Source organism: Spinacia oleracea, chromosome 4 (assembly GCF_020520425.1).
Source record: "Spinacia oleracea cultivar Varoflay chromosome 4, BTI_SOV_V1, whole genome shotgun sequence".
Classification (NCBI taxonomy): Eukaryota; Viridiplantae; Streptophyta; class Magnoliopsida; order Caryophyllales; family Amaranthaceae; genus Spinacia; species Spinacia oleracea.
The window spans coordinates 68,728,769-68,800,857 of NC_079490.1; the positions used below are offsets into that span (position 1 = coordinate 68,728,769).

Genomic DNA, 72,089 nt, shown 5'->3' on the forward strand with positions numbered 1-72,089 from the left:
CTGTCCCGAGGCTGGACGTTCCTGCATCCGATGAAAAAACTCTAATTAATCTCGCAACTTAATTCTCTTTTGCAGGTTCAATTAAACTTTTAATCGTGTAACATCGGGCAGAATGTCGATGATGTCGGAAATAGACATTTCCTGAGGTAAATGCCTCACAACAGGCCCCAACAGCGCGAGAGCATCATCATTCCCCCCATTTCAACAAGGGATCCACCTCGACCTCCATATAAGTTAAAGGAAATCCGATGATCATGGAAAACTCAAATGGAGTGATATAAGTCTCCCCCAACGCATCTGAAATGTGCAAGCTGTATCCCATCACCACTCCTTGATAGCATGCGTCAGCATCTTGACTCCTGTATCGCCCTCAAAGCCTTGAGTTTCAACCCAAAAAGGAGCGAATCTAGAATGCTCCCATAAGGCTCGCCAATTTTGAGCGCGCATGAGCCGTTCAAAGGCATTCGATAGCTTGATATGATGCCAAACCCTCACATTGCCTGGGGACGTGTCAACCTACATCAAATCAAAATTCAGTGCAACCAAGCACGGACCAAGATAAAAAATAAAGCCAAGAAGCGTACCACGCCCATGAAAGGATGGTGGGAAAGATGGTTCCCTCAGTTATACGCCAAGTCCGACGGCCTCCAATCTCGTGCCCATAAGCGATTTCTATCGCTAGAGCTCGACATATAGATGATCACCTCCTCAAGCACCTCCGGCTCTCTGTCCGAAGTATCCTCCACTAGAAATCTTCCTCTTTGTGCAACGAGGAGCCATGCTGAACATTTGCACAATATCAAGTTCAAATTCAATCTGAGTTTCTAAGGTTGTTTCCTCGACATTTAGTCGAAATGGGACAATCTGCCCTAAGTCTACAAATCCAGATGGGGGCTATCGTATACTAGCCCATACATCTTCAAAGCAAAATCACATCCCCGGTGGAGGGATGGTTCTAGTACAAGTTTGACTAGCCAGAGTCAATTTAACCTAGACTATCCTAAGTCTATTTCAAAATTCTAGCATCCTAATCCTTAGTATAGAGAAGATTCCCACACACATTTGAATAGTCAGAGACAATTTGACCTAGGCTATCCTAAATCTATTTCAAATTCAAGGATCTTATTCAAGCGACTACTCAGAATCTACCTCAACGCATAGGCTATCCAAGCCTACCTGAAGTGATACCCCTTGAGGTCTATATTTAAGATGCAATATGACCACTCAAGGTCCCCATTCAAGATTCAAGTTGTACAAATGATGATTCATATTTGTATAGGGTATTTTAGGCGCATTTAGGTTGCATTATTAAGCATTTATATCATTTTAGGTGCATTTAGGGTCACATTTGCATAAGTTGTCGTTATCGTACTCTACTAAGCCCCATTTGTGTTTTCTTTAATATTCTTGGTGATTTTACGGTCATTTGGATGCTTTTGGAGTGTTTAGAGTTGATTTGGATGATGAACGGATGAGATGTTGACTCGAGGATCATTACATGCCTCTGCGGATAATTTTGAGTCAACAAAGAAGCTAAATATTATTTTTCTAAGCAACAAAACGGACAAGCGTTCAATCGTTTGATGATATCTCAAGTTCTACATATCGCAATGAGATGATTGTGATTTGGCTAGAAATTAGGCTTAAAGAGCTTTCCAACGATAGGTCACACGTCCCTATGGGCATTGTAGAATAAGAGTTATGACATAAACAAGGTGAATCGATTATCCGATTCGCCCACATCCCACAACCATGGCCCGACTCCTCTCATTTGGCGCGAAAAGCAGCGACCGACCAGCAGGCCCGCTGGTCTCTGCCCCTTTCTGATTTCCGCACGAATCCTTTGCGTTCGTTCTCGTAATCGTCCAATTAAATCATAACTTATGTAATTACTTTTATTTCCTATTTTGATTAGAATTTAGGAATCATATAAATACTTTAAGGGAATTAATTTATTTCCCTCATGTTTTTATTTCCTATTTTACTCTTTCACGTTAGTTTTTGTTTTTCTCTCTTCATTGTTGAACCCTAGCTTTTCAATCTTTCAATCATCAATCTAAGGTATTTTTATAATTTTTCATGTTTTAATTTATTTGTTTTCGTTTCATAGATTAAATTGTCCTTTGATTATGAAATTCATGCTTATTATATCTTTCATGTATGTTAATTCAATTATGAGCGAGTAGTCGTTTTCTAAGGCTAAGTAAGGGAAGCCATGTTTATACCACGATTGTTATGTATTAAAGTTTGTAAATTTAAAGATTATGTTTGAGTTATTCCAATTTATTTGTTCTTAATTGTTGATTCATGTAATTGCCCAATATCGTGGATTGATTATCTAGCTAATAGGAATTAGAGTTGAATATTATATTCTTAGAAGATTGGTGTAATTGGCAATTCTGATTATGTTAGCGACCGTACTGCATATGTTGGATTGAAAGTGTTAAGACCCGAGCATAGGATTAACATATACTTTAATTACTCGGGCTAGTTTATTCTTTATCAGATTGATTTGCGTTCTTGGATTGGTATAAGCATGGTGAACCGAACAGATGCCCCAGGCCTTTAATTAATTGATAAATTACGCATTTATATTATTGCTTTATTTTTGTTAGTTAATAATCGAAAATCACATTTCGTTTATTGAAATAGTTTATATAATTGGGCAAAAACTAATAGAACTTGTCTCCCTGTGGGATCGACCCGTATTTGCTAAGTATCTGCTAACAACAGACGTCGTTCACTTGCGGTATCACTTTTTAATTCATCAACAAACCCCTACCGAGCAAGGTTATGCCAATCAAGGCATTTATAATTCAGAATTTAAATTGCAAGATTCAAGTTTCTACCATACAAAGTTTAAGTTCAAAGGTTCTATAGTTCAAACAATTCAAATTTTGGGGTGACTACCATACAATTTACAATGTAAATTCAAAAAGCCTAGCACCTACTATTATCAACATTCCAACATCAAGGTACAAAAAACATCTTCAACAAAATTCATCATGCCAATCCCACAGGCATATGTAACCCGTCCCCAAAATTGGTCAAAAATTCATAATTATGCAAAGCTGCATACAAAATCAAAGGCCTCTCAACATACTATACCTATCCAACGAAGCAATATTTCAAGACCTAAGTCAAGCAATATACAAGAAAAGCATGCAAATACAAGTACAACATTTCAAAATCAAAACTTGAAATTGAAGGAAATGTGTCCTTCACCCAAGGTGCATTAGTCTAATACCATGGTTCAGATTAATTACAGAATAATTAATTCGGTAAGATCAAGTGATTGGAATAGCTAGCTGGAGCAATGTATCCGATCAGTGAGTTCTAATCCTTATTAGGCTTACAACTTTCTCTTGACTAAACCTACTAAGGTCCCGCCAATGACATATAACGATAGTCGGATTAAATGAATCGGAAATTCATTTAATGGAAAATCGAGAATTTAGTTCGGAAAACATTAAATATACAATAAGTCGTTGGATCGTAATTGTATATGGTATCGCGTATATCATCAGATGGGCCGAACGAAAAATCATATCCTACGACATTGGATTTTCAATTACTCTAAGCTAAATATTGGATGCAAGGCCATTAGCACGCATGCGAGTGGGCTTCCAGCCCACGAGCCAAACGCGCAAGCGCAAGGCTCATGGGCGCAGCATCATCGCAACAGTACGCGGCCCATGGCCATTAGCCTAACATGGTTTCCACAAGACGATAATCAAAGTATTGGTAGACGGGGTGCGTCCAAAAATTTGGTCTGAAAAAGACCAAACTTAGGCGAGGGTCTGACGAGCCCCCGAGTGAAAACTTTTTTACTTAAGGGTCATCACTAGGAATGTCAACAGTTTCCCTCACGAGTCATTGGGATTCCATTGACCTGAACTTATACTTCTTAAAGAGTCATTGAAGATGTTCAGATGGTGAATGGAGTTTTTCGAAAAAAGATACTTAACTAGTTTCTAAATGATGCTAGTGACATTTTATTAAAGAGGAATATAGAAACCTCAGAACGGAAATAAGAGTCAAAGTTCGGAGTAATAATGTCTCTTTAACAAGGAACAAATAAACCTCAAAAAGGTTCGGAGTTTCAGAGTTCCGGAGTAATGAAATTTTTATTAACGAGGAATGAATAAACCTCGGAAAGGATCGGAGTTTCGGAGTTTCGGAGTAATGACGTTTTTATTAATGAGGAATGAATGAACCTTGGAAAGGATTGGATTTTGGAGTAAAGATTTGTAATTGGTTTTTATTTTCAGAAAACGGAGTTTAAACTTATTTCTGTAAATGGAAATGTTACTTGAAAGAACTTTATTAAACTTAATAATTTTCTAATAAAAAAATTAACATCAGAAAAAAAAATGTTTTTTTAAATCCGTTACCTGAGTGGGTCTCAGCTATTTTCCGGAATACCGTCGTCTATAACTGGACTAACAGAATAAGTTATTATTTTAGGAAATAATAATTTCAAAAAATACTCACTCTTTCCTCGGGAAGGAAATAGAGTAAAAGATAGCGGTTATCCGCGGTACACGAAGGGCGAGGTGACCCGACAATTTCTGCGCTAGAAAAATTTAGCGCGTGGGACTGCAACGCTGAAAATTTCTAGCGCGGATTTGGCACTCGCTGAAATTTTCCAAAGCGTCTTTCTTTATATACGGGTTCCTGAATCCTTTTCTCGCCATTTCTGCACTTCTTTTCTTGTGTTTTTTTCATTTCTCTTGATTTCAATCCCGTTTTTGCTCGGATTTTGCCGATTTCTTCACCAAATTCGTTCCGAAGTAATTATAGATCATGAATACTCCCTCCGTCCCAGATTAGTTGTTACACTTTCCGTTTTCGTCCGTCCCAGATTAGTTGTTACACTTCTAAATTAGGAATGACCCCACAATTATTAAATTGTCTCTCTCTTCCCACTAAATATTTTTTTGTCCCCACACCCTCTCTCATTCAATTAAAAAAATATCCCACTAACTCCTATCACATCTACTTTTTCAATAAAATAATAATTGATAACCAAACAACCATTTATCACCTAAAACTTTGTGCAAATGTAAGTGTAACAACTAATCTGGGACGGATGGAGTATGTTAGTAATTTTGGATTTTACTTGAGATTTGGTTCGATTTTGAGTAAAATTCGTGTGGAAATTTATGCTTAAATTGATTTGGGGATTTTTAATTTTGTCCCAATTTCTTGCAATTGATTGCTTGTGTGTGATATTTGTAACATGTATAAGTGTTCTAGCATGTTATTTTTTCCAAGTATGATGATTTTGGATAATTTTGAGCATGCTCAAAATTAGCCCCCAAGTGTGCCGAAGAATTGATGTTGGAATACAATATAGATGTTGTGAGGGGGTCGAAAAACACGACGGGGCGCCTCTAAAAGAGTATACGGCTCGCACGACTTTTCCCCTCTGGATGTGACAAGCATATTAAGTAAATAGGAACTAATTGTGGGCGTTAGCCTCTTTTTACTAGTCTGTAGGAGTCGCCATTCAGTTTAAGAAAACTGACAAAACCCGGTTATCGTGATATGCTTGGAGTGCAGACATATTTGACTCACAACGGTCATAGGTTCCCTTGTGATCCCTAGTGTAGAGATCCCTCAACGTACATCTAGCAAAGCAGAGATTGATAGTTCGGGGGACGTATAACAATACGGGGAGTGCCCATCATTAGCCCACACGGCGCGATCCTTACTAGTTCAATTGTGACGACGATGGGACATGCGTTATGCTACATTACTAATCTAATTCATTTTAATGAACATATATTAAATAAACAGTCGTCAAATAGTGATTTAGGTTAATTCAAGGTGCTTAACAATAATCAGATTTGTCCAAAGATTATCTTATTAGGCTTGATTAAATAAATAGATTAGGTGAACAAATTTATATGGTGATGAAAGCGATAAAAAATGTAGATTTTCGATTATAGTATAGCGTAGGCTATACTGCGGTTCTCAGGAACCCTACCACTCGCCTTAGAAGAACCCCCTTTTAGCTTTAGAACAACCTTTTTACTGACTTTTAGATCCTTATCCTTCCTTTAATTCCGGCAAAGTTTCCTCTTAGGTTCCTTTGTTTTAGCTTATGAATTGGGTAGAACTTCGGTAGTGATTGGGGTGGTTCGAATACTTATGCGGACAGAGTTCTGCTTAACAAGAGTTAATATGGTAGAACTATTATGAATACGGGGCGGGACTCCAACATAAACTTATTATACCGGAGAGGGAAGAGAGAATTCAGAATATCTTAGTATTGAGAGCGATGGAATTTTCCAGCGCACGCTATGCCTACGCTAGAAAATTCCAGCGCAGGCAGATCTGCGGATTTCCAGAAAACTTGATCTTTAATATCTCTTAACTTCTTCATACGAACTCGGATGCTTGCAAATAATATGTTGTTAGAAAGCTACGGAATCCAGCTTTCTAAAGCCGCTAGTCTCGCATCACTGGGCTTCGTAAATGTCGAGTTATGTCCCAGAGGGCGGAGGTCGATCCATTTCAGCGAAACCCAAGTAAAAACCTTATAACTTATTCGTTTTAAATCGGATTTGGGCTTATAATAAGACTATGGAAAAATATTCCAAGGCCTATACAATCATGTAATGTGCATGATCCAAATGATAATTTATAAGACAGACTTTGACTTCGTAAGGACGTATCATTTGCTAAACGGGCTAACGAGCGTATTCTAGGCAATCGTAAGCATTTTTAAGTAACTTGGGTTAACATTTACATGTATTGTGCCCAGTAAGTATGAGTTTGAGAAGTGTTATTGTTTGAGCTATGTTATTATAGAGCTTGAAGGCAAGAACTAGAACATTGGGGCGCGTAAACGTGTGCTGTAATGCGGAAAATCTTATTCTATCTTTCTATCGATGCAACCACATATTAAGCCGTATCGGGATGCGAATGCGACTAAATATGTGTACAGTCTATTTCATAAAGCTTTCTATTTATGGAAGTTACTATATTTAACAGGTTATGCTCCTGAAGGTCGTTCTTCAGCTAATCAGAGTGCATTGTTGACAAGTGAGTTATAGTTTCATCATAGAACACACCGCTTCGGGCCTAGGGACAAATGTAGGCGTCTGTAGTTAGCCCCCACTTTGATTGAGTCTGAGCAAGACGATAATCAAAGTATTGGTAGACGGAGTGCGTCTAGAACCTGGCCTAATTAAGATCAAGTCCGAACGAGGGTCTCATGAGCCGCCGAGTGATAACATTTGACTTAAGGGTCATCACTAGGAATGCCAATAGTTCCCTCACGAATCATTGGGAATTTATTAACTTGAACTGACTTGTCACATAGTCATTGAAGACGTTCAAATGGTGGTACAGAGTTTTTTCGAAAATAGATACTTTCACTTGGGATGTCAGGATATAAAGTAAAAGATCAGAAATGAAGACGGGTAACGGGTAGACATTATAAAAATAATGAGGAATCTGGTGACCTCTAACTGGGACTCCAGTTATCCTTAAATGAAAATGAGGCGTCTAGTAACCTCGGTCTAGGACTTCTGGTCATCCTTAAATGAAAATGAGGCGTTTGGTAACCTCGATCTGGGACTTCTGGTCATCCTTAAATGAAAATGAGGCGTCTGGTAACCTCGATCTAGGACTTCTGGTCATCCTTAAGTGAGGCGTCTGGTAACCTCGATCTGGGACTTCTGGTCATCCTTAAGTGAGGCGTCTGGTAACCTCGGTCTGGGACTTCTGGTCATCCTTAAGTGAGGCGTCTGATAACCTCGGTCTGGGACTTCTAGTCATCCTTAAATGAAAATGAGGCGTCTCGTACCACGGTCTGGGACTTCTGGTCATCCTTAAGTAAGGCGTCTTGTAACCTCGGTCTGGGACTTTTGGTCATCCTTAAGTGAGGAGAAAATCTGGATTTCTAATTTATGAGGATCGGGACCTTTAATTTTTGGAGAATATCAGGACTTCTAACTTGAACATGAAAATGAGGAGTAGTGTTTAGAAAACTGTCACCTAAAATAGGTCACGGCTATTTCCCGAAGTGTCATTGCCTGTTGGTGGGACAACGGAATAACTCATTATTATAGGAAATAATAATTTGAAAAAACGTTACTCTTTCTGCGAGAGGAAAATAGAGTAAAGCTGACGATTATTTGCAATATACGAAGGGCGAGGTGGCCCGACAATTTTTTGAATGAGAATTATTACGCGCCAGAATTTTCTGGCCCGTGGATTCGTTGCATTTGAATTTTCCAGCGCGTGCATTTTTTATATACGGGCAACGTCGACAGTTTTTTTTCCATTTATATAAGGATTGAGGTGTAACCGGCCAAATGAGTGACGTTTGAAGAGATTGAGCATTTCGTGAGACAACCAGCAACGCCAGAATATTATAGCGCTCTGATTAGGAGCACTTATTATTTCCCCGCGCTAGCTAGATGGGTGCCAGACATTATTCACGCTGAGCTGTTTAAAACTTTATCTTTGCCGTGATTAGGTGAGAACCAAACTGTAGCGCCAGAACTTCTGGCGCTGACTTTGGTGCGCTGGAATATTAGTGGCGTATGTGTGCCTAGTGCTAGAAACATCTAGCGTTGGTGTTTGATTCCACTTTTCCTGACTCTTTCGGTTTTATTCCAAATCTCGCATCTCATTCCAGGTTTTATCTCTTTTAAGGATATTGGTTGGAGTGCAACCTTTATCTTTCCTCAAGGATTAATTGTAATTCAATGTAATCACTTTGAATATTTTTCTTGTACGGTTACTATTTCTGGTAGTTGTTTAAGCATGGCAGCTACTATAGATGGAAGTTATTAAAAATGGAAATACAGGTTTCGGGTTCTCGTTAGTCATTTGTTCTTCATGATTTCACATTTTCTCTTAACTCCTGCTGTTCATCTTACTTGGATTTTGTCGGTGTCCCCACCGAATTCATTCCCAAGTGTAGGGGTTTTTTTGTACGTTGTTCCCCTAAGGGGTTTTGTAAGCTTTTGAATTTCGAAGGAGTCGCCACCAAACAATTTTTAGGGTCCCGTTTGGAAAGATAAAAAATTACTCTATTGTGGATAAGACATTGAATCTTAGAAACGGATGGGTGAGATCCGGGCAAGGAAACGTGATCTTATTTTGCGAGCTTTAAAAATTGAATTCGAGTACATGGCAAGAAGAATTTTCGGATAACCCTAGTCATGACACTATGTTGGTTTGAATATGCATTTAGAACACGAAATTTTCTACTTGCACGTGATCACTTTCTTTAAATTAATTATAGGAACCTAAGGCCGGTTTGTCCAAGAATTATCTTTGTTAAGCGTGATGTGACCTTTTGTATATTTGTAGAATTTAGCATGTGAGGTGATGAAAGCAATAAACAAGTAAAGCATCATCACAATAAGTAAAGGAATTATTGAAAGTGCGTACAAAACCACATCACCTTAAAATAAGGTGAGTAAAGAGTGCGGAATGGAAATAGCAAGAATTAAGGTGCAATATTGAAATGCGATAGTGAAAGGTGCGATATTGAAATGCGTTATTGAAAGGTGCGATATTGAAATGCGTTATTGAAATTGCGATATTGAAATGACGATATTGAAATTGCGATATTGAAATTGTACTATTGTATTTGAGATACGAACGCCAAACGACTACTTACTAATAAGTGCGTCCGACACGGATTCAATTCTAAAAATCTCAACTTTAGGATAAGTTGCTCATCCCAAAGTGTCTTGGATTTTGATTATTGAAATTGGACTTTGAATATTGAACTTTGAATATTGAATCTTGAATATTGAATCTTGAACTTAGGAGACTAAATGTTTAATGTGAAAATCTTTTAATGTGAAAAAGATCTCAACTTAGGAAGTGATTACAAACAACCTTAAACATCATAGAATCCATAACTTGTATTTGAATCATAAAAGGTTTTGATTTTGTAAAAATGTGCGATTGTTGTAAGTAACACTTTTAAGAGTAAAAGTGTCAACTTTACTAATCATTTTTGAAATAAAGATTGAATCTTGTATGGCATGATGGAAGTGGTGTTTTGGACAATCATTTGGAGAGGGTTTCAAGAGTGAAACCTCCCAAAGATGACACCTTTAGCATTGTTTTTCCTAGTTAATCAAGGTATGAACCTTAATGATAACATCATAGGATTTTGGATTTAGAAAGGTAGAAGAGTAGAAAACATTGTAGATTTGAGTAGGGATTCGGAATTACCTAGTTAGGGTTAGGTTGGATTTTCGATTAATGTTCCCAATTTCTTAAATGCTTGAAATTGTATAGGAATTAGTAGTTTAGAATAGAATTTTGTATTTTGATTTTGAGAGCAGATCTTGAAATTACGACGTTCTGTTTTTGATTTTTCTGCCCCAAAGTTCTTGGAAATGATGGTTTAAATAGAGAATTAGCCGGCTAAAATCAAAAATCCACCGGCGCCCTGCGCAGGGCCCTGCGCCTGGCGTAGGTGACGTGGCTCAGGAAATGCCAAAGCAAGGACAATGACGCCGTCCTTGCATTTGTCTCTTATGGATGTACCTTTGTACGAATTGTAAGAAGTTGGCACGTAGTGAATGCTTAATGATTAAGGCTTTGAGTTTGGGACTAAAAACAAGTCGTTTTCGGGTTTGAACTCAGTTTTTACGGGATGGGGCCGACATGCTCGATTTTGTGGGTCGGCGCCCGAATTTGGATTGCTAAGTGTCATTTTGACTGGAAAAGGGCTTCTAAAGCCAATGGAAAGGTCCATTGGGTGAGATTGTGTTTGGAATTTGAAATTGATTTTCGAAAATTGAAATTTGTACCGAATTCCGTAATGGGAACGAGCTCGGGGATTGGACTTTTGATTTTGGATTTTGGAATACATTTTAGCAATTGGGACTTCCGCACGGAGTTGCACCAACCACCTAGCAAGGATAATAGTATCGTCATCATCCCATTAAGGGAGACACGATTTAGGTGTCTACACCAAGTCACTGGATCGCTAGTATGTAAGTAATTTAGATTTTGCTTGAGTCTTTGGTTTAATTTCGAGTAAAATTCGTGTAGAAGTTTATGCTCAAATTGATTTGGGGTTTCTTGATTTTTCCCCAATTTCTTGCAATCGTTTGCTTGCATAAGTATCTTGCATGTGGATCTTCACAAGTTTGTTGATTTTGGGTAATTTTGGGGTGGCTCAAAATTATCCCCCAAATGTGCCTGTGAATTGATGTCGTGACACAAATGTAGGTGTTCTTGGCTTGTTGCTTGCGATTTACATGGTCTATGCATGAATTTTCACTTGTTTTGCTACCGATTTGAACTTAGAAGCATGTTCGTACTCAGGGAACAAAATTATTTGACTCCGCCAACCAAGACAAACTTGTTATGAATTGAATACTTGGAACTTAGAAATAGTATGTGCTATTTGTTGGGTTGAGGTATGATGCCTTTCTACTTTTTTGGAATGATAATTCGTAATTGTTCTTTTCAGCCTTATTTACTGTTGTCTGTTTGCAGTTGTGGGCCTTTGAGCGTTTGTCTTTTCTCATTCCTTGCTCGGGGAGGGGGAACTACGAATATCCCATCGTTACTCTCTAGGGGTGCTGTGAGGCAACTGGAAGAGGCAGGCAGGCAGCTTAACCTGTCGGTGTTGCAGGAGATGTTCGGGACTATGAGTCCTACTCCGGTAAGTGTACGGATTTTCTTACTTTATATTGTCTCGTTTCATGCAAGATTGTAACTGTTCATTTTTTTCTTTTGTTCATGTCGTAGATGCGAAGAGTGTCTTTAATATGCTGCGTCACGAGGGGTATGTGTAATACCCCAATTTTTCATCTTCTTATGTGAGTTTAACCAGAAAACTAACTTTAAAGTTCAAGGTCGAACGTTATTTTTTTAAGGAGTTAGTAAGTGTAATGTCACAATTTCTTCATCATTTCATTTCATGACTCTAAATTGAGAGCTAACTATTAAGTTCGAGGACGAACCTTGTTTGAAGGGGGAGTAGATGTAATACCCCAAATTTTAGCGTATTTTTAATAAATACTTTTAGTAATTTAAATTGATTTTCGGAATACAAATAAAATATTATATGATTTTAAATTTATAAACTGATTTTTGTACACTTTAATTAATAAATATTATGGAATTAAATATTTTGAATTTTATTGACTAATTAAACCCTAATCCTAGCTTAACTATATATACGGCAATTCCAACTATATTTTGTTCGGCCGTTTGTATGCTTTAGCCCCAAAGAACTCGTCCTTCCCGTTTTGCTCTCCTTTTCTTGATGTTCATCACCACAGTTCATCGATCACCGCCATCAAATCTTATCTCTGACCAGATGAACTCACGGTCCTCAACCACCATCTACCCATCTCTGTCGAAGTGTTGACGCACCGCCTTCTTCCGTGCTTGCCTCATATACACATGCACCCGCATCTTCCTCCACCTTCAGTTTGGTTCTCCGTTTGAATATTTCTACATCAGGTGGCTTGTTTTTCTCTATTGGATCAAGTAGTTACTTTATATTATAATGCATGATTGAAAACTTTTGATTTATACTAATGTTTTATTTATTCCGACGTTAAGTTTAGGGTAGTGTTTATGTTAAATTACTTTCTCAAAATTTGTTCTCTTTGTTTTGGTGTTATACTTTCTAACAACAAGAAAGGAGATGAAAATACTTGTTTTGTATTCCGATAATACAAGTTTTTAATAATGCTCCACTTTTCCAAAACAAGCATACTTTGTAGCTAGGCTAACTCAAACTAACATACGAATATTCCTAACAATTATGGAATAATTTAGTTTGATATGTTTCGTGTAATCTTAGACGGATCAAGGCTACCTAGAGATCCCACAAGGAAATTCTAGTTGGGAGTAAGCGTATGCGTGGTAATTTTCGATATCCATCGTCTTTAGGTCCCGTTAAAAAAAATATATATGTTAGACATGCATATGTGTTATTATGTGTTAGATAGATAAAGTGTTGGGTATATAAGCTATGTACTTTAAATTTATTAGCATATCTAGTGCTTCGTATTAGTATTTTCTTTTTGGGAAATTCTCTATGGTAGCAATATACTTTTGCAATTTCTCATTGGTAACAAAAATTTTAACACTTTCTCTAAAATAGCATCAATAATATATAATCTCTCTAAAATAGCATTATTTTTATACTTTCAACCTAAGTAACTAATATAATACTGACCATGGTTAAATATTAGAAAGTTACAAAATAACCCTCCTTTTACTAACCTAAAATATCCCCAACCAAAATTCTGGAAAAAAAATTCAAAGAAGTCCTCTGCAAAATCATCGATTAATTACTAAAAAATTCAAAGAAATCCTCTGCAAAACCATCGATTATTTACTGTTACTAAAATTACAAGGCTGCCAGATTTCCAGCAAAATAATGAAGCACTTACTTAGTCGATTAATTACAGAAACAACCTAATTAGCTAAAGTAACAGTCTAAAACGACCGAGTTGTTGCCCATCTCCTCAATTCTAAGGCTTTAGTCTATAATTACAGTGTACAATGCTGAAATTTTAATGACACATGAGTCTTGTTGCTGGAATATTCATGAAAATCAAATGAAAACAAGGATATCTAGCTAGAATTTCTCTTTCCAGGAACTCCATGATAGAATATGGTGCACAGTGCTGAAATTTAATGATTCGCAAGTCTGGTTGAATGCCTGCTATGTTTACTCCAAAGTAAGCAGTATGGGTACATTGCTGACATATTCATGGAAATTTGTCATTCGCCAAAATCTAGCAAAAATCATATTCAACTACTTTGATTCGCAAGTCTTTGTTTACTTCATGAGTGATAAACCAATCAAGGCTAAGTTCCTGCAAATCAACCTGAAAATCACCCAATTGAATCGATTTAACGAACAAACAAAGAATTGATCGACTTAAAGTAATAGAACTTAGGTCAAAGTATATCATCTCACATAAGAACACTCAACAATGTCGAGGAATGAGATGGAAGGGATGAGAGGAAAAGACGAAGAACATGCTTTAATCTGATCTCCAGCCGCTATAATCAACCAACAACCCCTCATTTGAAGAACACGTTTTTATTTTGTTAACAAACGAAGATTATTTTTCAAGAATTTTGGTTGGGAATCGCTGTTGAATTTTTTTTCCAGAATTTTGGTTGGGAATATTTTAGGTTAGTAAAAAGGGGGTTACTTTGTAATTTTCTAATATTTAACCATAGTCAGTATTATATTAGTTATTTAGGATGAAATTATAAAAATAATGCTATTTTAGAGAGATTATATATTATTAATGCTATTTTAGAGAAAGTGTTAAAATTTTTGTTACCAATGAGAAATTGCAAAAGTATATTGCTACCATATTGAATTTCCCCTTTCTTTTTATGGTAATGATATTTTAACTCTATTATATTTTACAAGAATGTAACTGATTATGTTTTATAATGTGGAGAACACTCGGTTAACTTTTGATACATGTCTTGGAAATTGTTAACATGAGAGTGTAAATTGGTTGGGTATACTGAGCTACTTAATTTGAGTGATAAGCGTCAGAAGACGAAACTCTATTCTCCTACGTGATAATGATGGACCTATTGTATTGGTTGTGTAGGTGTTGAATCTTACTAAAATACTAATTACGTAAAGTGTAATCTCAGAGGGAAAAGCCCGTAAGGGTTAGGAACAGGTTGCCCTTCTAGATGTTGTTCTATTGGTGCACTTTAGTGGGGGTTCGTTTTTTCGCATATCTGATATGTGTGGAAACACACATATCAACTATCTGATATGTGTGGAAACACACATATCAACTAAAAGACAAATAACTAAAAGACAAAAAAGGAAGTACCATTCATGTAAAAAAAGTACCATTCTGTAAAAAAAGTACCATTCTGTAAAAAAAAGTACCATTTGTGTTTAGAAAAGTACCATTTAATTTATTTTTTTGTCCTTTTTCCTATTTTGTCTTTTGTTCTGATATGTATTTCCCCGTACATATCTGATATGTATTTGTACTTCCTCCTTTAGTGGAGACCCGGTAGGCTTCTAGTAGGTTTCTATTATTCTTTATTAAACTTTCTGCTTAGTCTTCCTCCCAATCCTATTGGTGCACGGTCGCGGAGACCCATAGTCAATTAGTGAGGGGTGTGCACACTAGGGACAATCTGTACTCGTCTTATTTTGGCCATTCTCAAGGGTTACGCGCGACCCTTAGCGTTCTCTTTCCCTCACTTAATCAATATTGATTATAAGTTTAATAATGGAATTATTAAATTGGTACTTGTTGTTTATTTACTTATTTTATATACTCAAAAAGTTTTCAAAACTAAAATGATTTATTTTACGAGATGGAGTTGGAATTACTCAGTTTCTCTTATTTTTGGGAGTTTGTCTCTCTTGTCTCTTTTCTATTTATTTTTGCAGGTTGGTAAAGTTACTTGGCTACGAGTGAGGAGACGCTTAGAATAGCCACCTAGTCAAGAGACAATTTCTATTTCAGTTTAAGTTGAACTTTGTTATTTGTTTTTGAGAATTGGTTGTATTATTTTTATGGGCCACTTTTTAGACCACTTAGTTAATTTTGACTTTAATGGTTTTAAATTGTTTTGTTGCTTTGCATATTTTCTAAGGAGAATAAATGTAGCAGTGACACTCAAAATGTTTGGACGATTGTTTTATGAAATAAAAACAAGGTTTTTGATTATATAAAAGGTCCAAATTTTGGGTGTTACAGTATGCCTCATGGGTATTTGGGGTTTGCGGAAAGGACTTGTCGCAGGTGCCCAGTTTTTGTAGAGGAATTCAGAGGTTTCAGCTCCGAGTGTTTACCTTTGCTTTCTTCTCTTGTGGTAGAAATTATCTTATGGCTTCAGAGTGCTCTGCAGCAACAGTAGAATTGTACGAACGGATATGTGCACTGTACGAACGGATATGTGCAGAGTGATTGTCTTGCATGTTCGATGCAGCTGGGTGATCGGAGTTCTCATAAATTCCGGATGTTTTATTGCCCTGTTAGCGTGGAGCAACTTTCAAGTTCTAAGTAGTTAATCTTTGCTTAGAGCTGAGGTAAGGGATTAGCAAATCAAGGCTTGTTTTACGCCATTGTACTCTATGATTTGCTCCCTATGACACATGTAGAGCATTAGCATCGAGAATTTGCGATAAAATCGACTTTTAGGGCAGTTTTTAGGTGTTTTCTCCAAGTCCCCAGGCATAGCTACGGGATTGGCTTCGTGCTATGACGCTTGGCATATGTTTTTCATGTTCTTGATGTCCAAGATGAACATAAATCGTCTGGATACTAATAGTTCATGAACTGTTTGAAGCATACCCGTTTAATGCAAGGTATGTTCAAAGAACGAGTAGTTATTTCTACTTGTCGTTTTTCTTTTTGGGTGTCGTGTTAGGCGACAGAGCCATGGTCAAGGTGGTCAATAAAATGTAGTTTGGCTGGACCAAGGCTTGAGTGATTATTTTTAGCCAGAGTCAGGCTCCAACCTGTACTTGAAGAAATAGACATAAAATGACAGCATGAACAGTTTAGGTTTAAGGTCAACAACGTCTTTTTTTGCGGCTGTAGCGTTTTTAAGTCTGTAGAAAGATTTCAGTTAAAGATTGCAGATTTGGTTCCAAATTACTTGCAATGAGGAAGTCTTTTTGTGATCAATCAGTTGTTAAGAAAGAGACCGGACGTGTTGGCTAGGTTAGCCCCGAGAATAAAGCAGAGCAATGTTTTTGCCTCTTTTGAACTAGACATGGGAAGGTGCATCCAGACTCGATTGCTTAACAAGGGAATGAACAGACTGACTAAGATAGAAGACATATCCAACTAGTTTTTGAAAACAGGAGATTTTGAAAACATAAAGGAAGAGGTAGGATTTTTATTTACAAAACACATTTGAGAATGTTCAAGGAAGTCATTTGATAATGCGGTCACATGGTTTAGCAAAGTCTGAAATGAAACAGTCTCTTTTTTATTGTATTCGAATTAGGAAGCTTTCACTTGGGCTATTGGTTGTGGTACTTGCAGATTGCTTGTAAGAAGTATCGGTTGCTTGATTCAGGATGTAGTTTTTATGCTCAAAGTTCAAGAAGGTGAAGGACATTCTTGCATGAAGAGATGTCAATGGTGAAGGAAATAATGCCCTTGGTCCAAGTATACATTTAATGGTAAGTCTGATAAATGCGGTTCAGTGTTAATTATACAGGTTAATAATTAAGTGAGATCAAGCGAACTGAATGCCTAGCTAGAGGCCGCTTCAGTTCAAGTGGAATTAATAATATTAACCCACACCTTACTCTTGACTAAACCCGTAGGGTCACACAAATAGTACGTGAACGGATCAAGTATTTAATGGAATTAAATACTCCATCTATGGATATTCGGAATCGACGGATCTCGGTTCCAGTGGGAGCTGAAATCGTCAAAGGCAAATTATGGATGCTCCGGAAACGGAAATATGGATCGTATCGGAAATATAAATATTATCCAAGTCGTAGATGTTGCCGGAAACGGAAACATGATACGTATAAGAAAATATTATCGGAAATGGAAATATTGCCGGAATCGGAAATATTGTCGGAAACGGAAATATTGTCAGAATCAGAAATATTATCGGAATCGGAAAATAATTATGGAATCGGAAATATTAAATATTTGTTCGAAACGGAAATAAATTCGGAATCGAAAATGTTAAATATTGTTCGTATCGGAAATGAATTTCGGAATCGGAAAATTAATCGGAAGCGCATCGTACGAATTAAGCATGGGACGAGCTTGGTAGACGAAGGCCCAGCACGAAGCCAGGCCCACGTCCAGTAAGCCCAGCACGCGACACAAGCAGCCAAAGGCACGCCAGGCCCAACGCAAGGCCAGACCCAGCGCGCCAAGGCTGCGACCAAGCCTGCGAGCAACAAGGCTGCGAGGCAGCGCATGGGCTGCGAGGCAGCGAGCTTGTGTGGGCTGCCAGCGATGGGCTACGCGTGCGCGCGGGCATGGCCTGCTCGCATGTGGGACGTGCTCGTGTGCGTGTTGGAGTTTGTGCATACATCGAATCCTTAAGTGATTAGGATTAGATTAATTTTCTGAATTATTAGTTTTAATGGAACTCTAATTCTAATAGAGTTAGAATTCTTGAGTCCTAGTAAAATTTCAATTCCATATTCCTACTCTATAAATATGTGATGGCATTCCCAAATTTTTGATAACATAATTTTCAATCATACAACTAGTTTTAAGGATTAAAACTAAAGTATAATATTTGCCATAATATTCGAAAATATTCATTGAACCTTAGGTGCAATTCTAGTTAATTAAATCTAAGGCGGATCCGAGCGTGCTGTGGACTATCTACCGAGGGACGACATTTGGAGTCCTAGACTTGTTCTTGTTCGGTTCGGGCGCAGCTAGGGAGGGCACGCTACAAAGTGTATGTGTCCTAAATTATGCTAATTATTATGTGGCAATTAATTTGGATTCCTGGCTTTATGGTTTTTCCACATGATTTATATTCAATTATATGTATCATAACCTAACAGTGGTATCACGAGCCTCTAATTAATTCCATAATAATTAGTTAACATGGTTAAATTTTATAAATTTGCAATAAATTAAAGGGGTGATTAATGTATGAAATTTTTGATTTTTTGTAATTAATTGCAAATTCGTGCGATTATTTAATTATATGTTCGCAGAATTTTCGGCAGTTTAGTCAATAATGGTCGGAATCTGATGAGCGACATTTATGTCGCTCTTCTCTTAGGATTTTAGTTCATTTTATTATTATTTTTGCTTAGTTTTATCGTTTTTAGTTCGTTTATTGCATTTTTGCATTTATCGTAACATTTTCTCGTCTTGCGTATATTTTAGTCGTTTTTTGCTCTAAACGTGCCTTTTGTGCGCATTCTCATTGCGTAAGAGTCGTTTTAAGTATTAACGTGTTTATAATGTTTCATTATGCTTGACGATGTTTAAAATGATTTTACGATTTGGAAAATTGCGATACGAATTAATAATACGATTTTCGATTTTTAATAACGTGCTTTGCGATTTTCTTATTTGCTATCGACTCTTTGCTTGTGCAGCGACGAAGCAAGCCATGAGCTTATGCAAGGAGCCGCAATGTGCAGCAAGGCAGCCACTAGGTTGCTGCCCACAAGTGCACACGAACAGCCAGCAATGCGCGCCACAACAGCCAGCAACACGAGCACAAAAACAGCCATGTACTCGTGTTCTTGCAGCAGCCCCTTGGGCTCGTTTTCATCACCTTGCTAGTGCCTTGATAGCAGTATCAAGAGAAACCATTGTAGAAGCTACAGCCCTGCAGACATACGCCATTACAGCAACCCAACACGAGCAAGAACAGCAGCTAAACATCGAGCAGAACAGCAGCCATAGCTGCTGTACTTGTGCGCACAAACAGCCTTGTATAGGGCTTGCAGCAGCCCCTTTTGAGCTCGTTTTCACGAGCCTTGCTTTGAAGGAAATAATGCCCTTGGTCCAAGTATGCATTCTATGTTAAGTCTAATAAATGCGGTTCAGTATTAATTAACAAGTTAATAATTCAGTGAGATCAAGTGAGCTGAATGCCTAGCTAGAGGCCGCTTCAGTTCAAGTGGAATTAATGATATTAATCCACAGCTTACTCTTGACTGAACCCGTAGGGTCACACAAATAGTACGTAAACGGATCAAGTATTTAATGGCATTAAATACTCCATCTATGAATATTCGGAACCGACGGATCTTGGTTTCAGTGGGAGCTAAGATCGTCACAGGCAAGAAATGAATACTCCGGAAACGATGATATTGCCGGAAACGGAAATATGGATCGTATCGGAAATATGAATATTATCCAAATCGTAGATGTTGCCGGAAACGGAAACATGGTACGTATCTGAAAATATTATTGGAAATGGAAATATTACCAGAATCGGAAATATTGCCGGAAACGGAAATATTGTCAGAATCGGAAATATTACCGGAATCGGAAAATAATTCCGGAAACGGAAATATTAAATATTTGTTCGAAACGGAAATTAATTCCGGAATCGGAAATATTAAATATTGTTCGTATCGGAAATAAATTCCGGAACTGGAAATTTAATCGGAAGCGTATCGTACGAATTAGCATCGGACGAGGCCTGCCGGACGAAGGCCCAGCACGAAGCCGGGACATCGCCCAGCAAGCACGCACGCCACAAGCCCAGCCAAGGCAGCGCCCAGGCCTACCACAAGGCAGGCCCAGCGCGCGCCAAGGCCACGGATGCGTGGGCCGCGCTGCGTGGGCTGCTGCTCGCACGCGCATGGGCAGCCCTTGTGGCTGCCGTGTGTGTGTGAGTTTGTGCTCATGCGTAATTCCTAAATCTACAAGAGTCAGTGTATGATTAAATTTCTATTCCTAATTGGATAAATTAATTAAATAGAATTCATGTAGGATTCTAATTTCAATTAATTCGTATCCTACAAGGATTACGATTCCTTTTCCATAACTCTATAAATAAAGGCCTAGGGGTCATTATTTATACAACAAGTTTTAAGTATTCAAAACTAAGATTTTTAAGCAGAAAAATCAGCCAATATTCTTGCCTACCTAACCGAAAATATTAGAACCTTAAGGGCGATTCTAGTTGGTCAATCTTAAGGCGGATCCGGACGTGCTGTGGACTATCTACGGAGGGACGACACTTGGAGTCCTAAAGACTTGTTCTTGTTCGGTTCGGGCGCAGCTAGGGAAGGCACGCAACAAAGAGTATGCATCTAAACTATGCTAAATGATTATGTGTAAATAATATGTTTCCTGGCTTTATGGTTTTTCCGCATGATTTATGAACTGTCATATGAATCATAACCTAACAGTGGTATCACGAGCCCCTTATTATTTTCATAATCTAAATTGCATGAACATGGTTAAAAAATTACAAATTTGCAAGAATTAAAAGGGGTGATTAATTTTCGTAATTGTTAATTAATTGCAAATTGCGTTTATTTAATTATACGTACGCAGTTTTTCGGCAGTTTCTTCGTTACTCATCCGAATTGAGTGATTTTTGTGTCAATTCCGCATGTAAAAGGCATTCTAAAATTTTGACAAAAATAATATTTTTCTGCCGAACCCAGAATTCTCAAATTCGAAGCCTAACTATGACTTTTCGAAGGTTTTAGTTTTTCGAATGCAAAATTTCGTAAATTTAAGATGTTAAATTAAATATTTGCGATTCTTGTTGATAAATCTTGAATTTTTGATTGACCTAATGCATATGTTTAACAAGTTTGAATGCCTAGTCTTGTTAATTATGCAATCTAATTTGTAATTATGATTAATTTGTTGAAAATTAGAATAATTTAGAATTAATTTGATTTTCATAATTAATTGTAATTTAATTAGAAACCTATGATTAAAAACCACCATAAAAATTGTAAATTTACGATAAATTTTAAATTTTTATGACCTAGACTTGAATCCATAACAATCGGAAATCAATTGGATAATAAATTTTCGATTTTTTCGCCCTAAAATTATGAAATTAATATTATTTATTAATTTGTCATTAATTTTAAATATAAATTTTAAATTATTATGCGATTCGTTCATAAAACTTGCACGCACGAAGCAATGGACGCTTCGTGTTACCCTTAAGGGTGTTGTATAATGCGGGCATGCGACGACGAGCAAGGGAGCTCGTCGCCCGTGCGGCACGAATGCAATGAGCAAGGGCGTAGTGCACGAGCACAAGGCAGCAGCCCTGCCTTGTGTCGTGTGCCACGAGCAATGAACGAATGGGCATGGGCAAAGAGCAAGCCAAGGCAGTCGCGTGTGGGCAGCAAGCGAGCTGCGCCACAACGCGCGCTGCCTCGCACAAGAGCGCGCAGCCTCGCGCGCAGCGAGCGCAAGCTCGCGTGCCACGAGCGCTGCGCCCAGCATTACTCGCGCGCACAGCGCGCGATGTCGCCCGCCCAGCGAGCGATGTCGCGCCCCAGCGCGCGATGGCTCGCGCGCACAGCGAGCGATGTCGCGCGCCCAGCGAGCGATGGCTCGCGCGCCCAGCGAGCGATGTCGCGCGCCCAGCGAGCGATGTCGCGCGCGCGCACTGCGAGCGATAGCTCGCGTGCGATGAGCGCTGGCGCGCGCAGCGAGCACCAATGCGTGCGGAGGCTTGCGATAGGGAAGCAGCAGCTATGCGACGAGCGCATGGGCTGCGCGCACATGGCCAGCAATGGCTGTGTGCGTACGGTCCATGGGCGTGCAACGCGTAGGGTGTTTGCGTTACGATTAGATCGTTTTGAATGTTTAATTTGAAAATTTCAGTTCACGTAATTTTAATTAATTTTAAAATTAATAATTTGAATTATTTTCTTGGATTTTAATTTTGAATATTATAATTATAATAAATGTTATTTATTCTAATTATTTTACTAAAATTAAAATCATGAATTAATTTAAATACGACTGAAATTAAATTAAATTTTTGGATTCAATTATAAATTGATATGAGCTTTAAATTTTAATTAAATTTGTATGTTTCCGGTTAGACTAGAAATACATTTTTATGTTTAAAATTGGTAAAGCATATGAATTTATTGGTTTAAGTGGGAGCGCTTTTTAGTCATAAACTCTTGATTAGGTCTACAAATCCTTAAGGTTAAAACAACTTGATTAGAATTAATAAGGACTGAATAAATTGGTAGATTATTGGTGCCCTTGATTAATTGCTGCAAATGTTTACGTGATGCATAATGTGTTTTACTAACCAGCTACGTGGGCCATTCATGATAATGAATGGGTGAATGGTATATATTGTATATGTACTATTTTGCAGGTTATGAAGTGACTAGTATGGCCCAAATAGGATAGAAAATATGGTCTGCGTACCATTAATTTGAATGTAATTGGTCTAAAGTACCAAAGTTATTTTTCAATTCAAATATGGTCTGCGAACCATCAAATAGTTGTAATTAGTTATAGCTTATCCTATTTGAAGAAAATGGTGCCTCCCACGGAGATTTTCAAGACGGACTTTGAAGTCAAAGCTTCAAGATGAAGTCGGGCCATACTAGATCACAAATATCTTATGCATGTTTTAAGTTATTTATTGTTTTAAATATGTCTTAAAATGCATGAGATCAAAAGCTTGATTATGTTGCATGATTAAGGATTTTAGTTCACTTAAAATCTAACCAACATAGTAAGAGCCTTAAGTTCCAAACTTAAAAATTGAGTTAAAAGGTGCCATGCCAAAATATACACTTGCTTGGATATCCTTTACATCAATCTAGTAATAGTTTTCGCTCAGCGAGGTGTTACTTATTGGTCCTAAAGGGGCAAGGTACACAAATAATTGTGAGTACATGTTAGTTTTGGTGAAACTCAACGATATAAGTAAGGAGTCCTTTTATGTCGTGGCAAATTCGATAGGTTTACCTAATAAGTTCTTAGACGTACCTATCAACCAAGAATAGTTTCTAGACTATTAGCAAAAGGCTTTTGCTTACCTAAGATGTTCTAGGATTAAGTCGACAAACTGTGCTTAGTTCTTCAATGATTTTAGGATCTTGGAATCATTTTATTCACACCTGCCGGAACACATAATTCGAATAAAATGCTAATAACTTGTTTGAATTGCATGGTTGCTTTAATTTCAAGTTATTATTCATGATAAATGTTTAGACTTTGCATGCTTCAATGTATGTTTTAATTATTGTTTATAATTAAATATTTTGCACTGCAATAAATCCTTTTAGAAAGGTAACAGTAAATTTCCTCGATTGGTAGTGAATCCAAGAACGATTCACGGAAATGAGAGAAAATGAGCAATTTAAAATGTACGTTTCTTATATCGACCTTTATGGTTGTTTTCGAATATCAAAATCGAATGGCAAACCAATTGGTGCTTGTGAATTCAAAATACAATGTAGTTTTGAGATCATAAAGCATTGAGTTTAAACGCTCAGCCTTACCAATGGTTAACAACCTAATATCTTTGTCCATTTAATTCTCGAATGAGTCTAGTCACTAGACATTCGAATAGATCGATACTTAGAGAACTTTAGAAGCTTCTGGTAAGATCATCTGGTTGAACCAAAATATTCAACATAAATTAAAATGGAAAAGAACCTTGTTGGTGACATTGGACATGTCTAACAAAGTATAAAAGTCAACACTAAAGAATTCAATTCTTAAGACTATAAGAAAGGGTACAAGAAATAGGAAAACGAGGAACAATGAAAGGAATTTACGATTCCGTTTCTGCCTATAAGTTTAAAGAGAAGTGACCTAGCAATCAAACTTCCTTGGTATCATATACCGCTTGAGGTTCTTACTTCGGTAATAACTCAAACAATGGAAGCTAGGATACACTAATGACCTACAAGTGGGAAATGAAGCATGGCAATGCTACATTAGTTGTAGGGTCATCTAGTTTGTTTTAAGTCCTTTCAAGGCTGGAACTTAATGGCTATTTTGTTCCATAATCAGCATACCTAAATTTCTGCTTCAAACACAGAAAGACTCACATTCAGAAGAACAAAAACAATGCTTGTTTGTTTGTTTATTTGAATGAAATGGTCAATTACAGGTTGAGTTAATATGCTTGATTAAAACAAACAACTCTTTAAAGAACTTTACTAGGTTCAAATCAAACCCTTGATTTGAGTTCCATTCATCTTTGGCATTGTTGCTTAGACCATATCAACAAGTTAACATTCACAAACTCTATTTTGATGGACTTTTTGAAAGTTGGTTGATTTCTAGATCAACTTAAGACAAGCAAGTCTTACTTGTTGAAAGTAACAAAGAATATGAACTATTGTTAGAACGCCTAGACGATAGAGTTCAAAGCTAAAGAAAGGTTTTATGACTTTATTATTTCACATGGATTTGAGTGAATATAGGTTTATTTACTCAAAGGTGATATAAGTTGAATCTGTTTGGCTAGTTCAAAGATTCAGAAGTATAAAATCCACTTGGCAAGAAATCATAAAGATCTAGGTTAGATCATGTTGATGATTACTTGAGACCAAATATGATCATCAATGATTGTGTGTTGTAATTTCACAATCTAGGTCCATAAGATATAACATATCTTAGTTGGAATAATCGAAGTCAAATAGCACTTGATTCGATCAATGATGAATCATAAAGACTTTTCCTATAATTTCTAAAACAAAATGCTCAACTACCACCAAACTAAACCAAATTCGTCAAAGCTATTGAAAAGTAATTTCAGAATATCTTTTCATAATATATCTAAAGAGTTCCTAAACTCAGTGGGAGCTTAGTGTTTGTTATTCAACAAACTAAGGCCCAAGTATAGATATATGTTTCATTGTGATGAGACACAAGGGTATTGTTTCTACCACGAATTTTTGAGAACATAATGTTTGTTTGCTCGAAATAATGTCCTTTTGGAGATTCGTTTCCAAAATGACAAGTGGGAGAAAATAGACCTCGAAAGTTTTCGAGGCGAACAACAAACATAAACGGACATTCCGGAGGCTTTTCGAAGTGCTTCAGAAAACCCGAACTTATTCTTTAAGGACTTTAGAAGTGGCTTTAAAGAATAGACATCTCTTAGAAGACTTTACAAGTGCTTCAAGGAGAACAGAATATTCAAAGGACTTTCAAGTGGCTATTGATATTCTGTTGTTTGATGTTCTATACCCAAGTAGGCATAGAATTCAAGTCACTGAAACTATGAGATTCTTCTATTAGATAGTGAAGAAACATAGAGATCAGGTCAATGAAACTATGAGATTCTTCTATTAAATAGTGAAGAAACCTACAACTTGCAGTCAAACTATTATCCTGTAGATTAATGAGTTTGTGACTTGTAAGAAAGCTGTGACGAAACCTAGATTCCCTAAAATGGTTAGAGGCCATATATAGACTCAAATGTTTTAAATGGTTAGAGGCCATAAAACATACTCAATGTTTTGATGACAAAATTGAAATTTTGTTGATTTGCAAGAATAGGTTCACACCTATTGGTTGCAAGTTTGTTTTAAGGATAAAAACCATCAAACATGGAATTGTGTTCACACACAAAGCTAGATTAGTTGCTAAAGGTTACAAGCAAATTCATGGTGTGAATTATGTTGAAACCTCATGCATAATCGTAATGCTCAAGTCTATAATTCAAGCAATGATTGCATATTGGTACATATAGCAATTGGATGACAAAACGTATTCCTCAGTCAAATGTTGGAATAAACTATGTACATGGCATGTCATAGGATTTGTGGATCCAAATAAATGCTTGAAAAAGAAAGCTAGCTTATGAAATCTAAGTACAGATTTAAGCAAGCAATTGGGAATTAGAAATGTATTTTAGTGAAGCTAATAAGTATTTTAGTTTCATAAAATGTACATGAATCTTATAGATATATAAGAAGTTTAGTGGGAGTACATGAAACTTAATTGGTCCTATGTGTATCACACACATATCTCTCTATTGTGAAATAACATTCAAATGCTAAATACTTAGATTTGAGATTATTCATCAATGACGGACCAAGGCGAAACTTAGTACATACTGGGTATTAAGATCTATTTACAAAGATCTTATGATATTGTTTTGGATTAAGTAAATGGCATTTACTAAATCAAACACGAAAGTCTCCATTGGAGATATTCGACCCATGTGAATAAATCTAAGTAAAGGATGTTTGAACTATGTATAAGCATTTACTAAGTTAACATCAAAGAATCTAAAGAGATTCTTCACCTATATTATATGTCAAAGAATTTAGCTGGATTCAGTATCTACTGAAATTGAATGAGCTAAAGTTACATGAATAGAATTCAATTGGGAATTATTCTACAAAAGAATTTATCATGTATGATATAATATGAGGATCGCCAAAAACGTATCGTATGACTTTAGGCATGACGAACATATACCAATCTCTATTGATCTAAGTGAAGACCAATTAGAATGAGATCAAGAAAAACTTATGGTACCTGAAAAGGTACATAGGATTACTTCTTGATTCAAGGAAATAAAGATATGCTAAATATTGATGCTACACGCATAAACACTGGCAAAGGATCAAACAAGACCCTTTGGAGTTAACCATTGATAAGGACGAGCTATAGAGCATCGTGTTTTGAAATGGCAACATGGATTGGAGACCATGAGTTGTTGCGTGGGAAATTAAAATATTAATTTCTATGTTCTAAGATATAGTTGGAGAGTCTTCCACATATCTATGAACTGCTTGGATAGGTAAATCCAAACAAAGCATCACTAGCAACCTATACAGTTGAAGTAAAAGTAATTATTGCCTAAGAAGCAATAAAACAGGGTTGTTTAAAGTTCTTCACTGAACTTGGGTAGATCACCTATCTGCTGGCTTGATGGTTCTTCATTGAAAAATGCGTGGAACCACTCTTGAAGCAAGAAAAACGTCTGCTAACTTGATGGTTCTTCATTGCAAAATGAGTAAAACCACCATCGAAGTAAGAAAGACTAGATCACATAATAAACAAACTCGAAAAGATCTTATCATCATATCTCGAAGAACATTCGATGAAAAGGATATTAAGATTGGCAAAGCATGATAACTAAACCTATGCAACAAGTGAGAAGCAACACTCACGTTGTAGCACTGGAAATCAAGCATAGCTTTGAATTCCATGAATTGTTTTAGAAGATGGGTTTGAGGCCCATGGTTATAAAACATTGGGGTTGAACATTTATCATATATGAAATGTATTTTCATATTCCATTTAATCTTGGTTTAGTATTAAATGATGAGTCCCTTCAAATTTGACGATATATTCAAGATAGACTGTCAGGACCAGTCCTGTGACTAAGAAATGTCTATCAAGTGAACTTGAATGTCAAAGGTTGAAAATGGTCCCTAATCGGAGTTTTCTATAAAATTGGACGCATAGAAAACGTTAGACGATTAGAATGCAAGATGACTAGTAGTTCTGTTTCTTGAACTATGTGGACATGGCAATGTCATAATCATTTGCATAGATACTTACTTTGGGAAGACTAGTATCGGACAAGACCTATGAAACTTTACTGTAAGAGATGAAAGTCTGTCATAAGTAAATTTCATTAAATTATTAGACACTAAATCCTCAATACCTGAGTGATTTGAGATTACTTGTTTGAGAACTGGTTGCTTTGACGTTGACCAACCGTCGCACCGTAAAAGGAGGCTATAAAGGCAACGCTCAGGTAATCACCTATCAAACGAAGTCTAATCTCAAGATCGCAAGATTGGGATTGTCCTCCCATAAATCGGGAAGAGATGCTTAAAAGTTGTACAAGGCCACTCGGAGAGCTAGAAACTGTGAAATGCATGGCCGTGCTCGGATGAATCATAGGCTATGATTATCTGTTTATTTGATCAGTTGAACTCTGAAACCGAGGAACACCTCTGGACATAATAAGGATGACAACTCTTACCTTATGTTCAAGAGCAAGCATCGAGCGACAAAGGAATTAGGAAATGCACACTTGTCCCTAAGGACAAGTGGGAGACTGAAGGAAATAATGCCCTTGGTCCAAGTATGCATTCTATGTTAAGTCTAATAAATGCGGTTCAGTATTAATTAACAAGTTAATAATTCAGTGAGATCAAGTGAGCTGAATGCCTAGCTAGAGGCCGCTTCAGTTCAAGTGGAATTAATGATATTAATCCACAGCTTACTCTTGACTGAACCCGTAGGGTCACACAAATAGTACGTAAACGGATCAAGTATTTAATGGCATTAAATACTCCATCTATGAATATTCGGAACCGACGGATCTTGGTTTCAGTGGGAGCTAAGATCGTCACAGGCAAGAAATGAATACTCCGGAAACGATGATATTGCCGGAAACGGAAATATGGATCGTATCGGAAATATGAATATTATCCAAGTCGTAGATGTTGCCGGAAACGGAAACATGGTACGTATCGGAAAATATTATTGGAAATGGAAATATTACCAGAATCGGAAATATTGCCGGAAACGGAAATATTGTCAGAATCGGAAATATTACCGGAATCGGAAAATAATTCCGGAAACGGAAATATTAAATATTTGTTCGAAACGGAAATTAATTCCGGAATCGGAAATATTAAATATTGTTCGTATCGGAAATAAATTCCGGAACTGGAAATTTAATCGGAAGCGTATCGTACGAATTAGCATCGGACGAGGCCTGCCGGACGAAGGCCCAGCACGAAGCCGGGACATCGCCCAGCAAGCACGCACGCCACAAGCCCAGCCAAGGCAGCGCCCAGGCCTACCACAAGGCAGGCCCAGCGCGCGCCAAGGCCACGGATGCGTGGGCCGCGCTGCGTGGGCTGCTGCTCGCACGCGCATGGGCAGCCCTTGTGGCTGCCGTGTGTGTGTGAGTTTGTGCTCATGCGTAATTCCTAAATCTACAAGAGTCAGTGTATGATTAAATTTCTATTCCTAATTGGATAAATTAATTAAATAGAATTCATGTAGGATTCTAATTTCAATTAATTCGTATCCTACAAGGATTACGATTCCTTTTCCATAACTCTATAAATAAAGGCCTAGGGGTCATTATTTATACAACAAGTTTTAAGTATTCAAAACTAAGATTTTTAAGCAGAAAAATCAGCCAATATTCTTGCCTACCTAACCGAAAATATTAGAACCTTAAGGGCGATTCTAGTTGGTCAATCTTAAGGCGGATCTGGACGTGCTGTGGACTATCTACGGAGGGACGACACTTGGAGTCCTAAAGACTTGTTCTTGTTCGGTTCGGGCGCAGCTAGGGAAGGCACGCAACAAAGAGTATGCATCTAAACTATGCTAAATGATTATGTGTAAATAATATGTTTCCTGGCTTTATGGTTTTTCCGCATGATTTATGAACTGTCATATGAATCATAACCTAACATGCTTGCATCTTGATAGTGGCTGTACACGGGCATGAAATAGCTGCCACAACACTGCATATAACACGCAAGAAGCCACAACAACAGCAGCAATCGAACAAGTACAGCAGCTACACGAGCATCTACTTGGCTGCTGTTGTTTGAGCTTCGATGCTGCTCACTTCAGTACCTTGATAGCAGCCTTGCAGCTACAAAACAGCAGCAATAAGAAAGTGTTACAGCAGCCTTAGAGCAAGAAGAGTAGAAGCAACGAGCAAGAAGAATAGCAGCCTCAGTAACACGCAAACAACAAGAGCTGTAGCTGTGCGTGCACACGAGTTTAGTGTGTGGGCGCACAGTTCTGTGCGAGCACACAGCTGTGCCTGTGCGAGCACACGAACTGGCAGATTTGATGCAGTGGCTCTGTGGTAGTTTGTGCGAGCGCACATCTTACCTTGTGCGACCACACAGCTGCGCGGAGAGCTTTAAATACGAAATCGCAGCACTTAGTTTAAACGTAATTTCATTTTTAGATTTTCATATTTTAGAATTAGCTTAGAATTCTAGAGATAGAATTAGATTAGGGCTTAGATTAGTGATATGGATTAGGATTCTTAACTTCAAATTCTTAATTCTTAGTTAATTCAATCATCAAATTTCAGATTTGTTTTCTCTTTCATTTGAGCTTTGTTCTTCATTTTGGTTCTTCATTTTTGTTCTTCAAGTTTGATGCAATTTCAACAATTCAAGGTAAAATTCTACTTTTCTTTATGATTTGTTCTTTAATTCTTTAATTGCTTCATTAATTTCATTTATGCTTTGATTTCATTGTTGAATTCTAGAATTAGTTTCATATTTTGAATTTTCCCCCAATTTTGATATTTGAATTTTCTGAATTTTGTTGATTCAATTAGTTTCATTAATTCAATTAGTTACATGATTAGGATTAGTTTTAGTTTAATTTTGATGTTAATCATGCCAGTTGAGTAGTCTTAGTCTAGAGGTTAGGGTTGAAGCCTTGGGAATGAATTTGGGAAATTTTAGGGAAATTCATGATTGATGTTGTGATTAAATTGGTGATAGGATGTCCATGACTAATTAAGTTGTTGTTGCAAATGCTAGTTGATTAGAATTGATTGGAATGCATAGTTTAGGTTTGGCAATGCAAGTGAATAGTAGGTCCTATATGCAAGTGGTCTAGTTTAGGAGTATGTGAAAGCTTTTCCATATATTAGATGCTTCGCGTGTTCCATCCGAGAGGTGGAGAAAACGTTATTAGTTTCTATTCCCCTATACACTAAGTCTTTGCATAATCATGATTGTTTTGCCCTTGTTCTTCCCTTAATTCAATTTCCATTGCCGATTCCCGAAATCTCTAGAATTTCTTTACTTGTTTGTATTTCGTGCTTTTATTGCTTTCATTAGATTAATTCAAAAACTCATTTTCCATCCGAACTGGCTTTTGAACGCATTAGATTGAAAAGTCAAACATATTCATTCTCTTGGGACGATCCCTATGCTTGCCGCTACAGTCAATATAGCCGGTTAGTTAGGAGTTTATAAATTTTGTTTGATTAGGTGGTGATCTTTCAACGACGGAAAACCACCCTATCAAAATGGCGCCGTTGGAGGAATGGCATCATTTTTTATTTTTCATTATAGTTCTCTAGTCTAGTTCATTTTTCATTTCCTTTTTCTTTGAAAACCAAAAAAATTGCAAATTCCTTTGTTTCTCAAAATGACGAATCGATTACACTTGATGATCTTCTCTTTCTTCATGATAATTTCCTAAGCTCTTTGAAATTTGAATCTCCAAAATCATTGTTGGAGAGGCTCCCTTTCATAAAGTATCTTTAAATTCAAGAAGAGCAAAGAATAGATTCTAGTTTGGATTCTTTTGAGGTCATGTCCCAACAAGTTGTAAAAGGCTTTTTGGGAATTTCTAACCTAATGCAAGAGTCTATTAAGGAAGTTTCATGGAGAAGAGATGAGTTTGAGGCTACATTGCCACCTATGCTGCATGACATTGAGGAGTTGAGTATCGGAGAGTTTGTTCCTACTCGTTCCTCTTGAGTGAATGCCTCGATGATGGTGATGAAAATCTATTTGCTCCTTTTTGCCTTGAAGTTCTTAAGTCGATTCAAATTGAGGAAAAAAGTGAATGTGCTAACCAAAAAAATTTAAAAGTGAATGAAGGATCTTATGTTGAGATTTCTTGTGCTCTTTGTGATGTGAGTGAAGTTGTTTGCGAAACTTTGGTTCCTACTCCCTTCCCTCATTCCCCATTCCGAAAGAAGAAACTCAACATTTATCCTTCATTTCCCATTTTTTTCCCTTTTTGTCCCATCTCCCACCACTTGAGGATTCTTTTTCCTCTATTGATCCTAATGATTCTCCTTGCCCAAAGGAGCATGAAGAAGGGAGTATTTCTTTTGGTTTTCATTTTGATTTTTCTTATTTTCGGTTCCCTACACCCCGTAGGCATAGAGTTGCATTCTACTTTTTGCTTGCTTCTCATTTGACTCTTGCCTACTTGTTACTCTTGGATATGTTTGCCATTGCATATGACAAACTATTGCGATCGTTGTCGGGGTACTTACTAGAGGTAAAAGTCGTCAAGCTAATGACGTAAAAAGAGCGCTTCTCGGGAGGCAACCCGTGGGTGTTGGCCATTTGGCCCATGTATACTAATTTTTCTTGATTTTTGAAGTTTTTTGTGTGCCTCAAGCTTTCTTGATGTGGAGATCTTTGCATCCAACTTTGCCATGTTCGGCTATTCCTTTTGGTGAGTGAGTTCGTTATTACGGTTCTTTGCGGGACTTGCTCCCACGACATTTCCGGTAATATCATTCTAACTCTCTTGCATTCTTTGGGGTCGGGCATCATTCATGCGGGGCATTGGTTGGATGGTAGCTGTGCCCCTCCTAGTTTTGTTTTAGGCCTTGAGGACATGGCCTAATTCAATCTTGGGGGGAGATTTTATTGTTTGGATTGCTACTTTGATCTCCATGTGATGGATTGCTTGATTTTGTGAATATTTTGGATTTTGGGCATATTTCTTGATTCGTTTCATTGATTTTCTTTATTTTCTTTTTGAATTTTATTTCCTTTTCTTTTCCTTATTTTTCCTTTCCCTTTCATTTCTTTTTCTTTCTTTTTGGTTCCTTTTCGATCTTTGTCAAGGCAAGTTTTTCTAGTTTTTAGGATTTATTCTTGATTTGGGCAAATAAAATTAGAACTTGTAGGCTAGAATGCTTTTATTCCTAATTGGTAGATCTTTGCACGATTTTCAATGTCTTGGGTTGAATCTGGGATTTAGGTGTTAAGAAAGTTGGTTAGAACTTTTGGGTAGCATGAGTTTTGAACCCTTGGTTTGTGGTAAGACGGTGTCGATCTCTCTAGTGCCTTGAAACCGGAGAGAGTAGTATTTGCTCCCATTGGTGAGGATCATGTTCATATTAGCCCAGACACATTGTATACATATATTGAGTGGCATGTGATGTGGGTAAAAATACCCCACCTACGTGGCGCCAACGTCACGCGACACGTGGCTCCTAATCATTGGTCAGCCGCCTATTTTGGTTGCCACCTAAGAATCAGCCTATGCTGATGTAAGGTTGAACTAAATGTGCTAGTCCCTTTTGAGGCCCATGGCCCATAGGGAATGTTTGATAGTGACACATGTCATTGTCTGGTAAACTAGCCAATCATGTGAAATGACTCTAGGGTTTTTCTCCAAAAGGGGGAGACTATAAATACACCCAATTCCCAATTAGGGGTGTAAATGAGCCGAGCCGGTCAATAAACTACTCGGGCTCGGGCTCGTTTAAAGCTCGTTCATGTTCGTTCATTTATTAAACGAGCCGAGCTTGAACAACTTTTGAAGCTCGCTTAATAAACGAGCTTGAACATGAACATAGGTATGCTCGTTCATTTAAGTTCATGAACAACTCGTTCATTTATGTTCATGAACAACTCGTTCATTTAGGTTCGTGAACAAGTTCGTCTAGTTATGTTATGTATCATATTTTACCATATATACGTTTTTCAAATATAAATAAAAATCATGTTTTTGACTTTTGAAATCTATAATAGAATAAAAATATTTTGAAATAAAATTTTAATTGCTAAATTAGTGCTCTTTGACTCTTTTTAAATTATTAGTTTGTTTATCAAATAAAGTAATGTACTTTAATCTTTATTATTAGATATGATTATAATTTGTAAGATTTTCAAGTGGTTATACTCTAAAGCTCGTTTAAGAATGCTCGTTCATGAAAAAAGCTCGTTTATAAACTCGGCTCGATTAATAAATGAGTCGTTCACGAACAGTTCGCGAACACAAAATCTTTTAAACGAACCGAGCTTGAACAGATTTTTGAGCTCGGTTAAAAGCTCGGGCTCGGGCTCGAGCTCGCATAAGTTAAATGAACATGAACATGAACAGGGTAAAGCTCGGCTCGGCTCGGCTCGTTTACACCCCTATTCCCAATAAATGGACACATAATTCTAGATAGAGAAACATTCTACAACTTACCTTTAATGCTTTCTGTTCATTAATTACATCTTCCTTAAAACCCGTGTCTTACTTAAGCATCGGAGGGAATATTCCTTCGAGAATATTCTTGTTTTGTAGGTACGCCGCCGACGTGGACTGGACTCGACACTACGTGGAACCTGATACCTCCTCGTCATCATCCAAAGGAAAAACTCCCACAATATTTGGCCCCGTCTGTGGGGAGGTAAGGTAACATGTTAGACGTCCAGCACTTCGGAGACGCGCCCATCAATCAAAACGAAAACGACGAAACCGCAATGAATGGTGATCGTCCTCCTCGAGGGAGGGACGACAGAAGCCACCAGTCTGTAGGGCAGGACGGCCGTCTTGAACCTCCTCCTGAGTCACAACCCGAGCAGGTCCAAGTGGAGGATGAGACGGGTCAACCTTCGATTCCTCCAGGTGGTCACTTGAGGGCTGACGCCGACACAGTTATGGAAGAGAACCCAGACTTGCCGGTGTCTGCTGGGCAGCTCAAAGATATCCTGGCTGGATTCAAAGCACAGATGGACACTCTCCAAGAAGAGATCAAGATTATCCGTTCTCAGTCTCATGGGACGGGAATTCCTTTCTTTAATGGACTCACTCGGTCTAATGTCTGGCGGCAAGACCAAGCACGAAATGACGATCATGACAGACGCTTTGACCGAACAAGAACTTCTTTCCAGCCTATAGCTCCGCGTCGGATCCTGCCAACCTCTCGGCCTGAACCTGGACCGTCCAGAAGAGTACCGATCATCCAGCTAGATAGGCCCCAAGAAACTGAGCTGTCAGATACAGGTTCCACCCTGTCATGCAAGATTCACCCCTTGCTTCTCCTTCGCGCCGCCTCACCAGGACTCATGTCAGTCGCGCGGACAGCGAGCGGCGTAGAACATCCCAGAATAGAAGGCAGGACCCGATATGCCATATTCAACAGGGAGTAGCCGGCATTATCCTCGATTACACCACCCCATTCTGTGCTGATATCATGAATGCTCCCAAGGAGCCTAAAGTAAAGACGCCAGCTATTGACGCCTATGAAGGCACGTCTGATCCTGATGTACACCTCTTGGCCTATCGGCATCATATGTATGTCCAGGGAACTACTGATGCAACTTGGTGCAAATACTTCCCGTCCACTCTGAAAGGGGTTGCCTCCAAATGGTTCGAGAAGTTGCCTGCGGGAACGATCAACACATATGCCGAATTGGAGATGTTATTTTCAGCAAGATTTATGGCTTATAAAGTGTTAGGTTATGATACATATGATATTACATAAATCATGCGGAAACAACCATCAACCCAGGATTACATATTATTTACACATAATCATATAGCATAATTTAGATGCATACTCTTTGTTGCGTGCCCTCCCTAGCTGCGCCCGAACCGAACAAGAACAAGTCTTTAGGACTCCAAGTGTCGTCCCTCCGTAGATAGTCCACAGCACGTCCGGATCCGCCTTAAGATTGACCAACTAGAATCGCCCTTAAGGTACTAGAATTTTCGGCACTTTTGAGCAAGATGTGTGGCTGAATTTTTCTCTCAAAAACTCACTTTGAATACTTTGAAACTCGTTATAAATTGTGAACCCAGGCCACATATTTATAGGGGTATGGAAAGGGAATTGGAATCCTATTCAGATACAAATTAATTAAACCTAGAATCCTACAAGAACTCTAATTTAATTAATTTATCAAATAGAATTAGGAATTTAATCATTAACCGAACTCTGCACGTTTTAGGAAACGTGCACGAACACAAACACTTACGCACACACACACGGCAGCCACGATGGGCCTCCCATGCGTGCGTGCGAGCAGCAGCCCACGCAGCGAGGCCTGCGCGAGCCACAAGCCCACGCAAGCACCCGCGCGCGCTGCGCGCGCTGTGCGCGCTGCCACGGCCTGCTGGGCCTGGCCTTGCGCTGGGCCTGGCGTGGCTGTTTGTGTGGCGCGCTTGGCTTGCTGGGCGATGGCCTGGCTTCGTGCTGGGCCCTCGTCCGGCAGGCCTCGTCCGATGCTTATTCGTACGATACGCTTCCGATTAAATTTCCGATTCCGGAATTCATTTCCGATACGAACAATATTTAACATTTCCGATTCCGGAATTAATTTCCGTTTCGAACAAATATTTAATATTTCCGTTTCCGGAATTATTTTCCGATTCCGGTAATATTTCCGATTCTGACAATATTTCCGTTTCCGGCAATATTTCCGATTCTGGTAATATTTCCATTTCCGATAATATTTTCCGATACGTACCATGTTTCCGTTTCCGGCAACATCTACGACTTGGATAATATTTATATTTCCGATACGATCCATATTTCCGTTTCCGGTAATATCATCGTTTCCGGAGTATTCATTTCTTGCCTGTGACGATCTCAGCTCCCACTGAAACCAAGATCCGTCGATTCCGAATATCCATAGATAGAGTATTTAATGCCATTAAATACTTGATCCGTTTACGTACTATTTGTGTGACCCTAAGGGTTCAGTCAAGAGTAAGCTGTGGATTAATATCATTAATTCCACTTGAACTGAAGCGGCCTCTAGCTAGGCATTCAGCTCACTTGATCTCACTGAATTATTAACTTGTTAATTAATACTGAACCGCATTTATTAGACTTAACATAGAATGCATACTTGGACCAAGGGCATTATTTCCTTCAGTCTCCCACTTATCCTTAGGGACAAGTGTGCATTTCCTAATTCCTTTGTCGCTCGATGCTTGCTCTTGAACATAAGGTAAGAGTTGTCATCCTTATTATGTCCAGAGGTGTTCCTCGGTTTCAGAGTTCAACTGATCAAATAAACAGATAATCATAGCCTATGATTCATCCGAGCACGGCCATGCATTTCACAGTTTCTAGCTCTCCGAGTGGCCTTGTACAACTTTTAAGCATCTCATCCCGATTTATGGGAGGACAATCCCAATCTTGCGATCTTGAGATTAGACTTCGTTTGATAGGTGATTACCTGAGCGTTGCCTTTATAGCCTCCTTTTACGGTGCGACGGTTGGTCAACGTCAAAGCAACCAGTTCTCAAACAAGTAATCTCAAATCACTCAGGTATTGAGGATTCAGTATCTAATAATTTAATGAAATTTACTTATGACAGAATTTCATCTCTTACAGTAAAGTTTCATAGGTCTTGTCCGATACTAGTCTTCCCAAAGTAAGTATCTATGCAAATGATTATGACATTGCCATGTCCACATAGTTCAAGAAACAGAACTACTAGTCATCTTGCATTCTAATCGTCTAACGTTTTCTATGCGTCCAATTTTATAGAAAACTCCGACTAGGGACCATTTTCAACCTTTGACATTCAAGTTCACTTGATAGACATTTCTTAGTCACAGGACTGGTCCTGACAGTCTATCTTGAATATATCGTCAAATTTGAAGGGACTCATCATTTAATACTAAACCAAGATTAAATGGAATATGAAAATACATTTCATATATGATAAATGTTCAACCCCAATGTTTTATAACCATGGGCCTCAAACCCATCTTCTAAAACAATTCATGGAATTCAAAGCTATGCTTGATTTCCAGTGCTACAACGTGAGTGTTGCTTCTCACTTGTTGCATAGGTTTAGTTATCATGCTTTGCCAATCTTAATATCCTTTTCATCGAATGTTCTTCGAGATATGATGATAAGATCTTTTCGAGTTTGTTTATTATGTGATCTAGTCTTTCTTACTTCGATGGTGGTTTTACTCATTTTGCAATGAAGAACCATCAAGTTAGCAGACGTTTTTCTTGCTTCAAGAGTGGTTCTACGCATTTTTCAATGAAGAACCATCAAGCCAGCAGATAGGTGATCTACCCAAGTTCAGTGAAGAACTTTAAACAACCCTGTTTTATTGCTTCTTAGGCAATAATTACTTTTACTTCAACTGTATAGGTTGCTAGTGATGCTTTGTTTGGATTTACCTATCCAGGCAGTTCATAGATATGTGGAAGATTCTCCAACTATATCTTAGAACATAGAAATTATTATTTTAATTTCCCACGCAACAACTCATGGTCTCCAACCCATGTTGCCATTTTCAAAACACGATGCTCTATAGCTCGTCCTTATCAATGGTTAACTCCAAAGGGTCTTGCTTGATCCTTTGCCAGTGTTTATGCGTGTAGCATCAATATTTAGCATATCTTTATTTCCTTGAATCAAGAACTATTCCTATGTACCTTTTCAAGTACCATAAGTATTCTTGATCTCAATCTAGTTGATCTTTACTTAGATCAATAGAGATTGGTATATGTTCGTCATGGCTAAAGTCATACGATACGTTTTTGGCGATCCTTATATTATATCATACATGATAAATTCTTTTGCAGAATAATTCCCAATTGAATTCTATTCATGTAACTTTAGCTTATCTAGTTTCAGTAGATACTAAATTCAGCTAAATTCTTTGACATATAATATAGGTTAAGAATCTTATTTAGATCCTTTGATGTTTAACTAGTAAATGCTTATACATAGTTCAAACATCCTTTACTTAGATTTATTCACATGGGTCGAATATCTCCAATGGAGACTTTCGTGTTTGATTTAGTAAATGCCATTACTTAATCCAAAACAATATCATAAGATCTTTGTAAATAGATCTTAATACCCAGTATGTACTAAGTTTCGCCATGGTCCATCATTGATGAATAATTTCAAATCTAAGTCATTAGTATTTGAATGTTATTTCACAATAGAGAGATATGTGTGTAATACACATAGGACCAATTAAGTTTTAAGTACTCCCACTAAACTTCTTATATATCTATAAGAATCATGTATATTTTATGAAACTAAAATGCTTATTAGCTTCACTTAAAATACAGTTCCAATTCCCAATTGCTTGCTTAAATCTGTACTTAGATTTTATAAGCTAGCTTTCCTTTTCAAGCATTTATTTGTATCCACAAATTCTATGACATACCATGTACATATTATATTCCAACATTTGATTGAGGAATACGTTTTGTCATCCAATTGCCATATGTACCAATATGCAATCATTGCTTGAATTATAGACTTAAGCATTACGATTTTGCATGAGGTTTCAACACAATCCATGCCATGAATTTGCTTTTAACCTTTAGCAACTAATCTAGCTTTGTGTGTGAACACAATTCCATGTTTGATGGTTTTTATCCTTAAAACAAACTTGCAACCAATAGGTGTGAAACTATTCTTGCAAATCAACAAAATTTCAATTTTGTCATCAAAACATTGAGTATGTTTTATGGCCTTTAACCAATTAAACATATAGTCTATATATGGCCTCTAACCATTTTAGGGAATCTGGGTTTCGTCATAGCTTTCTTACAAGTCACTTCTTTTGGTTTGACTGCAAGTTGTAGGTTTCTTTACTATCTAATAGAAGAATTGCATAGTTTCAGTGACTTGAATTCTATGCCTACTTGGGTATAGAACATCAAACAATAGAATATCAATAGCCACTTGAAAGTCCTTTGAATATTCTGTTCTCCTTGAAGCACTTGTAAAGTCTTCTAAGAGATGTCTATTCTTTAAAGCCACTTCTAAAGTCCTTAAAGAATAAGTTCGGTTTTTTTTCTGAAGCACTTCGAAAAGCCTCCGGAATGTCCGTTTATGTTTGTTGTTCGCCTCGAAGACTTTCGAGGTCTATTTTCTCCCACTTGTCATTTTGGAAACGAATCTCCAAAAGGACATTATTTCGAGCAAACAAACATTATGTTCTCAAAAATTCGTGGTAGAAACAATACCCTTGTGTCTCATTTGAATAAATCACAATGAAACATATATCTAGACTTGGGCCTTAGTTTGTTGAATAACAAACACTAAGCTCCCACTGAGTTTAGCAACTCTTTAGATATATATAATTGAAAAGATATCCTGAAATTACTTTTCAATAGCTTTGACGAATTTGGTTTAGTTTGGTGGTAGTTGAGCATTTTGTTTTAGAAATTATAGGAAAAGTCTTTATGATTCATCATTGATCGAATCAAGTACTAATTGACTTCGATTATTCCAACTACGATATGCCATATCTTATGGACCTAGATTGTGAAATTACAACACACAATCATTGATGATCATATTTGGTCTCAAGTAATCATCAACATGATCTAACCTAGATCTTTAAGATTTCTTGCCAAGTGGATTTTATACTTCTGAATCTTGGAACTACCCAAACAGATTCAACTTATATCACATTTGAGTCAATAAACCTATATTCACTCAAATCCATAAAGTCATAAAATCTTTCTTTAGCTTTGAACTCTATCGTCTAGGCGTTCTAACAATAGTTCATATCTTTTGTTACTTTCAACAAGTAAGACTAGCTTGTCTTAAGTTGATCTAGAAATCAACCAACTTTAAAAAGTCCATTAAAATAGAGCTTTTGAATGTTAACTTGTTGATATGGTCTAAGCAACAATGCCAAAGATTAGTGGAACTCAAATCAAGGGGTTGATTTGAACCTAGTAAAGTTCTTTAAAGAGTTGTTTGTTTTAATCAAGCATATTGACTCATTCCGTAAATGACCATTTCATTCAAATAAACAAACAAACAAGCATTGTTTTTGTTCTTCTGAATGTGAGTCTTTCTGTGTTTGAAGCAGAAATTTAGGTATGTTGATTATGGAACAAAATAGCCATTAAGTTCCAGCCTTTGAAAGGACTTAAAACAAACTAGATTACCCTACAACTAATGTAGCATTGCCATGCTTCATTTCCCACTTGTAGGTCATTAGTGTATCCTAGCTTCCATTGTTTGAGTTATTACCGAAGTGAGAACCTCAAGCGGTATATGATACCAAGGAAGTTTGATTGCTAGGTCACTTTTCTTTAAACATAAACTTATAGGTAGAACCGGAATCGTAAATTCCTTTCATTTGTTCCTTTGTTTTCCTATTTCTTGTACCCTTTCTTATAGTCTTAAGAATTGAATTCTCTAGTGTTGACTTTTATACTTTGTTAGACATGTCCAATGTCACTCCAACAAGGTTCTTACCATTTAATTTATGTTGAATATTCTGTTTCAACTAGATGATCTTACCAGAAGCTTCTAAAGTTCTCTAAGCATCGATCTATTCGGATGTCTAGGGATTAGAGTCATTCGAGAATTAAATGGACAAAGATATTAGGTTGTTAACCATTGGTAAGGCTGAGCGTTTAAACTCAATGCTTTATGATCTCAAAACTACATTGTATTTTGAATTCACAAGCACCAATTGGTTTGCCATTCGATTTTGATATTCGAAAACAACCATAAAAGTCGATATAAGAAACGTACATTTTAAATTGCTCACTTTCTCTCTTTTCCGTGAATCGTTCTTGGATTCACTACCAATCGAGGAAATTTACTTTTACCTTTCTAAAAGGATTTATTGCAGTGCAAGATATTTAATTATAAACAATAATTAAAACATACATTGAAGCATGCAAAGTCTAAACATTTATCATGAATAATAACTTGAAATTAAAGCAACCATGCAATTCAAACAAGTTATTAGCATTTTATTCGATTTTATTGTTCCGGCAGGTGTGAATAAAATGATTCCAAGATCCTAAAATCATTGAAGAACTAAGCACAGTTTGTCGACTTAATCCTAAAACATCTTAGGTAAGCAAAAGCCTTTTGCTAATAGTCTAGAAACTATTCTTGGTTGATAGGTACGTCTAAGAACTTATTAGGTAAACCTATCGATTTTGCCACGACATAAAAGGACTCCTTACTTATATCGTTGAGTTTCACCAAAACTAACATGTACTCACAATTATTTGTGTACCTTGCCCCTTTAGGACCAATAAGTAACACCTCGCTGAGCGAAAACTATTACTAGATTGATGTAAAGGATATCCAAGCAAGTGTATATTTTGGCATGGCACCTTATAACTCAATTTTTAAGTTTGGAACTTAAGGCTCTTACTATGTTGGTTAGATTTTAAGTGAACTAAAATCCTTAATCATGCAACATAATCAAGCCATAATCTTACGCATAATTAAGACATATTTAAAGCAATAAATAACTTAAAGCATGCATCAGATAAATGTGATCTAGTATGGCCCGACTTCATCTTGAAGCTTTGACTTCAAAGTCCGTCTTGAAAATCTCCGTGGGAGGCACCATTTTCTTCAAATAGGATAAGCTATAACTAATTACAACTATTTGATGGTACGCAGACCATATTTGAATTGAAAAATAACTTTGGTACTTTAGACCAATTACATTCAAATTAATGGTACGCAGACCATATTTTCTATCCTATTTGGGCCATACTAGTCACTTCATAACCTGCAAAACAGTACATATACAATATATACCATTCACCCATTCATTATCATGAATGGCCCACATAGCTGGTTAGTAAAACACATTATGCATCACGTAAACATTTGCAGCAATTAATCAAGGGCACCAATAATCTACCAATTATTCAGTCCTTATTAATTCTAATCAAGTTGTTTTAACCTTAAGGATTTGTAGACCTAATCAAGAGTTTTATGACTAAAAAGCGCTCCCACTTAAACCAATAAATTCATATGCTTTACTAATTTTAAACATAAAAATGTATTTCTAGTCTAACCGGAAACATACAATTTTGATTAAAATTTAAAGCTCATATAAATTTATAATTGAATCCAAAAAGTTTAATTTAATTTCAGTCGTTATTTAAATTAATTCATGATTTTAATTTTAGTAAAATAATTAGAATAAATAACATTTATTATAATTACAATATTCAAAATTAAAATCCAAGAAAATAATTTAAATTATTAATTTTAAAATTAATTAAAATTACGTGAACTGAAATTTTCAAATTAAACATTCAAAACGATCTAATCGTAACGCAAACACCCTACGCATTGCACGCCCATGGGCCGCACGCATACAGCCATTGCTGGCCATATGCGCGCAGCCCATGCGCTCGTCGCATAGCTGCTGCTCTACCAATCGCAAGCCATCGCACGCTGTGGTGCTCGCTGCGCGCGCGCCAGCGCTCGTCGCACGCGAGCCATCGCTCGCAGTGCGCGCTCGCCAGCGCTTGCTGTGCGCGCGAGCCATCGCTCGCTGGGCGCGCGACATCGCTCGTTGGGCGCGCGACATCGCTCGCTGGGCGCGCGACATCGCTCGCTGGGCGCGCGACATCGCTCGCTGTGCGCGCGAGCAACGCTGGGCGCAGCGCTCGTGGCACGCGAGCTTGCGCTCGCTGCGCGCGAGGCTGCGCGCTCTTGCGCGAGGCAGTGCGCGTTGTGGCGCAGCTCGCTTGCTGCCCACACGCGACTGCCTTGGCTTGCCTTTCGCCCATGCCCATTTGTTCATATCTCGTGGCCCACGACACAAGGCAGGGTTGCTGCCTTGTGCTCGTGCACTACGCCCTTGCTCATTGCATTCGTGCCGCACGGGCGACGAGCTCCCTTGCTCGTCGTCGCATGCCCGCACTATACAACACCCCTTAAGGGTGACACGAAGCGTCCATTGCTTTGTGCGTGCAAGTTATATGAACGAATCGCATAAAAATTTAAAATTTATATTTAAAATTAATGACAAATTAATAAATAATATTAATTTCATAATTTTAGGGCGAAAAATCAAAAATTTATTATTCAATTGATTTCCGATTGTTATGGATTCAAGTCTAGGTCATAAAAATTTAAAATTTATCATAAATTTACAATTTTTATGGTGGTTTTTAATCATAGGTTTCTAATTAAATTATAATTAATTATGAAAATCAAATTAATTCTAAATTATTCTAATTTTCAACAAATTAATCATAATTACAAATTAGATTGCATAATTAACAAGGCTAGGCATTCAAACTTGTTAAAAATATACAATAGGTCAATCAAAAATTCAAGATTTATCAACAAGAATCGCAAATATTTAATTTAACATCTTAAATTTACGAAATTTTGCATTCGAAAAACTAAAACCTTCGAAAAGTCATAGTTAGGCTTCGAATTTGAGAATTTTGGGTTCGGCAGAAAAATCACTCGAATTGGAATGAGTAATGAAGAAACTGCCGAAAAACTGCGTACGTATAATTAAATAAACGCAATTTGCAATTAATTAACAATTACGAAAATTAATCACCCCTTTTAATTCTTGCAAATTTGTAATATTTAACCATGTTCATGCAATTTAGATTATGAAAATAATAAGGGGCTCGTGATACCACTGTTAGGTTATGATACATATGATATTACATAAATCATGCGGAAACAACCATCAACCCAGGATTACATATTATTTACACATAATCATATAGCATAATTTAGATGCATACTCTTTGTTGCGTGCCCTCCCTAGCTGCGCCCGAACCGAACAAGAACAAGTCTTTAGGACTCCAAGTGTCGTCCCTCCGTAGATAGTCCACAGCACGTCCGGATCCGCCTTAAGATTGACCAACTAGAATCGCCCTTAAGGTACTAGAATTTTCGGCACTTTTGAGCAAGATGTGTGGCTGAATTTTTCTCTCAAAAACTCACTTTGAATACTTTGAAACTCGTTATAAATTGTGAACCCAGGCCACATATTTATAGGGGTATGGAAAGGGAATTGGAATCCTATTCAGATACAAATTAATTAAACCTAGAATCCTACAAGAACTCTAATTTAATTAATTTATCAAATAGAATTAGGAATTTAATCATTAACCGAACTCTGCACGTTTTAGGAAACGTGCACGAACACAAACACTTACGCACACACACACGGCAGCCACGATGGGCCGCCCATGCGTGCGTGCGAGCAGCAGCCCACGCAGCGAGGCCTGCGCGAGCCACAAGCCCACGCAAGCACCCGCGCGCGCTGCGCGCGCTGTGCGCGCTGCCACGGCCCTGCTGGGCCTGGCCTTGCGCTGGGCCTGGCGTGGCTGTTTGTGTGGCGCGCTTGGCTTGCTGGGCGATGGCCTGGCTTCGTGCTGGGCCCTCGTCCGGCAGGCCTCGTCCGATGCTTATTCGTACGATACGCTTCCGATTAAATTTCCGATTCCGGAATTCATTTCCGATACGAACAATATTTAACATTTCCGATTCCGGAATTAATTTCCGTTTCGAACAAATATTTAATATTTCCGTTTCCGGAATTATTTTCCGATTCCGGTAATATTTCCGATTCTGACAATATTTCCGTTTCCGGCAATATTTCCGATTCTGGTAATATTTCCATTTCCGATAATATTTTCCGATACGTACCATGTTTCCGTTTCCGGCAACATCTACGACTTGGATAATATTTATATTTCCGATACGATCCATATTTCCGTTTCCGGTAATATCATCGTTTCCGGAGTATTCATTTCTTGCCTGTGACGATCTCAGCTCCCACTGAAACCAAGATCCGTCGATTCCGAATATCCATAGATAGAGTATTTAATGCCATTAAATACTTGATCCGTTTACGTACTATTTGTGTGACCCTACGGGTTCAGTCAAAAGTAAGCTGTGGATTAATATCATTAATTCCACTTGAACTGAAGCGGCCTCTAGCTAGGCATTCAGCTCACTTGATCTCACTGAATTATTAACTTGTTAATTAGTACTGAACCGCATTTATTAGACTTAACATAGAATGCATACTTGGACCAAGGGCATTATTTCCTTCATAAAGAAGAGAAAAAGACGAGCATGCATTTGGGTCGAATACAGCAAGGAAAAGATGAATCTTTGCGAAGTTATGTTCGACGTTTCAATTTGGAATCGGGACAGATTCCAGACCTACCTGACGGGGTGGCGTTTGATAATTTATTTAGGAGACTTAAGAAGGGGTCCTTTAAGTTCGATTTGGTGAAGAAAAGTGTGAGAACTATGGCCGACGCTCTGGATGAGGCCGAGTCCTTTATTCATGCCACTGAAATTTGCTCCGTCCCCAAAGAGTCTAAGAGAACGGAGGCCACAGATCATCCCCAGCGCAAGGACAAGTCAGACAAAAAGACCAGCCGTCCGAATGGGACATGGGCCATTGAAAAGAAAGGATATGAAGAAGACCGCTCCCAAGGACAGAAGAGAGGACGACCCTATGACAAAGAAAGGTTCGAATACAACACTGACCTGTATACGATACTGCTAGATGTAAGTGATAGGTATGAGATTGATCGACCGTTCCCCATGAAGTCGCCGGTGGAAACTCGGGACAGCTCGCTTTACTGTAAGTTCCATTGTGATGTGGGACATGAAACAAAAGATTGCAAGTCCCTACGAAGGGCTCTCGATGGATTAGCCGCTAAAGGGTTTCTGAAATCCTATCTCAGCCCAAGCACAGGGGGAAGTGATGACAACGACACTGACCCAGAAATTGTGGCCGTCATCTCAGGAGGTCTAGCCGCTGGGGGCCCAACAATGAGAGGTCAAAAAGACTATGCAAGCCGGTTGGGACAGGTCATGTTGTCTGGAAAAGCTCCGATTTGTGAATCTGACAGGGCAAGATCGCCACTCCTCATGACGACCCCTTAGTTATTGAATTGAAGGTAGCAAACCTCAAAGTAAGGCGTATCTTAGTAGATACGGGGATTCCGTCGGACATTATCAGCACAGCTTGTCTAAGTCGTCTTGAGCATGACCCAAAGACAATTGAAAAGATACATTATCCGATCATTGGATTCGGAGGCGGCATAATTCATCCCCAGGGGATAATTACTCTGCCCCTACGAGTTGGAGGCCGGCATCAAAGTAAGAACTTGAACGCCCGCTTTCTAATTGTAAAGGACCTCACTGCTTACAATATCATACTGGGTCGTCCAACTTTGAATCAGGCCAAGGCAGTGGTCGTCACTCATCTTATGCTCATGAAGTATGCCTGTGATAAAGGTCAGGTCGGCATAATTCATGGTGATCAACAGCTAGCAAGAGATTGTTATCTCACTACGCTAAGTCCCGAGGCTTGGGGGAAAACTGACGAAGCAAGAGCAAGCTCAAAAAGAAAACTAGATGAGATGGAGGAGAAAGTCAAGAAGGATACCTTTACCATTGCCACGGCTCACATGGAAACAAGGCGGCCTGAGCGGTTGGTGGACATTATGAAATCATCCTTGATGAAGCCCGTCCAGATAGGACGGTGCCAATAGGGGTCTCTCCTGACGACCAGCTTGGGGCACACTTGGTCACTCTCCTGAGGGAATTCCAGGACATTTTTGCTTTTGCTGTGGAGGAGATGCCAGGCATTGATCCAAGCATAGCCGTCCACAAGCTCAATGTAGATGAGTCCTTAAAACCTGTTCGTTAGAAGAAGAGAAATCATGGGGAAGCAAGAAACAAAGTCGCAGCCGAAGAAGTGGAGAAGTTGTTGGAGGCTGGGTTCATTCGGCCAAGTCAATATCCAGATTGGGTGGCAAATGTAGTGTTGGTGCCGAAGCCCAACAAATCCTGGAGAATGTGTGTGGACTATACAGATTTAAACAAGGCTTGCCCAAAAGACAGCTTCCCTCTACCCAAGATAGACCGGTTGGTAGATTCAACGGCTAGTCATGCTTTGATGTCTTTCATGGACGCATACTCGGGCTTTCACCAAATTCCTTTGTGGCCAGATGATCGGGAAAAAACGTCATTTGTTACTGAGCAAGGCCTATACTGTTACAAAGTGATGCCGTTTGGTTTAAAGAATGCGCCAGCCACATTTCAACGTCTAGTCAACACTGTCTTCTCTAGTCAGTTAGGGCGAAACATCGAAGCTTACATTGATGATATGATAGTAAAAAGCAAGCAACGTGAAGAACACTTGGCTAACTTAAGAGAAACTTTTGAGACGCTCCGAAAATATCAGATGAGGTTGAATCCAAAGAAGTGTGTTTTTGGGGTAACGGTTGGAAAATTCTTGGGATTCCTTATTGATGAAAGGGGAATCGAGGCCAATCCTGATAAAGTACAAGCAGTAATAGATATGACGTCGCCAAAATCAGTCAAGGAAGTCCAACGCCTGACGGGATGTCTAGCGGCCCTGGGGCGGTTCTTATCAAGGGAAGGTGACAAGTGTCATTACTTCTTCGGCACAATGAAGAAGAAGAGCAAATTTGAATGGACTGAGTCGGCAGAAACTGCCTTCGTCCGATTAAAAGAGCACCTCCACACCTTACCTCGGCTTGTCAGTCCTCTTTAGGGGGAAACTTTGTATGTGTATTTGGTCATTTCTGAGTGGTCCTTGAGTGTTGTGTTGCTAACTGAAAGGGAGGGAGTGCAACTCTCCGTCTATTTTGTGAGCCATGTCCTGTAAAACGCCGAATTAAGATATTCTCCAATTGAGAAGTTTGCACTTGCGCTGTTTATGGCCAGCAAGAAGCTGCGCCCTTACTTTCTGGCACACAAACTGGTGGTATACACAGACCAACCTTTGAAACAACCCCTTACTAAGCTAGACGCTGCTGGGCGAATGCTGAAATGGGCAATTGAGCTGAATGCATTTAATATCTCATATGAGCCTCGAAAGGCTATCAAGGGACAAGCATTTGCCGATTTCATTGCAGAAATGACGAGGCCAACTTTTGAAAAGAATGTGGCGACTCGCTGAATAGTCTATGTAGATGGCTCGTCAACCCAGAACGGGTGTGGAGCCGGCATAATATGTCAATCCCCTGAAGGAGACAAGTATGAGTATGCCATCAGATTCAATTTCCAAACATCCAACAACGAGGAAGAATATGAAGCTTTATTAGCCGGCATAAAAATGTGCAAAGCTGCCGGAGCTCAAGAAATACTTGCCTTTTCTGACTCACAGCTCATTGTGAGTCAAGTGAATGGGGACTATGAGGAAAGAGACCCTAACATGATCAAATATATGCAAGCTGTGCATCAAGAAATAGAACATCTAAAGATCTTTGAAGCTAAGCAGATTCCCAGAACGGAGAACAATCAGGCTGATGCCCTGTCAAAACTAGCTAGCTCGGCTTCCTGTGATACCCCGCGTCACGTGTTTTTGGAAGTGAAAGATAAGCGAAGTATTGAGCAGGAATTGTGCACTCCTATGGTAGATATTCTTGATCGATCGTCAACCTGGATGGACCCTATCATTGCTTACAAAGTGGACGGTTCGCTTCCGGACGATTCAAGTCTAGCCGCCAAAATACAAAAGAAGAGTTCTTGGTTTGAATGGTGGAATGGAGTTTTGTACAAGAAGTCATTTTCTAGACCCCTCCTGCGGTGTGTCACTCCTGAGAAAGGGAAAGAAATTCTAGATGATTTGCACCAGGGATTATGTAGCTCCCACATTGGAGGACGAGCTTTGGCAGAGAAAGCCTTGCGAACTGGTTACTACTGGCCCACTTTGAGAGAAGACGCCTTGGCTATGGTGCAAAAATGTGACAAGTGCCAACAGTTTGGTCATCTCATCCACAGACCGGCCCACCCTCTCACTCCTATCATGAGTCCCATTCCGTTTGCCAAGTGGGGAATGGACCGGTTAGGGCCATATACAGCGGCCCCTGGAGGCCGGCGCTATGTGATAGTAGCTGTTGATTACTTCACCAAGTGGGTTGAAGTAGAGGCTCTCAAAAACATAAGGACAGGTGATGCGAGGGCGTTTATCTGGAAAAATATCATGACTCGCTTTGGAATACGACAAGCTATCGTCTTTGATAATGGGCCTCAGTTTGAGACGCCTAAGCTGAAGGAGTGGTTAGCAGACCACGACATACACAACTGCTTTGCCTCTGTGGGACGACCTCAAGCCAATGGCCAAGTCGAAGCGTTTAACAAGATTATCTCCGAAGGGATCAAGAAGAAACTAGATGAAGCCAAACGTCTTATGGTCCATCCGCACCACGGCTAAGAACTCAACCGGCGAAACCCCATTCCTGTTGGCCTATGGTGCTGAGGTCGTGTTGCCCATAGAAATGTGTGAACCTACACTAAGAGTCATGTTATATGACGAGAATGCCAACTGGGAAATGATGAAGTTGGCCCTTGACTTTTTACCTGAAGTGAGAGGAAATGCAGCGTTGAGGCAACAACTGTACAAGATAAGGATGGCGAGGGAGTACAACAAGAAAGTCTCTAAAAGAGTGCTCAAGGTAGGAGACTTTGTTCTCCGAAAGATGGAATCTGTTGGACGAGCCAACGAGCAGGGTAAACTGACGCCCACTTAGGAAGGACCCTATGAGATCTATGACGAGGTCAGAGATGGAACCTACCGCATTCAGGACATGCAAGGCCGACCAATTCTACGCACCTGGAATGCAGACAATCTCAAAAAATACTTTTTCTAGGATGAATTCTGACTTCGTCTTCTATGGAAGTGGTCTAGACAACGGCCGCTAATGGCCCTAATGGAGTAGTAATCTCTCTTGTAACCGGCTAAATTCGCCTTACAAAAGAATAAATAATACTACTCTTGTTTCGTACTATTTATTACTCTTACGCTAATTACTAACTTACCTAACATATGCATGCAAAAAGCCTAATCGGATAAGGGCCTAAGAAGTGGTCCCAGATTAGCACAACATTTACAAGCCTAATTGATTGAAGCCTAAGGAGTGGCCCAGATTAGCATAAACATAGGCTGGTCACCTATTAAATTGAAAAAACCGTTCCCGTAAACACGAACGTCTATTTTTCTAAGGCAAATAGGATTACTCCTACAGGCCGCGACATCAAACATGCCGCCCCAGATTTACGACGGGGGCAAACCCCCATGAAATTACTCATTTTATTAAAAACGCTTATTTTTCTAAGGCAAATAGGATTACTCCTACATGCCGCGGCATCAAACATGCCGCCCCAAATTTACGACGGGGGCAAACCCCCAACCGAATTATATGCCGCGGCAACGAACATGCCGCGCCCAATTAAAGACGGGGGAAAACCCCATGAAATTACTCGTTTTATTAAAAAACGCTTATTTTTCTAAGGCAAATAGGATTACTCCTACATGCCGCGGCATCAGACATGCCGCCCCAAATTTACGACGGGGGCAAACCCCCAACCGAATTATATGCCGCGGCAACAAACATGCCGCGCCCAATTAACGACGGGGGCAAACCCCATGAAATTACTCGTTTTATTAAAAACGCTTATTTTTCTAAGGCAAATAGGATTACTCCTACATGCCGCGGCATCAAACATGCCGCCCCAAATTTACGACGGGGGCAAACCCCCAACCGAATTATATGCCGCGGCAACGAACATGCCGCGCCCAATTAACGACGGGGGCAAAGCCCATGAAATTACTCGTTTTATTAAAAAACGCTTATTTTTCCAAGGCAAATAGGATTACTCCTACATGCCGCGGCATCAAACATGCCGCCCCAAATTTACGACGGGGGCATACCCCCAACCGAATTATATGCCGCGGCAACGAACATGCCGCGCCCAATTAACGACGGGGGCAAACCCCCATGAAATTACTCGTTTTATTAAAAACGCTTATTTTTCTAAGGCAAATAGGATAACTCCTACATGCCGCGGCATCAAACATGCCGCGCCCAATTTACGACGGGGGCAAACCCCCATACAATTCGTTGCTTTCTTAAAAACGAATATTTTTCTAAGGCAAATAGGATTACTCCTACATGCCGAAGCAAAAAAGTACGTTGTACAACAATCCCCATACCCAAGTTCAGCGGCAATCATACTGATTGATTGACTTGCGTCAATCAATAAACTAAAATAAACTTGGGCATGGGAGTCTTGTTCAGAGACTTACAAACACCTGCTCTGGGGCACAAAGTAGACGACCAATCATACACGACAAAATAACAGAGAAGGCGTTTAAAAGTCTAACACTGAAAAATCACATAAAAAGGTGACGAATCACCACTGGTCCGCGCCCAAAACGGCGCCAAATTCAACAAAAATAAAAAATTATCCAAACAAACGCCATAGGCGTTGAAACGAAAATAAAATTATTCATTACAGACGCTCTTGGCGCCATAAAAACTGATTTTTGATTGACAAGGGGAGTGGAGTTAGGACCCAGTAGGACGAGCAGCGGCGGAATGAGCGGAGGTCGACGTACCAACACCATCTGGGCCGTCGACAGCAAGCTTGGAGGTTGGCTGAGCTGAAGTCCCCTCCTCCTGAGCCGGTGAGTTCACTTCCTCACTTTCGGCATCAGAATCCTCAAAAACAGGAGGAGGAAGACCTTGTTGCTCGACCTCGATGATTGCACCCTGCTTGCGAATTTGCCGCTCAAACCAGGCGAAGGAGAAGTCCTCCATGCAGGCGTCCCAGGCTCGGCGAGTTCTCTCTCTTGCGTCCTCTGCAGCCAGCTTGGCCTCGGCCTTGACTGAGAAACCTCAGCCTGAGAAGCCGAGACCAACTCCTCAAGACTGGCCACTTGCTGGCGCAAGCTCGCAGCCTCCTTCACCTTGGCCTCGGCCTCCTGGAGGAACGACTGGGCAGAAAGGGCTTCGGCATTAAGAGTCTCAATAGCAAGAACTTGGTCATTGATTTTGATCAAGCACTGCTTCTTGTCGCTCCGCAGGATGGCCAGCTCCTTGCTTTGAGCTTCAATGGTCTCCTGCATCTCAAGCCGAACCTTCTCCACTGTCGCCATGGCATAATCACCGGCATTTGTGGCTTTATGCACCTGCCGCTGAAGCTGGCTGGTGACGTCAGCTCGCCAACGCTTAAAGCCTTCGGCCTTAATAAGCAGCTGCAAGAAAAATGTAAGTAAGAAAGGGTAAAAACTGCTAAGTACAGGAATGAAACAAGAAGACGGATGCTTACATCCAGGAGAACCGCCTGCATAGCCCCGAATTGCGCATCCGCCGCCGGAGGGAACTGCTCCACATATTCCTTCGGCACGGCTTTAATCACCTAAGAGATGATCTTAGCCTTATCTCAGGACGAGAAATGCCGAGACGGGGGAATATTGCGGACCTCATCGTCCAAAGCCGCCTGCCGGTCAGAAGCTATGTAGAAGAGAGGTGAGAGTCCACAAAAGTACTTGATCAAGAAAACAAGGGTTCGTCGTAATGTGTCCCTCTTCGATGATTTAATTGCTTTCCTCGCCCTTTTTATGAACTGTTAAACTAACTAAATCTGATTGTTCTATCACGCCTAACAAATATAATATTTTTGGGAAATTGGATTATCATGCTAGGTCCCTTAATACTATTTAAATCAGATAATCACGATCGATCTAGTATTATATGTTGCATATTGCTAAAATCAACTCAGATTAGTTTAATAGTTAACGCATGTCCCTTCAATTATTTATGATGAGCTAGTAAGGATATCCTGCCTCGGGAGTTATCGACGAGTGAAGTACTCCTCTCGGTAGTTACAGTCCCCCGAACCCTCAATCTCTACCTTGCGGGTGTATGTTGAGAGATCCCCACACCAGGGATCACAAGGGAACCTACGGCCGTCGTGGTCAAACATAATTGCACTCCCTTTATGTCACGATAACCGGGTTTTGTCAGTTTTTCTCATTGTTGTTAAAAACTGAATGGCGACTCCTATATTACTAGTCAATTGGGTGTATACTCACAGGAAATCCAATTACACTTGATTGAATAAAAAGAATCGTCACACCCACGAGGGACGAGGTCATGCATTAGCCTCGGGCTTTTTCGACCCCCTCACAGTGGCGACTCCACTGGGATAGTGAAGGAAATACTCGTGCTTGTAGGTAATCAAAATAGCCGAAGGGTGAAACGATCCTGCCCCGCGTTTATTTCCCCATCAAGTTGGGACAACCTGAAAATCAACATATTAATGTGAACGGGCAGAACCGCATAACGAATCTCGGCTCCCTCGGGAGTTAGGACTAAGGATACCTTTTTTCGCCAATAGGGGGGTGCATACGCCGCGCATGTTGCCCACTCGGTACTTGTGCAGGTAGTACACCTATCCCGAACCCAATCGCTCGCTCATTAGGTCCCTCTCGCCTGCATGCCCCCTTGGCTTGCACTTGCGGGTTGGCCTCTTGAGCGAAATTCGTCTGTTGAAGACACTACCTCGACCGGGGCATGTGTTGGATCTACGATAGAAGCGGTACCAAGCCAGGCGCAAATAACTACCCATAGAAGCCTATCATAAACTACATGACATGTTATTATCGCCTCATGATGAATGTTAGTTATGTGTAGCGAAATATGTGATTGTGTGTGACAAACTATCCTAGAAAACCAATGACCTTAAAAATTGCCCCAAACATTCATAGACTAATTTGCCAAAGAGTTATACTGAAATACGTGTTCCGCAAACCCGAATGATCGCCACAAAAATAAGCGACGCTCGGGATGGCCTGTAACGAATCCCACAAACGATGCTACGCGTAAAGGACGTTATTAGGCAAGCACGCAAATCGAAGTCGCATAAACAGAAGACAGAAAACGAGAACCAGCCAGGGACGCATTTTCAACGCCCCTGGCTGGGCGCCAGAATTTCTCACGCCCCTCGCTGGGCGCTGAAGTTGCTGCTTGGCCTTCTGGTCAGGCGCAACAGCCTCGGTGCCCGCGCGAAAGGAAAATACGTAGCACAAAAAAATGTTCCTAAAAAGAATTGCTACGAGGGCGTAAGAAAAGCACTCGATTTCAAAAGCGGCTCGTAAAAAATTAAATAACTCTTTGCGTCGTTGTTAGGCCTCCTACGACGACAATGCTCGGCACTAAAAAAACGAGCATGCTAACAACTATGAATGTCACACGGGCAAGTGTTTCGAAAATCCAAATAATGACCAAAAGAAAAAAAGACCAAAAAGTGTACCAACAAAAGAAAGAGTGAAAAACCAATAGAGAGAGTCGAAGTCTAGACTAAGTAATGCTTGAAACTTTGGGAACCTAAACTTTAGCTTATCTTATGCCTAGGACTGGTCCTGCCACTTGGTGCCGATCAGGGAATCAACGGTTAGTGCGTCTCGAAGATACATCACCAACATCAGGTTTAGTGACTCCAAGCTCCGTCCATCGTCCCTCATTTCAAGGATCTCCGCTTCCCCAACCTCGATTCACACCTTCAAACATGTCCATCGAAGATTTGCGAGACCAGATGGTCCAAATGACCCAACTTATGGGCCAATTGAAAATGGAAAATGAAGCTTTAGCGGCTGCGCAAGCCAAAAATGACCTCGATAACGAGAAGAGGATTGAAAAAATGGTCCTACAGCAAACCATGGGGAGCAAATACTTCTCCCTCGATCCTGAACCTTTTCCTGGCAAACTACCAGAAAAGTTCAGTTCATCTGAATTACCAAAGTTCAAGGCCACGGACAACCCCCGTGATCATCTACTGAGCTTTTTGAATGCCATGAACTTGAAAGGCGTGGATAAGTCCATGTACTTACCTGCCTTTCCTTTGTCCTTGGAACCTGTGCCGCTCAAATGGTACTATCACAAGGACCCTAAGCTCTTCCCCACTTGGGAAGACTTTGTCAATGTCTTCATCAAGCAATACTCGTCGAACATGGATTTCCAAGTCACCATGCGCGAGCTGGAAGTTCTCTTCCAAAAGAAAAATGAGGGTTTCACGACCTACTTTGCTAGATGGAGGGACCAGGCGGCCCAGCTAATCAATAGGCCTCCCGAAATGGAATTGGTCCAAAAATTCATTGACAACCTGGACCCGGCTTACATACAACACCTTAGGTACGTGGGACTTGACACTTTCAAGAGAGTTTATGATGTGGGAATAAAGATCGAGGACGACCTCGCCAAAACCATACAAAGCAAACCCACATATAAAAACAACACCTATAATCGGGGTAACACATCCCAAGCCCAAGAAGTCCATGATGTAGAAGAGACTCCCGCCCGAAGAAGCCCCGGAAGATGGGTCCGAGACCGAAAGTTTGCCCCACTCGGGTCGACTTTGGTACAAGCCTTTGAAAGACTAACCAATCAAGGAAATTTGAGACCTATAGGCCCCACCCGTGACCCTCCTGTCAAAAGCAAATATTGGGTCGAGGGTACTTACTGCAAATTCCATCAAGGAAATGGGCATGACACTGAAAACTGCTGGAATCTAAAACATACGATCTAGGACATGATAGAGGATGAAGTGATACCTCTCCCTAACGTTGGCAAACCCAACAACAACAAGAGCCCACTCGGCTCTTGTCACATCTCTCTCGACCAACCAGAGAATTTCGACCCCACGGTGTACATCACGCCTCAAGGTGCACCACTCGCTGTGGTCCCTATGGATCGAATCGAGAGAGAAGTGTGCGGTGTGTGGAATGATGATGCTGAAGATATTTACCTATCTCAAGTATCGGGCCAGGACCTCTTCACCAAAACTTGGCCCGGGTATGCTCTCATTGACACCACCTCTCAGGAGCCCGAGGTCGACAACCTCACCCGATCCGGAAGAATATACCAACCGGATATTCACCCACCTCCTATGGACGACATCCCGGTTAGGAAAACTCCTGAGAATGGACGGCACGCCACCGTCGCAGAAGTCATTGAAAATCCTCTCCTGAAACAACTAAAAAGAACCAAGGCCGAGATTACCATCTGGGACCTCATGTGTACTTCAAAGGAACATCGCGAAAATCTTATTCGCTTACTCGACCTCATCTCAGTACCTACAGATATCACACCTGACTCATTGGTTAGCCATGTCACGAGAGATGCCGGAGAAAAAGCCATAGTTTTCACTGACAAAGACTTGCCCAAAGAGGGGGGGTGCTCACAATAAAGCCCTTTACTTAGTGGTTGGATGCAAAGTACAAAACATCCCCCTAGCGCTCGTAGATAATGGTTCGGCGGTTAATGTCTTCCCATTGCGAACCGCCCATTGCTTGGGGCTAGGAAACGATGACTTTCAAACCTCCACGCAAGGGGTACGAGCTTATGATAACTCCCGAAGGCCTGTATTGGGAAAAATCAACCTTACCATACAAACCGGGCTTGTGGCACGCACCACGGAGTTTCAAATAATCGACATCAAGCCCACTTTCAACCTCCTATTGGGGCGACCTTGGCTCCATGACTTAGGAGGTGTGGCTTCTACCTTGCATCAAATGGTTAAACTTAACCATAACGGGGTAATACTAGAAATCGGCGCCCCTCCTCTCGACGTCAGTTGCACTATGGTTGGAACGGCCGAAACTGCAGACGACCTTTACGGGTTTCAAATGGAAGAAACAATCCAGTTCATCGAAGATTATGATCCAGCATTCCTAGACCCGCATGCATCCCGAGTCATCCCTAGAATGCTGTTAGCTCAAGGTTATTTCCCAGGAACCCATTGGGCATAAGGAAGAAGGAATACACATTCCATCCTTTTCCCAACAAATCTACTCTCTTTCGCTTAGGCTATGAACCCACGGAGGAAGATATTGCTGACCGACTGTCTAGGCTACGCCTTAACAAAACCAAACAAACCACCCTCCTTCCCCCGTATCAAAGGACCCTTAACGGGATGTTCGTTCGGGAAGGAGAAGAACACCCATGTTGTGATTTCCCTGAGCCCTTCGTTCAGGATGGCTTGCTAAAGCCCGGATTTGAAATTTTCCATGACTGCCACACCTTGGATGAGGCACCCCACCTACCAAGACTAAAACAGCTGAAATATTGGACAACCAGGCTCTATGGACATTGTTTAACGAATCGAGGCCTATGGAGAACGAGACTGTGATGACTACCCTAGCTTTACAAGATGAAGGTTTCGATCCAACCGGTTAATCTCTCCTGCATCAACACTAGAAGAGGTCGGGAACGGATGGGTGAAGACATATCAGTGGGTCAATGCAAAAGGAATGGAATTCAAGATGAGCACCGGTGAAGGACCGAAGTTTTATGAGACTAAACCCCAGGCTTGAGCCACATAGAGCACCATTAGTAAAAAGCGCCTAGTAGTTCTTTAGATTGATAGAAAAAAATAATAGAGACCTTAGATGGTCCTAAGGCCCCTTAGAATATAGGTCAGTTTTATTTCAGTGTGTTTTCCTTACTTTCCGAATCAATAAAGGCGTAATATTTCTCCTAAATTTTTTTCTAACACTAAATAAACACCAAATGTACTTGCAAAATACAAAAATAAAGAGGCGGCCCACTCTAGGCCCAACAAACAAAGCCCACTCGGTTTTGAACTAGTGCCATGGGAACCAATTCCCGAAAAATAAACCATACTATCCCATTCATATCCCCAAAACCTAAAAAGCCAACCAGTGTCATCATAAGAGTCAATCCATGCAACCCAAAATCAAAGGAAATCAAAATCCAAAAACAATGCAAATGTTACCAAAAAAAAACAGATTCATAAAACATAATTCCATCATACCCTTCACTAACAACACGCACTTCAACCCACCTCAAAAGCCTACACAAAGATCTTCATACCTTCCGCACCCTAACCCCATTTTCAAAACTGTTTCGAGTCACGAATAGAAAAAATTAATCCGGACAAAAACGCATTTCACGCTAACAGTCAAAAAAGCCTCCAAAATAGCCTCAAAATTGACTTTAAATACGAGCAAAATATCAAGGCAAAAAAAAAATGCAAGAACATGTGAAGCAAAGCGTCAAAAATTGACCGCCCAAGTCATTTTCAGCGCCCAGGGCTGGGCGCCGAAATTTCTGACGCCCCAGCCTGGGCATTGAAACTCTCTGCCTGACAAAAATTTTCTTTTCAGAAGTGCTCGTCATTTTATCCGCACATAACGGAAAAATAACGAACACTTGGGGGGTACAGTACGTATCCAAATAGGCTTACCAAGAATATAGCCATACAAATTAGTCGAATTTCGAATTTCATATTTAACGCGACTTATGGCAAAAAAAACGGCAGATGAAAATAATGATAATACTTCACTCATTTGACCGATTAAGTAATATGCTTCCACCTCAGGGCATATCTACCGAAATCCGGCATACTAGAACTTATTCTAAAGCTAGAACTACGCGCGACCTGATTCTGACAAGATACGTAGGCAATCCTTACCAAGGATTCGGTCCAATAAAAAAACATATTCTTTGTACAAAAGTGTTAGACATATAAATACATAAAAAAGAGGAGAAACAAAAATAAATGAAAATGAAAAATAAAAACACGCCTTTATTGAGAAATAATAAGAAGGAAAACAAAGTGCTAAGAACAAAAACAAACACAAGTGAAATAAATAGAGGGCCCCTACACCCTAGCAAGAACTACACTACTCTAGTTCTTCCGGATCATCAAATAAAGTCTTGTAGAGGGCAATGTTCGCAGGATCCACCCCCACAGTCTTCTGCGCCGCCCCAATATCAATCTCCATAAGAACCGGCTCCTGGACACTAACTTCCAAAGATGCCAAGGCTTCAGAAACATTCTCAGTTGTAGCCCGCTCAGCCTCGAGGGCACAAACAATGGTGGGAGAAGGATTATTATCATCAACTAGACTAGCCACCGTTTCTACAGGCGGCTGAACCTTCCTAACCCATACATTGTTCCGGCGATGATCTCCGCGAGAGCTTGCATTTCTTTTAACAACAGCAGGCCCCTTCATGTTAGGCATCTTTTTAGGCCTGAAACTGGAACGGAGAGGAACTTCCTTTCGCTTTCGATCAGGACGAGCTTTCACAGTCTTAATACTATAGGTACGAGGTTTGGCAGAATCAGGACCCTCATACTTAACACGAATACGAGGTATTAAAAGCTCAGCCGGCTCCCCATTACGAGCCTCGGCCCTCACATCTTTATCATCGGAGCTCATCCACAACTTGTAGTTTTCAGAAAGACCCACAAAGCCATTTGTAGCTACGGCCCAACGCGGGAGACCATCATAATACTTAGCCCACGCTAAGACCCGTGTTTGTGAAAAGGCCGCTACCTTAGGTGGTACCGTATCAGAAAAAGGGATAGTCTGCCTTAAACCATATTGACGCATGACTCGGTAAGGGAAAATATAAATGGGACGAGATAGCCCCAACAAGGAAACATAAACCGATACATCAGAACCCCCCGTCATAGTAGTCAAACCCCACCACGGTACCACGCACTTAATAGAACAGATGCCATAAGTAAAAAAGGAGGTCCATTCGGCCTCGTCCTGGCCTTGGTGCAAGTATTTTCGGTTACCCAAGGCTATATGGAGATAATGTTTAGGATCGGCAGGAGCTTCCAAAAGTCTAAGCCGTTCGGCAAGCCAAATCTGCAAAAAACAGGTACGATCGAATCAAAAGAATGAAAAAAAATGGTCCCTGGGGCGCAGTTTCAACGCCCAGGACCAGGCGCCAAAAACTCCAGCGCCCAGCCCTGGGCGCTGAAACTCAGCCCTATGCAAAAGAAATATATGCAAAAGGGCGTATGCGTGCGCAAAGAAGAAAATCGATTACCTACAGTAATAGGGGGCTTCCCTTAAAATGTTCAGATTTGGCACCCTTCTTCAACTCATCCGCACTCAGCAAAGTCTCGGCAACAACCAACGGCATAATAGAATAGCAACTTTCCATCTGGCTAATCAAGGGGATCAACCTTATGTCACCGAACTCACCATTGTTATTCGACAGCAAATAATGATTCAACAAACAAAATACAAGAGCTCGAATGTTCAATTTCTGTTCGGTCATATTCTTACTAGGCCTAAAGTGATGTTTTACAAGTTTTGCCAAGTTAACCTCGTCACCTACAACAATTTCAGCAAACATGTTATCATCTAGTCCTAGGAAAGCCCCTATGGTTGTTTTACCCTCTTCAATAGTGCCAGGGGTAACAGGAGTAGCATTAGTAGGATAACCAAGGATCGCAGCAAATTCATCTGGCAAAGGACATATTTCGTTGACCCGAAAGGCAAAAACATGATGATCGGAGTCCCAAAAGCTTAGGGCAGCAAGCAGAAAGTTATAATCAATATTAATTTGTTGTAAGCCTAAAAGTGCTTCTAAGTGGTATTCTTTTAACAAAGCCTTTTCTGTGGGAGTAAGGGCCCGTAGCCAACGCCTAACAGTCCGTTGGAGTGAGAAAGTAGGGATCGACATGGCAAAAGCAATGAGTAATTAAAACACAGCAAAAAAGAGAGAAAGAATTTGAGAGTGGTGGAAAATAGGGACGTACCTAGCCCCTATATATAGCTGGACGCACCCAGTGACATCCTGATCCCATTCGGAAACGTGTTAGGAAATCCGAAAGTCAAATATCACCAGGAAAAGACTTTCAGCGCCCACGGCTGGGCGCCGAAATGTCTAACGCCTGGCCTTGGGCGCTGAAAATGCAGCCCAAGGCCCAGATTTCACAAAATGCGGAACATGAAAGGACTTAAGACCGTGTTGCTAAACACGAGGCCCTATTGCAAGTAGGATCAAGCCCAAAGCACCCTTAGCTCCCAAATAAGCAAAAAAATAAACATTAAAACTTGGTCGAAACTTAGACTCGTCTCAGAAAATGCTTATGTACACTTTTCAAAAAAACAAGTTAAATATCATGGTCATTCTTCAAAACACCATAAATGTGTATCGTTAAGTCGTTGGTTTTCCAAATAAAAAAAAGTTTGTCTGTCAAAGGATTAATCCGGGCCAAGCTAAAACCGGATGTCGCCTGAAAACTAAAGTCGCACTCCACGGCTTCGCTAAAGTAGCACACTACTATAAAAGGTCGCTCGCACATACGAGCATGACCCCAAACATGATTACAAGATGTGAAAAATGACCGACGAGCCCCAGTGCTTGGGGGCTCGCGAAAAATAGACTCCAACAAGGAGCGCACGATCAAAATCACATTCCCGGACTGCGCCATACACCATATCATGTTTGGATATCTCAAAAAAACAACAGGTTCGACCTCAGGGAAAGGTCGTCATTGACACTTGTGCATGGTCCTCTGATTAAAGACCAAATAGTGGCAAAAATCGAGCCGTAAAGACTAGCTCAAACCACGACACCAGACGGTCGCAACACAAAGGTCCGTCTGAACACGTTGTCAGCCCACGTTCAGGTTACAACTAAATTCGAGCATCCCTCGAAAGAATTCGCTCTTGCAAGAATGAATAAAAAGAAATTCTCAAAGAAATCAAAAAACACCAAAGAAATAGGAACTTGCCCATCTTCAGTTGGCAAGACCGCGGCACGCGAATCCCAAATTAAAAAGACGAATTCAGGTTCGCTCACCTCCAGCGAGCGGGGCGTCCACCCTTAGCGGACAGGGCTCGCCATCTTCAGCCGGCGGGGTCTACGTCACAAACCGCGTAGGTCCTTATTTTCAAAAAGCACAAACAAATTTCAAAATAGATTCGTCCACTTCTATCGGACGGGGTGTCCACCCTTAGCGGACAGGTTCGCCATCTTCAGCCGGCGGGGTCTATGTCACAAACCGCGTAGGTCCTTATTTTTAAATTTCAAAAACAGATTCGTCCACTTCTATCGGACGGGGTGTCCACCCTTAGCGGACAGGTTCGCCATCTTCAGCCGGCGGGGTCTACGTCACAAACCGCGTAGGTCCTTATTTTCAAATTTCAAAAACAGATTCGTCCACTTCTATCGGACGGGGTGTCCACCCTTAGCGGACAGGCTCGCCATCTTTAGCCGGCGGGGTCTGCGTCACTAACCGCGCAGGTCCTTAGTCGCTGCAGCGATAACTTTTTCTTGTTTTCCCTTTTCCAAAAATTAAAAGGATTGGTTTTCCGTTTTTTCCAAAAAAAGAGCGATGTGCTGGATTTTCCTTCGTTTTACGTCCCATAAAAACAAGGGGGTTTTTCTCGTTTAGCTAGCCCTGAAAATGAGAATCTTTAAAAACATATTTACCTCGTGATTGGGCTTGGCCAGGCCCAATTACACTTTATAGCTTTGATTTCGAAAACATCTGTAGCTACTCCCAATGACAAATGCACCTTTAGATCCTTCCAATGACAAAGTGAGGAAGTTTCTATACTATCAGTTGACAAATCCCAATGACACGTGAGGGATATGTCGACATTTCAAAGTGATGACCCTTAAGTCAAATGTTATCACTCGGGGGCTCGTGAGACCCTCGCAAAACAGGTCACATACACCATGGCTTGTGTGACGCACTCCGTCTAATACTTTGACCATCGTCTTACTCCAAGACTCAGTCAAAGTGGGGGCTAACTGTAGACACCTACTTTTGTCCCCATTCCCGAAAGGGAAAGGTTCGATGATGAAAGCGTAAATCTCCACTTGACAACGCATCTCCTATAAAATAAACGAATCTCAATTCCCCTTTTCATTTCACCCAAAACCTGCTATTTATGGAAACCTGCTAAAAATAGTAACTGTCGTAAAGGGTAGCTTCTAAAAGTGGCAATTCATAAAAGATAGAAACCTGTCAGAATTAGGTGTTGCAGTCCAACATAAATCCTAAATGAGATAGAAAACTGTGAGAATCCTATTCCTAATATGATTCGGAAATAAGAGTTACGTATTAATTAAAATCCTAACGAGCCTAGAGTTCGTAATGGGCCCATACGCATCCCGTCACAAGGTTAATACGCACTAAAAGACTCGATTAAGTCTCAAACACTACGGATTTCAGGAATCCGAATCTGACTAAAAAAAACAGCTCAGACCCTATTTTCAACGCCTGGCTCTGGGCGCCAAAATCTTCGGCGCCCAGGCCTGGGCGCTGAAAATACCTGGGTACGTGTTTTTTCCTAATTCTTTGTGGATTAGAACTCTGCAATTCTATCTTTCCACGAACTCTTCTCTATAAATACAGCCACAAATTCGACGTGAAAGGAACACACAACACACAATTCATATTCTGAGTATTGACTCCAACCCTTAGCCTAAGCCTCACGCTGCGAAATTGTTCACGCGTTCTGTCGCAATCGATCCATAAATCGAACAGAACGTATCCTGTCCCATAATTTGAGATTCGTTAAATAAAAAGGAGAAATAGCAAAGTCAAAGTGGTTAGTTTTCTGAGAACCGTGACGCACCTCTCAAGGGTGCGTCGTAATGTGTCCCTCTTCGATGATTTAATTGCTTTCCTCGCCCTTTTTATGAACTGTTAAACTAACTAAATCTGATTGTTCTATCACGCCTAACAAATATAATATTTTTGGGAAATTGGATTATCGTGCTAGGTCCCTTAATACTATTTAAATCAGATAATCACGATCGATCTAGTATTATATGTTGCATATTGATAAAATCAATTCAGATTAGTTTAATAGTTAACGCATGTCCCTTCAATTATTTATGCTGAGCGAGTAAGGATATCCTGCCTCTGGAGTTATCGACGAGCGAAGTACTCCTCTCGGTAGTTACAGTCCCCCGAACCCTCAATCTCTACCTTGCGGGTGTATGTTGAGAGATCTCCACACCAGGGATCACAAGGGAACCTACGGCCGTCGTGGTCAAACATAATTGCACTCCCTTTATGTCACGATAACCGGGTTTTGTCAGTTTTTCTCATTGTTGTTAAAAACTGAATGGCGATTCCTATATTACTAGTCAATTGGGTGTATACTCACAGGAAATCCAATTACACTTGATTGAATAAAAAGAATCGTCACACCCACGAGGGACGAGGTCATGCATTAGCATCGTGCTTTTTCGACCCCCTCATAGCTACTTTGATCTCCATGTGATGGATTGCTTGATTTTGTGAATATTTTGGATTTTGTGCATATTTCTTGATTCGTTTCATTGATTTTCTTTATTTTCTTTTTGAATTTTATTTCCTTTTCTTTTCCTTATTTTTCCTTTCCTTTCCCTTTCATTTCTTTTTCTTTCTTTTTGGTTCCTTTTCGATCTTTGTCAAGGCAAGTTTTTCTAGTTTTTAGGATTTATTCTTGATTTGGGCAAATAAAATTGGAACTTGTAGGCTAGAATGCTTTTATTCCTAATTGGTAGATGTTTGCACGATTTTCAATGTCTTGGGTCGAATCTAGGATTTAGGTGTTAAGAAAGTTGGTTAGAACTTTGGGTAGCATGAGTTTTGAACCCTTGGTTTGTGGTAAGACGGTGTCGATATCTCTAGTGACTTGAAACCGGAGATAGTAGTATTTGCAAATTCGAAGCCTAACTATGACTTTTCGGAGGTTTTAATTTTTCGAACGTAAAATTTGTAATTTTTAAGATGTTAAATTAAATATTTGCGATTCTTGTTGTTAAATCTTGAACTTTTGATTTACCTACACTATATGTTTAACAAATTTAAATGCCTAAGCTTGTTAATTATACAACCTAATTTGTAATTTTAATTAGTTTGTTGAAACTCGAATAATTTAGAATTTGATTTGATTTTCATATTTAATTGACAATTTAATTAGGTATCCATGATTAAAACCACCATAAAAGTTGTAAATTTGATAAATTTTAAATTTTTATGACCTAGATTTGAATCCATGATAATCGGAAATTAATTGAATAATAAATTTTCGATTTTTCGCCCTAAATTTATGAAATTAATATGATTTATTAATTTGTATATAAATTTGAATTAAAAAGTTTTAATTTTTATATAAATCGCTCATGAATTTTGCACGCACAAAGCAATGGACGCTGCGTGTTACCCTTAAGGGGTGTTGTATAGTGCGGGCATGTGACGACGAGCAAGGGAGCTCGTCGCCCATGCGGTACGAATGCAGCGAGCAACGAACGTGGCATGTGCGCAAGGCAGTGTGATGCCTGGGTGTGTGTGCTGCGAGCCATGGGCGATGGGAGATGAGGCAAGGCAGAAAGAGCGAGCAGGCAGGCGCGCGTGGGCAGTGAGGGATGTTGTACCACAGCGAGCGCTGCCTTGCCCAGCGCGCGATGGGTCGCTCACAGCGAGCGATGCCTCGCCCAGCGATCGCTGCTGCGCCACAGCGAGCGAGCTGCTGCTGCGCCTAGGCGTGGCTCGGCTTGCTGCGTCTAGGCGTGGCTGCTGCTCGGCCTTGCTATGCGGTCAGTCGAGGGGCGTTGCTGCCTCGTGCACTCGACGGGGCATGGGCGCAAGCCCATGGCCTCGTCTTGATCCGATTGATGCGCTTTGAATTTAATTTTGAATTTTCAGTTCGGAAACGATTTTAATTAATTTTAAAATTCGTAATTTAATTTTTTCTCGGAATTTAATTTTGAATAATCTAATTATTATAAATTTTATTTATACTAATTATTTTAGTAAAATTAAAACCTTGAATAAATTTAAATTTATTAATTTAATAAACTGAAAATAAATTAAAGGACTCAATTAATAATTTATGTGAGCTTTAAATTTTAATTAAATTTGTATGTTTCCGGTTAGACTAGGAAATACAATTTGATGTTTAAAATTAGTAAAGGATGAAAATTTATTGGTTTAAGTGGGAGCCTTTTAGTCATACACTCTTGATTATATCTACATTCCTTTAAGGTTAAAACAACTTGATTAGAATTAATAAGGATTGAATAATTGGTAGATTATTGGAAGCCTTGATTAATTGCTGCAAATATTTATGTGATGCATAATATGTTCTACTAACCAGCTATGTGGGCAATTCATTGATAAATGAATGGGTGAATGGTATATATTGTATATGTACTGTTTTGCAGGTTATTGAAAGTGACTAGTATGGCCCAAATAGGATAGAAAATATGGTCTGCGTACCATTAATTTGAATGTAAAATTGGTCTAATGCACCAAAGTTTTTAATTTAAATATGGTCTGTGTACCATCAAATAGTTTAAATTATAGCTTATCCTATTTGAAGAAAAATGGCGCCTCCCATGGTGAAATTCAAGACGGAGTTTCCAATCCATTTTCAAGACGGAGTTTGAAGTTGAAGCTTCAAGATGAAGTCGAGCCATACTAGATCACATTTATATCTTATGCATGCTTTAAGTTATTTATTGCTTTAAATATGTCTTAATTATGCATGAGATTATGGCTTGATTATGTTGCATGATTAAGGATTTTAGTTCACTTAAAATCTAACAACATAGTAAGAGCCTTAAGTTCCAAAATTTAAAAATTGAGTTAAAAGGTGCCATGCCAAAATAAAACTTACTTGGATAAACCTTTACATCAATCTTAGTAATAGTTTTCCGCCTAAGCGAGGTGTTACTTATTGATCCTAAAGGGATAAGGTACACAAATAATTGTGAGTACATGTTAGTTTTGGTGAAACTAAACGATATAAGTAAGGAGTCCTTTTATGTTGTGGAAAATGAGATAGGTTTACCTAATAAGTTCTTAGACATACCTATCAACCAAGAGTAGTTTCTAGACTATTAGCAAAGGCATTTCTTACCTAAAATATTTTAGAATTGAGTCTAAATACATAATGTGCTTAATTCTTCAATGATTTAAGGATCTTGGAATCATTTTATTCACACCTGCCGGAACACATAACTTGAATAAAATGCTTAATAAATGATAAATTATGCATGTATGCTAGAATTTAACTTTATTAAGAGAAACTGTTAATGGTTATTTATTTGTTTATTCTTTTTCGATTGTAGTTTTTACTATGGCAAACAACAATTCATTCAATATCCGATCAATTCTCGAAAAGGAGAAGTTGAACGGGAAAAACTTCCTTGACTGGCAAAGGAACTTGCAAATAGTTCTTATGCAGGAAGAAAAGGAGTATGTACTGGAAGAGGCGATGCCTGAAGCGGCACGCGACGGGATCACTCAGGCAGCCCTCAATCGTTGGATTGATGCCAACAAAGATGTGAAATGTCTAATGCTTGCAACCATGAGTGCAGATCTACAGAAAACGTTCATCAACTCAGATGCTTTCACGATCATCAGTGAGTTAAAGAACATGTTCCAAGATCTGGCTCGAGTCGAAAGATTCGAGACTCATAGGCAAATTCTTAAGACTAAGCTTAAGAAAGGCGAGCCCGTAAGTCCACATGTTCTCAAAATGATTGGACTCATTGAGAATATCAGTCGGCTGGATCAGCAATTCTCTCAGGAAATGGTTGTAGACACCATCCTCCATTCTCTTCATAGCGGGTATGATCAGTTCAAGCTGAACTACAGTATGAATAGTCTGGACAAAACGCTCACTGAGCTTCACGGTATGCTGAAGACCGTTGAAAAGACGCTCAAAAGTGATAAGCAAGATGTGCTTATGGTGCATGGGGGCAAGTTCAAGAAATCTGGCAAGAAGAGGAATGCTAAGAAAGGTGGCAAGAAGGCCAGCCCAACTAAGCAAACTGGCGGCACCAAGGCTGAAAAGAAGAAGGTGAGCCAAGCCACTTCTGAATCTGAATGCTTCTACTGCAAGAAGAAGGGGCATTGGAAGAGAGATTTCTTGAAGCTTAAGGAAGATCAGAAGAACGGAACAGTCGTTCCATCTTCAGGTATTTTTGTTATAGACTGTATACTTGCTAATTCAACTTCTTGGGTATTAGATATAGGTTGTGGCTCACAGTTATGTTCCAATTCGCAGGGACTAAGAAGAAGTAGAAGGTTAAGCAAGGGTGAAGTCGACCTACGAGTGGGAAATGGAGCACGGATTGCTGCATTAGCTGTAGGAACTTATTATTTGTCGTTGCCCTCTGGCTAGTTTTGGAACTGGAAGATTGTTTCCATGTTCCAAGTCTTACTAAAAACATCATTTTTTTGTCTTGCTTAGATGCTAAGGAATTTTCCTTTTTAATAAAAGACAATAGTTGCTCGTTTTATTTTAAAGAGATGTTTTATGGATCTTATAGATTAGTCAATGGACTTTATTTATTAGATCACGGCAAACAAGTTTATAACATAAATACCAAAAAGGACAAAAAAAATCAGATCTCACCTATATGTGGCATTGTCGATTAGGCCATATTAACATGAAGCGCATAGAAAAACTTCAAAAGGAAGGAATTCTAGAACCATTTGACTTAAGAGGATTATGGTAAGTGCGAATCATGCTTACTTGGAAAAATGACAAAGCAACCTTTCTCTAAAGTTGGAGAAAGAGAAACTGAATTATTGGGTTTAATCCATACAGATGTATGTGGACCAATGAGTACAAATGCTAGAGGTGGTTTCAGCTACTTTATCACTTTCACTAATGACTTCAGTAGATATCGTTATGTCTACCTAATGAAGCATAAGTCTGAATCCTTTGACAAATTCAAGGATTTTCATAGTGAAGTAGAGAATCAATTAGGCAAGAAGAGTAAGGCACTGCGGTCTGATAGAGGCGGTGAATATCTGAGCTATGAATTTGATAACCATCTGGAAGAATGTGGAATTCTATCAGAATTTACTCCTCCTGGAACAACTCAATGGAACAGTGTGTCAAAATGGAGGAATAGAACCTTGCTAGACATGGTTAGATCAATGATGGGTCAGGCCGAACTTCCAATAGAATTTTGGGGACATGCACTAAACACATCTGCACTCACTATAAATAGAGCTCCGTCTAAAGTTGTTGAAAATACTCCATATGAGTTATGGTTTGGAAAGCCTCCAAAAGTGTTTTTCTTAAGATTTGGGGTTGTGAAGTATACGTCAAACGATTAATTTCAGACAAACTTCAACCATAATCTGACAAATGTATCCTTGTGGGCTATCCAAAGGAAACAAAGGGGTATTACTTCTACAATACATCTGAGAACAAGGTGTTTGTTGCTCGAGATGGTATCTTTTTGGAAAGAGATCACATTTCCAAAATGACAAGTGGGAGAAAAGTCTCCAAGCAATGGCAAGAAGCCATGCAATCTGAATTAGACTCCATGTCTGAAAACCAAGTTTGGGATTTGGTCGATTTGCCAGATGGCTACCAAGCCATAGGAAGCAAATGGGTTTTCAAACTAAAAAAGGACAAGGATGGGACACTTGAAGTTTTCAAAGCTAGATTGGTTGCAAAAGGTTACAGGCAAGTCCACGGTGTGGATTACGATGAAACCTTTTCACCAGTGGCAATGCTAAAGTCTATTCGGATAATGTTATCAATCGTTGCATATTACAATTACGAAATATGGCAGATGGATGTCAAAACCGCTTTCTTAAACGGCGTTTTAACAGAAACTGTGTTTATGACACAGCCTGAGGATTTTGAGGATCCAAAGAATGCTAAAAAGGTATGCAAGCTTAAGAAATCAATCTACGGATTGAAGCAAGCATCAAGGAGCTGGAATATACGTTTTGATGAAGCAGTCAGTGACTTTGGTTTCATCAAGAACGCAGACGAATCTTGTGTATACAAGAAGGTCAGTGGGAGCAAAATCGCTTTTCTAGTATTATATGTCGACAACATATTACTTATCGGAAATGACATTCCTATGTTGAACTCAGTCAAGATTTGGGTTGGGAAATGTTTTTCGATGAAGGATCTAGGAGAAGCACAGTACATACTGGACATCAAGATTTACAGAGATAGATCTAAAAAGATGATTGGACTCAGTCAAAGCACTTATATCAATAAGGTGCTTGAAAGGTTCAATATGGCAGACTCCAAGCGAGGCTACCAACCCATGTCTCATGGAATGACTCTAAGCAAGACTCAGTGCCTAAAAACACTAGATGAGCGTAGACGAATGAGTGGGATTCCATATGCATCATTGATTGGTTTAGTAATGTATTCTATGATATGTACACGCCCGGATGTTGCGTACGCACTCAGTGCTACGAAAAATTACCAGTCAGACCCAGGACAGGCACATTGGACTGCTGCCAAGAATATACTGAAGTACCTGAAAAGGCACAAAAATGATTTCCTGGTCTATGGTGGAGATGATGAATTAATTGTTAAAGGCTATACGGACGCAAGTTTCCAAACCGACAAAGATGATTACAGATCACAGTCTGGGTTTGTCTTCTGCCTCAACGGAGGTGCAGTAAGCTGGAACTGAAGCGGAGTACATTGCTGCACATGAAGCAGCAAAGGAAGCTATTTGGCTAAGGAAGTTCATAGGTGAACTTGGTGTAGTCCCCTCCATTAAAGGACCGATAGCTCTATATTGTGATAATAACGGAGCTATTGCAGGCAAAGGAGCCTAGACACCACCAGATAGTCAAGCATGTACTTCGTAGATTTCACCTTCTACGAGAGTTGTGTTTTAATGTTTTAATGTCTTTGATGTCCTTATTTAATGTTTTAAAGTTTTGGAGTTTAATACTTTGTAACACATTGTTGGTTAACCATTCACATTAATGAATAAAATTCATTTTTCCATTTAATTTGTGGTTTATTAAATGATGAGTCCCTTCAATTTGATGATATATTCAAGATAGACTGTCAGGACAACTTAAATGTCAAAAGTTGAAAATAGTCCCTGGTCAGAGTTTTCTATAAAGATGGACGCATAGAAAACGTTAAACGACTAGAATGCAAGATGACTAGTAGTTCTGTTTCTTGAACTATGTGGACATGGCAATGTCGCAATCATTTGCATAGATACTTACTTTGGGAAGACTAGTATCGGACAGACCTATGAAACTTTACTGTAAGAGATGAAAATCTGTCATAAGTAAATTTCATTAAAATTATTAGACACTAATCCTCAATACCTGAGTGATTTGAGATTACTTGAGAACTGGCTAATTTGACGTTGTCAACCGTCGCACCGTAAAAGGAGGCCATAAAGGCAACGCTCGGGTAATCACCTATCAAACGAATTCTAATCTCAAGATTGGGATTGTCCTCCCATAAATCGGGATGAGATGCTGGAAGTTGTACAAGGCCACTCGGAGAGCTAGAAATTGTAAAATTCATGGCCATGCTCAGATGAATCATAGGCTATGATTATTTGTTTATTTGATCAGTTGAACACTGAAACCGAGAAACACCTCTGGACATAATAAGGATAACAATTCTTACCTTATGTTCAAGAGCAAGCATCGAGCGACAAAGGAATTAGGAAATGCACACTTGTCCCTAAGGACAAGTGGAAGACTGAAGGAAATAATTCCCTTGGTCCAAGTATACATTTAATGGTAAGTCTGATAAATGCAGTTCAGTGTTAATTATACAAGTTAATAATTCAGTGA

The 72,089-nt window shown here is 39.5% G+C and overlaps 2 protein-coding genes across 2 annotated transcripts; both read left to right on the plus strand.

Moving 5' to 3' along the window:
- The first annotated feature begins 35,364 nt into the window (after positions 1-35,364).
- Positions 35,365-47,443, plus strand: LOC130471605 (uncharacterized). Its single transcript, XM_056841838.1, has 3 exons — positions 35,365-35,622; positions 46,089-46,757; positions 46,799-47,443. Exons 1-3 carry the CDS (start codon positions 35,365-35,367, stop codon positions 47,441-47,443), a joined length of 1,572 nt encoding a protein of 523 aa, XP_056697816.1.
- A 1,592-nt stretch (positions 47,444-49,035) lies between these two features.
- On the plus strand, positions 49,036-50,136 carry LOC130471606 (uncharacterized). The gene has a single exon (XM_056841839.1). It carries the CDS (start codon positions 49,036-49,038, stop codon positions 50,134-50,136), a length of 1,101 nt encoding a protein of 366 aa, XP_056697817.1.
- The last annotated feature ends 21,953 nt before the right edge of the window (positions 50,137-72,089 follow it).

Bases quoted from the DNA above. Each gene is read 5' to 3' on its own strand.
- LOC130471606 (XM_056841839.1), top strand. From the start codon at position 49,036: ATGTGCAAAGCTGCCGGAGCTCAAGAAATACTTGCCTTTTCTGACTCA.
- LOC130471605 (XM_056841838.1), top strand. From the start codon at position 35,365: ATGAATGCTCCCAAGGAGCCTAAAGTAAAGACGCCAGCTATTGACGCC. The intron at 35,623-46,088 runs GTGTTAGGTTAT...GAATCGGGACAG, and splicing joins CAAGATTTATGGCTTATAAA to ATTCCAGACCTACCTGACGG. The intron at 46,758-46,798 runs GTCATGTTGTCT...TGAATCTGACAG, and splicing joins ATGCAAGCCGGTTGGGACAG to GGCAAGATCGCCACTCCTCA.